We start from the raw sequence: 72,089 nt of genomic DNA, 5'->3' as shown, positions 1-72,089 counted from the left end.
TCAAAAGAGTTTAATTTAAGAGCTGATATCTAGCTATTTTCCATTGTTTGTCTTGATTATGATTTTGGTTATTATCAAGAAAATCATGGAAAATTGCTAGATATCAGCTCTTAAATTAAACTCTTTTGAGATATTTTTGTTTTTGTTATTATCATTATATTTGTCTAAACAAATGTACCTTTAGTTGTACCAGGCATTAAAACACATAAGAAACTGTTGAAAACAATGGTCTAATATTTTCTTTACATGTGTGGTGAGTGTAAATATAAAGTGCAGGCATTTTGGCCTCACACTTACAAAAGTTTTAATGGATAACACCAAAATATCTCATGTCGTTTGTATAACTGGAAAAATATATATATATAATTTGAATGTTAGAGATCATTGTTTTTATTTTAAGGAGTTAGCAAATAATAAACCACACGATTCTGGTCAAACCTATTTACTTATTTCTCACACTCAAGTCATGTGTTATCATGCTGCAGACTCATGTTATCTCTCACATGTTGTGGTGGTTACTTTATCTAGAAGAGACTAAACACAACAAACAGACTCAGACAGGTTCAACTTGGTAAATTCCCTATGATGAACAACAGCCAGTCGCCATATCAGCTTTACTCTGACATGATTTTTGTAGCCAGAAAAATTCATGGGAACAATATTTTGGTAATATTTGTTTATTGTGCTTTTTGCATTTTTTCCCCCACAAATGAATTACACTCAAGATACAAGTGCAGGCTGGTGGAGAGAGTCCATAACTATAAGTGTGGAAAAGTGTGCAAAAAAACAATTATACTGATAGATGGGAGAGAATGCAAGAATGGAAAAAAACTGAAATGAATTAAGGGGTACTGGATTATTTACATGATATTATCATACTGTATGTGTATTATTATAATCAATACTTTCAAGCACATTTTGCAGATAACATCTTGGTATTTTAATTGATTCTTTATATCTAGAATTTCTACCTTTTACCCTTTTTTAGATTTTAAATGGCTACAGAATTATTTTAATTGAGTTGACCTTTAATGCCATTATTTTTTACAGTGTGGAAAAAAGGCCATTGCCTGCACACTGGACATATGACTGTTAATACAGCAGTACAGCGACACATGCTCACACGCACACAGTGTCTCAGTAAACCACTGTGCATCTGCTGGAGAGGAACATCCTGCCCCACACAGACTAGCAGGCTTGTCTGTCACATCCAAAACCCATGTCTGAACCACAGGAAATACGTGTGCGCACACACACACAGAAACAGACACATGCACGTATTCAGGCACAGGTAATAAAACATGGTGAGAGTAGCACTCTGACAAACTAACTGCAACTCTGCAAAGCGAAACCCTCAGCTACGCAGAAAATGTGCATTTCACATTTCAGTGGTAATGATCAAATAGTGAAAAAGAAAAACGTTGCAGCATTCCACCTGTGTTAGCTCAAAAGATCCCGATGATGCACTGAGGTCAATGGGATCAGTCGGGTTTGTGGCAAGACCATGGTCTGCTCTATTCTGGTCTGGCCAGGGCTGCGCTGAGCTGTGAGTGTGTTGAGTGTTGGGGCATTTGGGGTAACTGAGGTCTCGGGTTTACGGGTGCTTTTATGTGAGGCTGCAGCACTTCATCCTCCAGCTGCTCCACTGCCATGATGTGGTGCCTCTGTGTGCCTCAGAACTGTGTGTAAATTTACCACTCTGGTGAAGACAAGTGGTTCACAAAACACACAGGCACAATGTGATAAGCATTGTGAACCAAAACATGATAAAGCCAGAAGGCGTGCAGTGGAGTTCTCAGTCGGCTTTATCACTCATCTTCCTGTTTAGATTTTCAAAGTAATAGCAACTGGATACGATGCACATTCAGCAGCCAATATGTCACACGTGTTGTATCTTATCAGCAACACTTGAAAGCAGCGTTACGTTATGTGGAAAAAAAAGAAGATAATGGAAACAGAGTAAATCCCTGATAAATAAAACTTCACAGTGGTTTCACAAGGCAATTTTACTCTAGATTTCAGAAACGCTGTCCTAAAATTAGACATAAAACACCTCCATCTAAGCTAAAAAAAAACTGTATAAATAATTCAAATATCAAATGTACTATCAATAACTTTGCTTGGAATAAATAAAAGAACTTCCTGAAAATAATTATGTGAAAAATATGTAAAAAATTATGTAAGAATAACCAAAATATAATCTGGCTGCCTTAAAACATTTACTTGAAATTTTATTTAGCTTTAAAAAGTTAGTATTCAACATTTCCGCATTAAAATAATTAAAAATAATTTTCCAACCTGGAGAAATCTGTAACTTTAATTAATTACATCATAGCTGCCTGTCATAAATCAACTTTTTTGGTTAAGTTTTAAACCACATTTTTACAATACATTTTTTTAGATTGTTTTCAACTATATAGTTTAACCAGACTATAGACCAGTATAGTTTTACTGTGTTTGGCACACAGTCTATGGTGTGGCACGGCAGCCTGGTCTCCAAAACATTACGTTCCAATGCAACAAAACTGAACTGTCAAATATATTTCAATGGAAAAATTATTTTCTCCTGGATCATATTGTTTTTTAACATATCACAAATACATTTATAATCAAAGTTTGCATGGGAAGGAGGTCAGGATTGATGAAAGGTTGAACAATGCAGGACTTTTACCCTGGGGATGCTCTTTGTCCCCCATATGTAAACAAATGTCAACATTGACTAATTTTAAGGAACAAAGATACTTATTTTAACCCAAATCATGATATTTTACTAAACCTAACCAAGTAGTTTTGTTTTAAATCACAAAGTTAACCATGTGTTTAAAACTCCTGAAAAAGTTTCTGTTGCTGTTTTGTTGTATGGAAATGCATAGTTGAGCACAGAATGAATCCCTCATTTAAATAACTCCATATTTGTACATATTGTTTTACTGTTGATATTTTTAAATAATGTTTGAATGTTGACTTTTTCTATTCTTCATATTTTCTATTCATGATGCTGTTATTTGACTTATACTTTTTTTCCTAAATCTATATTCATATCTAGTACTTAGTTCTTTACACCAATACACCACAGCAAATGCATTGAATGTAGAAAACCTACCAGGCGATCCTTTTTTAAATTTTAAATTCTTTTTAAAGTGTTTTTTCAGCTGTTCTTGTGTTACTGGAAAATATATATTCTTATCAAAAAAGCACAGATGAAAATCATTATGACTGAAGACTGTTCTGATATGACTGATAAATACATGTTGTGCTGTGTTTCATGAGCTACACAGGAAGAACTATTTGACAGACATAAATTGCAGAATAAGTCAAAAGAGCACATTGCCAGGCTGTGAAAGCTTTGAATAAACCTGTAAAGGAAGCTGGATGCTCGGTTTTTGTGTTGGCACAGTTTCTGAATAACAGGAAGAGCTTGGGTGAAGGGGGTAGGATGGAGGGTTTACTACCTGTAAACATGCTAAATGTGTCTTAAAGAGCTGCAGCAGGTGCCAGAGGTGCAACTTGTGCACTTTATCGTGATCTTCAATCTTATCTGTTCACACGCAGCTCATATCTGATCAGTGATCTCTGCCGTGACGACTTTCTCCATAAATATCCACGCTGCAGTGACTCTGCTCACAGACCATTAAAGTCGTCTTGGCCCTGCTACCAGTTACAGTATACATGTAACACTCCTCCTCAGGAACTCTGGGATACGGCCTTCTCAGTGTGTGGCGACACGGCGCTCCCACTCCCCTCCTCTCTGTGTGGTTACCACAGTCAAGTCTCCATGTCTGCTGGAGCCAATAAATAAATAATGGGCCCGGTGATCACTTCCAACCGTGACACTGCTCGCTGAAACCGCTGCATCTGGGAGTGCCTCGCTTACAATGACAACAACAACATGGACACACATGTCGACACACACACAGATCAATGCCGAGTCGGTAACACTGAACAAATTTCTTTCTAAAAAGTTAGATTTCTGGAATAAGAGTTTCCACTGTTTGGCTGCTGATGTGTTTGAACATCAGTTTATTGCTGGCGCCAAGGAGGTTATGTTTTCGGTGCGGGTTGTTTGTTTGTCTGTCTGTCTGTGCGGAAAAAACTACTGACCCTATTTTCATGAAATTTGGTGCAAGAGTGTAGGAAGAGCCAAGGAAGAACCCATTATATTTTGGAGCCGATTTCAAATTAGTTTTCACTTTGCATTAACATCCAAGATAGAGCATGACCTTGGTGAAGGTTTGCACTCTTAAAGTTCCCTTCTAGTGTGACAAATTTTACATGTTTTATATTTCTGTTTCTTACAACTTCCTCTTGGTTTGTGCAGATGATTGTAAAAAGAGAATCATCTTTTGAACTTCCAGAAGAAATCTCTTTCTTAAAAATGTCCCGTATTTTTATGAGTTATATGTAAAAAAAAAAAAAAAAAAAAGCTCTTGTAAAGTCAATCTTTTTATAAATCACATCTGTGCAATATTATGAAGCACAAGCACAGACTATAGAGGTACAGTGTACTTAGAGTGGACGGGAACATCAGTCAGTGGAATATAATTAGAAGAAAATGGGCAGTATGAGGTGTCAGTGAGCAGATAAGACGTTGGACCGGTGTATGCAGCCTAAATAGCGGGCTCCCATGGCCTATCCCAGAGGCAGGCAGGACCATGGTGTTTGATGCAATGACGGCCACTTCATTATAAAAGCCTCCTCAAGTCCCACGCTGCATTCCACGTTTATAGGGAACATATGGGGAAGCCTGCAATTTTTAGACCACAAAATAAGCCCCTTTGCAGCTGGACGCACGACCGCACTGGGTCCTTTTTGCCTCGCGAGCCACACCCGAGAGGCGTAGGACCACTGACAGTGATTAAACCACCACAGTTTTCTCAGCAAAACAGGAGTTATATTAAGCTTAAATACAGGGGCTTGATAAACAAGGCCTGGGCAGGGGAAAAAAAAGAATTGAGTGAAAGACGGCCACAATGATCTTCAGACTATTTTCCCCTCACGGTCATGGGCAGTGCAAAGCCATGAGATACATTTCAAAACATGAAGCAGATGTTTACCTAGACAAAGAAGAAAAAACACAGAGCGGGCTGAGGACGCAGAAAAAGGCCTCGACTCCAGCGCTTTCTTCAAATGTCAACTTTGGACTGCACTACAATGGAGCCAATTCCCGTTCTTGCACAATGCTGTGGGATGGTCCCATATTTGTTTTGCTTTTCTCTATTCCTCATTGAAAATCCAGATGCGACGTCTCTAACCACAAATGGACAAAAATAAGGAAATTGACAATAATCCGAAACAGTCGGCCCTTGTGAAAACAGCGAGCGGCAAAAATACACTACACACTTAAATTAAATCTGAAAAACAAAACAACATGAATTATTACCAGAAACATGTCACACTCTCACAAATACATGCACATACAATGATTATAAACTGAAACAATAACATGCGCCTGTGCTGTTTAACAAGCACTCTCGAGCATTTTCTAAACAGACGCAGACAAGACCAGGTGAGGGATGTACGAAATATATCAGTAAAAATTATTGTCTGAAAATACATTTAATGACTTAACAAGTGCAGCATCGACACACTGAGATACAGAAGGTGGTGGTGGTTTGTCAGCTGACACTGACACTTCTGGTTTGACAGATTATGTCAAAGCATTTCCGCAAACTGTCTATAAAAGTATTATTTTGAGTTTTTAATGGAATTTACTAGAAAAAAAACATTTGCATAGTCAGAACTCTTGTTTTTGTGTTTGTTGAGTTTACAATAGTGATAGATTTTAGTTAGTGAGATGTTACAGGTCAGAGCTGTCGAATACTAAATGACTCATGCATAAGCTAAAGGTTATAAACTTAAAATACAAAAATTTAGAATTATAGGTTATCTTATTGTTTCGGCCATGAGAAACAGTTAGTTATCAGTATCGGTTGAAAAAACCCAAATTGAATCCCGAGATAAAACCAGAACCAAGCAGAAAGCATCCACTTCAGTTGAAGCCAACCTGAGCAAAAGCACAAAAAAGTTGCAAATGTCTTACAACTACCTATTTATTTCTTCAGCTAAAGAATCTTAGATGTCAATGAGCACAGAGGCTCAGCCGTCGTGTCCGTGCAGAGAGCAGCGGTTCCCTGCGGGCCTGTGTGACAGCAGTACCTCTTGTTCAGCAGAGAGTCACACAGCTGTAATCTGTCCCTGGGCTGGCAGGCCAGGGCCGAGGCCATGTCGGGAGGCAGCAGAGGTGTGAGAAGAGGAAGCCTCGCTGTGTGTGAGGTTAAGTCAGAGGGCTGTAGTGGCCGCGTGGACGGACTGATAAAAGCCCTGGGGCCGCGCCTGTGGCCTCAGCGTTCGGCCACACTTGCCGACACGCCGTGTCATTTAGCCCGCGCTGCCGCCTAACTCAATGGCAACTGCTCATTTACAGGGCAGTGCGGGCTACCAGGAAGAACGGCAAGCTCTCCCTCTCTCTCCCTCTCTCTCACACACACACACACACACACACACACACATTCAGAACATGGTACTGTATATACACATACAAACACATGCTGTGGTCCAAGCAGCAGTTCTGTCCAGCAATTAGCAGAGGACATCGTGGGCTGACGTCCATACACAGAACAGTAACAAAACAGAAACACACACACACACACACACACACACACACACACACACAGACACACACACACACACAGACACAGACACACACACACACACACACACACACACACACACACACACACACACACACACACACTTACTGTAGACATGCAGGTTGTAGGGAAAGCAACTGGGTCACATGAGTGACCAGACGGTGGTTTGGGTCTGTTGTCCCGTGGCCAGACATGGTCAGTGTGTCACTGACAGACAGGAGAAAGGAGAGGGGAAGTGTGGATACCACAGGTTTGCAAATGCCAGTGATTTGTGCACACACACAGGCAGGAACACACACGTATGCTCGTAGTAACTGCAAAAATGTCAGGTTAACAGCACCACAACAAACAGTCGTCTTTGACTGCACATTTATCGCTCTGCTCGTCAGTTAATTTCTGAATCTGAAGCAATATGAATCATTTCCTGTTTTTCGCATAACTGCAGAGGAAACTTTGAAATAAATAGCATAAAAAGTAGAGAAAAAGAAAAAGCAGTTATGGTTTGAAATCACATCTCAAACTGATACTGTACGAGTGGAAAACTAACCTAGAAAATGAAAAAAGTGTGAAAACCACAATCAGGTTAAATTGCTTTGCATTTTCACAGGGAGGGGGGGAGACCAGGCCACAAATACTAGCTTTCTTTTTTGGAGGGGTTTCATATTGCACAAGTAAAAATCACAATTATAAATAAAAGTAAAGGTTTTAAAGCAAAGCCACATGCACATATACTTAAAATAATGCATTCTACTAAGGTGAGTTAATTTGGAGAGTGTCAAAGGAAGAAAATGTACATGACGAATGGAGACTATAACCTGAAAGATATTGACTAAAGAGAGTCTCCAACTGGAGCGCTGCTTTTAATGAGGCTAAGATTATGATACTATCAAGTGGTAAGGGAGGGTGGAGGTTTTGCAGGCCCAAAAACCACCACTTCTTACAAACACAGATGTGCTGTGAGTCAGACAAACAGAAAGCAAGCACAGGACATACATACACAGTCAGGAACAGCACGTTCAGACGTTAGACTGACACCCAGCAGCGGCTAAAGCCACAGCTATCTCACATTTGCTCTTTCTCTTCTTCTGATTTGCTCCTGTCCTTTTCTCTCTTCTGGGTGTGTGTTTGCCTTAATACATTTTAATGCCTCTCTAGCTCTTCTTCAGTGGTTTCAGTGCAAACCTCAGTGAGCCACAGTGGCGCAGGCCGCTGCCTGGTTTGAACTCAAAAGAAAATAGAATGTTTCCAAAACTTGGACAGCCAATCAAAAGTGAGACTGAAGACAGAGTGTCAGAGAAGGAGAAGCATGGAAAGTTAAAAAAGAAAAAAAAAACGATGCAGAGAAACCAGAGAAAAAAGCAAAGACGATAGGAGTGGGAGGGAGGGAGGGAGGGGAAGGAGGGTGAGAGGGTGGGAGGGAGAGGCCCGGTGACCTCACGTGACATGTGACGTGGGCTCCACCACTCACGGAGGGGAGTGTGTGTGTGTCTGTGTGGAGGATGGCGAGGAGGATGCAGATAGACTGTGGCTTTTAGCCTTTTACTAGCATTGACGCTCCAGACAGGCCACCACCAGCGTGGAAGAGAAAGAGAAAAGACAGACCACGCTATTGAGCTAGCCGGCTAACCTCAGACCCTCAGCCTGCTGCGTGACAGAGGACCACAAGCCCAGCCCTCCTCCGCCACCACCACCATCACCACCGGGCTCCGTTTGTTGGGCCCCCTCTAATCTCCAGCCCTGGTGAGTCCACCTCGAACACCTTGAGACACAAATGCTGCTGTTTTTAAACTCTCTCAGTTTCTCTGTCTTCTGTCTTCCTCTGACCCTCTTTTCTCTCAAACCTCTGCTGGTGCTAACACATGCTGCTGCTCTCTCTGCAGGCTTGTGGCTTGGGATTCCTGCGGTAGTCACAAACCCTAGATTCTTGGTTGCAAACGGGCTCAGAGCTCCAGGAGTTTTGTCCTCTCCATCTCCTTCCTTCTCTTCTCTTACTCTCATACTTCAACTCTGTGTTTATTCTTCTTCTTCTCCTCCAAGGTCGGTGGAGATCGACTGCAGCACGGGCTCCACACCGTTCTGGCTTCCCTGTCATGGCATCAAACAGCATCTTTGATTCCTTCTCCAACTACAGCAGCAGTCTACTCAGAGGTGAGTGCTGATCCTCCCCCCTCCCTGCCTCCCTCCCAACACCATCCCACCCTCTGTCCAGTTGTCACTTTGACGACTTGTTTCTTTTAACAAAGAAACCCAAACACTGACATGGTCAAATGTGTGAATGCGTTTGTCTCTCTGTCCACACACACTCAGAAGGATCTCATTTGCACGGTAGCCCTCATCTACTTGACTGATATGGCCCTTAAATGCCTTTGCCTCTGCGCTCCTGTGTTTTCTGTAGGCTTGATGGAGTAGCGCCATAATGGGATTCTCACCACAGACATTCATTATCAAGTGAAACTCGGTGCTCTCTCTGTGAGAATACGAGCTCAGGGGCTCCATGTGACTGGGCCCTTTACTGGAACACAGCAATACAATAAAAGAGCAAAGAAAAAAAACATATTAGGCTCTCTCACTCTGCTTTACTTCCAGGAGGTACTTTTGGTCTATGTGGTGAGGTGAGTGCACTATACTTGGCGACGCTAAACGCCAGCCTCAATGAAGAAGCCATTTGCTGCCATGGTAATTCCAATCAGACAGCTTTTACTTGCAAATAGTGAAGCTCTTAAGTGTGGAGACGTGGAAGAAAACTTTTACCTGATTTGACTAGAATTCTTGTGGAGTTTGTTCCTGTAAGTGATGATAAAACACAAACACGAAGTGGCCCTGTTTCCGTTAAAGTCAAAGGGAATTTTGAAGCGACATTTTGAAATGATGCATTAAAGAAAATGTGAATTAGGGACGTTTCCATCAACTGGTTCACAGCAAATAAATAAAGCTGCATAAACATTCTTTGGTCAGAAGATGGCAGTGTAATGTATTGCTGTAGGCTAATCTGTCAGTAAACAGAAGAAGAAGAGATTGCATAAGAGAGAAAAAACAACAAAAAAGAGGTTGCTAATCGGACAACTTTGGCCACCCACGAGAGAAAATAGAGAGAAGTCTTAAGGAATTAGATTCAATTGGGCAACTTATAATTGTTCTTTCATGTCAGCTCATCTTGACCGGCAGAGCAGAAACAGCTGATCGGTCATTTGAGTTAAATGTTCATCAGGACTCTGAAAAGTTGTTTCCATCTCTTGTTTAGCACATTAACTATTAAAAAAAAAAAAAGACAGAAACGTGGAAAATTGTATGCGCATTTTCAAAAGTTTTATCGAATTTTGATGTTTCCATCAAGCTTTTTCCCATGCGAATCTTCAAACACGACTACTGTTAATCTGATGGCAATCAGGAGACTCAGTTGTTCCCACTGTTCATCACACAACCACTAAGACAGCCACCGAAAGCAGCAGGGGAAAAAAAATCTCCTTCCCAATTAAGGCCTCGTTGCAGTGTTAATTAGAGACAGCCACAGGAGAAGCACTACCAGCTCCTAATTGTTTGCAGAGTATATCTTAAAATCTCTGGAGCCTCACACACACACAGACACAGGCACAGACACACACATCTGTGCCTCACATGAGAACAATCCTCTGATATCCTCAGTGGAACCGCAGTGACAGGGGATGATGTTCCAGTGTTCTCACAGCTTCTACAGACACCCAGGCATTTTATAGTTTCCTCCTGACAAGGCTCAGGCCTTTTCCCTTCCTTTTTTCTCCTCTAACCGCTGGATCCGCATCCCTTTATCTCTTCTCTGTTTACAGTTTAGCATGTCACCGACTCCAGGTTTCACGCATGCCGTCTGTTTGGCTTTTGAGCCGTTTTAACCTCTAACACGCTTCCCGGGCGCCTGATTTTTGAACCCTATCAGAGCAGCGAGACGCGATGTGAGACAACAGGTCAAGAGGGGAAAAAAGAGACAAGCATTTAAAAGCTGTAATCATCCATTGGAAATCATTAGTGAATATGCAATATCCTTTTACAATTCGCTCTGTCAGGAGACTGAAACCAAGACCAAGAGTCATTAAATACGCCTGTTCAATCTGAAAGCATTTCAAGTTGGGACTACCTCATGTAAGCAAAATACCCCAGCGGTTAGTTTAACAACTTGCATTACACAGGCAAAGCAATTTGGCAAGTTCTCTTTTTTAGACTCAAATCAAACTGAAATTAAGAGGAACGGTTACAGAAAATCAAGGAGGCTGTTAAATGTCTGGCTTCCCGAGGTTTGACTTTAATACCCTGCGACATGAAGCTTGTGGAAATTATGTATTCATCTAGTCAGGAGTCAGGAAACACAGCTGGAAGCAAAATGACACAAAATAGTCTCATTAAAGCTGCTGAACACTCTGAAAACGGTTTGTAAATTCCTAGTTCAAAATGATTTAGATCTATTTAATCGTGCTACAGTGCTTCTAATTTAATTTGTGATTTTTTTTTAAAAAGGACACCAGCCTTATCAAAAATATCAGCAGACACCTTCAGTCTGTACTGTAGATGTATTATTGGTAACTCGTATCCATTTCAGCCTATCTCACAGTGCAGACAGAGAACACATGTCAGCATGTGATGTGCAACATCAGATGCACTTCGCGTGAGAAGCGAGAGGACGCCTCACCTCAGAAACCTCAGTCCTCCGCTCACGCTCAGGGAGACACACACGTATAACATGTGAAATACACACACACACAAAAGTCACAGAAGAGAAGAGACAGAGCAGCTGTCGTTCCCATGTCGTCCAATTCGGTATTGCAGAAAAATGCGACAGTTATTAGAGAAAGAAAGAGAAACTGCGATGAAGAGCTTTGCCTCAATGAGGCGTTAATCTGATGCAGACTCACATGGCTGCTGCAGTTCACTGATAATAACCACAATGAGGCTATACACCTGCTAACCCTCACACAGCAGCACCACTATTTAACCAGAAAGCTGCATTTTCAGAGACACTTTTTTTTAAAGCAGCAAGCTCCAAAAAGGCACCAGACTTTCCCCCTGTGAAGCAGAATTGTATAAACTTTACAGAGTTTCCGATGCTGACATATTGGCAGTGTTTGCATCAGTTGGGGTACCTGGTTTATTGCAGCTGTGATTGGGCCTGTGTGGTGGGTCATATCCTTGGCTCAATTTCTGTCACCACATTTCCCTCCACTTGGAAGGGCCGCCGTGTTCCCTGAAGGCTGTTTTATACAGGGGTCCGTTTTTTTTTTTTTTAGAGTGTTACGCTCTTGGGAGCCAGCTCCCTTTGTGGCAGAGAAAAAAGGCCCCCGGTTTATTAGGGTGGGAATGGTTTTATATGTTTGGCTTATTGCGCTGCATGAATGGAAGTGAGGGCTTGTGTGTGAGAAACGCGCCATGCCTCACCACAGTTGTAGCGAGGTTATTTTGGAGGATTCGGGGAGGTGGTCTGGTTTGTTCTACAAGTTTCTGGGAGGGGAAAAAAGCCTGAGAGACACATGCTCAGTGTGAGGGAAAGACAGCTTAAAATGCATCAAAATGAATCATTCACAGGGGATAAAAGTGGAGACGAGCGTCAAGCTAAGAACCACTGACAAATAAAAAGGCGCTATACAGTAGCTCAAAGAAGAGAAAAAGGCTATAAATTTGACAGAACACATGGCTGGCCTCTGGTGAAATTATTAATAACAAAGTCATATGGTGAAGATTTTTCCCCCTCTCTTAAATTAACATGCTTGATTGGAGGACGTTCAAAATCCTGCTGAGTGTGAGGCCCCTGAGTGACGCCAAAACACGAGGACTGGCTGAGCGGGCTGAAATCTGTAACCAGATATTAAGAGTTTCAATATTCTAAAGTGAAAGCAAATAATAGAAAACTCATGACAGCCACAGAGCGGCAAAATCCTGTCTCCAATTTAGCTGAGCATAATATCTATTTATAAAACTCTGAAGGCATATTGGATAGAGGGAACGCTCTGGAGTTGATTAGGGCTGTAAACGTTTTTGGAGGTACTTATTTACTTTTTGGTCCGTCTCGCCGTTTTCACCGTCTGTCAACACAACTTTATGGGGAACACTTTTAAGGGGTTGCCAGTAAGATGGCTTCCAGGTAGAGTATGCACAGCGGCGTGCTGATTATGTGGTTGACTAATCCCGAACCTGCCTCCACCCCTGTACACTTTTGGCTCAAAACCACCCATGCTCGGCGTTGTGTTGGTCAAGGTTAAAGTCGCGCTAAGTGTAGTCGTAAATACAATTTTCTGGTGGTCGACATGCAACCACAGGGGCCAGATTCTTTTCAGCCGATCTGATAATATAGATTTATGCTAGTACAGGTTTCTTTAACTGGGAGGAGGAGGGGGAAAAAGTGTTCTGAAAGCTTGAGCAACTTCTTTCAACAAACATTCCTGGAGGCGGGGGTTGCTTTTGTAATTGTATTGGAAAGTAAACTGTAAGTGCGCCGACTAAAGCAGAATCGAGTGAGCAGCGAATGTGATCTGAGGCTGGTGTCGGGCCAAGCAGGCAGGAAGAACACTCGGCGTCTCGGCCCCCTTTAACACAGTTCATCCAGAGTTAGTCTGCGTGTTAAACTCTGTGATGTGATTGTGCATGGCAGCTGTGAGAGCACTGAGGGGATGAATGCAGAACACATTCACGTTGACTTTTGCACTATAGTCTTACGTTTTAATTAAAGAGTGCCGCTTGAAAATAATTGCACAAATGTCCAAATATGTGATGTAAGAGGAATTCATAATGTCTAGACCGGCTTCTTTGACTGGGACTGAAATCGAAACAGGAACAAACTGCATGTTGGCTGGAAAAAATGCAGACTTTGAAAAACGCTTGCGTAATTGGATAACGAGGTGGAAATGCTCACAATAAAAAATTCTTGATTTTTTTTAAAAACGTAATGCACATACCGGATGAGGCTCTTCTACTTCTATGACTCATGTCTTTATGGTAAATTTGCTTCCCTTACGAGCTGATAATATTTCATATAAACCCTTACGTTAAAATGATTAAGCCCACATCACTGTTATTAGACTCTTCATGATCTCATTCGTCCTTCATGGTGGACGGCTAAATTAAGGAAAAAGCCTTTCTCGCAATTTTCTTTCTTAATTTTGGTTTAAACCTACGCCCTAAACCACAGGCCAGCTCCGCAGCTTATTACATGGTAAGGCTGGGGTTGCAGGAAAAACACAAGCATTATTGTTAGCTAATTTATGTATTATTAACCTAAATTTATGCAGCAATTACGCTGGCATATGGAATTTGCTTTGCAATTTTCGGCAAAGTTGGAAATAAGGTAAACAATCCAAAGCAAAAGCTGAAATAAAACATTTGTGTCAGCACAGGTTTAGTTTGCTTTCAGTAACTCTGGCTGCAATTAGAGAGCTGTGACCTGAGTTTGACTCAGATGAAGAAGACTTATTGTTTAGACCCCTCCCTGTATCGTTAAACAGATGTTGTCAACAACATCCTTTCTGTTGCAGTACGAAGAAAGAAAAGCAAAAAAAACTGCCTGTGACTAAGCACAACGTCGATTGCTGTGCACTTTTGTTTTTAACATTACAGTTGCATTCTAAGCCACAAATTACTTTAATGGGCGGGCATGGGTCTGGTCGGCAGCACATAAAATGACTCAAACTTATGGAGATCCCACATGTTCAGAAACATATCAGCAGACAGCTCCTTTTTTTAATCTTTACATAAGATGGAACACAGGAGGAACAGAGGGTTTTATTTTATCATGTGTGAAAGTTTAGCAAAGATCTGAGGCCCAGAGAAACTCATTCTGTCACCATCAAAGGATTTAAAGGAATGTTTTTCACAGACAAAATATCCGTCCTCCAGACTGAATCTTCACGTCATTATGAGCAACTTTAATCATCCTCAAAACATCCTTATAGCCTATCCCTCTTCCCATAAGCAATAAAGAAAAAAAACTTAATTACGGTGGAGGAAAAATGCAGATAATGATAGGATGTGAGAGGCTGCCGGCTATGAAATGTTTTCGGATTCTCTATTTTCCTCTATTTTCCCAGAATGAAACTTGTTTACATACAGTTAATTGTCGCTGCTGCAATAAAACATGTTTTTGGGTTCCTTCTTCCCTCCCCTCAAACATAACTTTAACCACAGGGAATTGATTTTTGTGGAGACAGCGTTTCAAAAATGGGATTTTAGTTTTCTCTTGGCCTATTCATTGGGGGGTACAAATAACTGTGTTGACGGCATCAGTAATGGGCCACCTAATTGTGCTTTTTGACTCAGCTCTGCAGAGGAGGGAGGCAAATTCAAGCATTTAATTATTATTATCATTTATGTTTTGACGAAATCATAAGTGAAGGTGTAGTCTGACATTTTGGTAAATAACTATACTTTCTTTTGCCAAGATTGACACCACTCTTCATTTTGTAAAGATTGAGATTTCCATGTCTGTTTTTATTATAATGCAGGTTTAATTGATGGTGCTGGTTTACAGTGAAGGTATCAAAACACTCAATCCATGGAGCAATGCACACAGTCCATATTCACAAACTGTCCCTCGTAACAAGCCGTCAAGTCTTCTGTAAGGTTGTGATATCACAACTATACTATATACAGGTAGAAAGTACAACTACAGTGCTGTTAGTCTTTCCCTGGCTGCAGTGACTCTGACAGTGAAGATGCAGGGAGCCTGTAAACAATGATATTAGAGCAGTTTCGACTTTTTAGTGAGGGTGGCTTTAGGAAGCAGGTGTGAAAAATTGAGCATTTCAGAAAGAGCATGAGTACCGTTATATTCAGACTAAGAGCCGAGCAGTACGGGATAATTAAGGCAAAGATATCTGCTGGCAGCAGATATAATCCTTTTTAAAAAAAACTGGAATGAAAATAGACCTTTTCATCAATTCAGCATCATTCTGACAATGCTGAGTTACTCAGGAGGCAACCTTTTAAAAAAAAAAAATACCCTCCTCATAGAATATTTAACATTATTATATGTTGTAAATACAATGTTAAATGTACAATGCACTGTATTGTTGACTACAATACCATCTTTGGAAGAAAGAAGTCGTGCCGCACCCTAGAGCCTGTTTTCAGTATTATATGTGCTGTAAAAAAGGTTTTCATATGGATGTGTAACGGGCAACATATACACAGATACCAATAGATACTGATATGTTTGTGAAAGGTGATTATCTACCAATAATATCAGCCAAAACCCCCCCCCAAAAAACCCCTGTGCCCTTTAAATATGAAGCAGAAGCCTCTTTGCTTGGTTTAGCATAAAGAATAGAACAAGGGAGAAACAGCTAACCAAGCGGTGTACAGAGGTCACAGAATCTGCCTTCTAACAACTCTAAAGCTCAATATTTAAACCATTATGTCTTTATTGTGTTAATCTGTACAAAAATGTAAAACTAAAAATTATGAATGGTGGTTTTAGCGGGGTATTGTGAGTTAGTGCTGGTAACCAAAACTCCAAAGACGTCATGCCCAGTCAAAATGTAGTATCACACAAAACCCTAACCCATAAAACCAAAAATTGGTTAACACTTTAGCTTTTGTCTCAAAAATGCTTATTTCCCAAAGCTAAAAACAAAGGTGATTAATTAAAAAATCCTAAGAGTTTCCTTATTCCTTATTTCATCACAAAAATTCATGCAGAATTTCCTAAATTATCCTCTACCCCCGTAATGCAGCAGATTTTGCCCTGAAGTAAACTTTAGCGAGCATGTCCTTTCTCCACAGCTGCTCACTTCTGTATTGGCTCAGTAGGAAACACCATGCCAGGGATTCCCCCTCAGCTGTGCAGCAGAAGTGGCCCCTCCATCTCTTCTCCATAGTCTGTCTGCTGTGAGGTCACTTCGTCTGTTGCACATTCTCACGATTGCAGCCATCACAAGCTCAAACGCACAGGGGACGTTATGGTACACACACACACAGACTAGACTACAAAGACACATGCACATAAACACACACCAGAAGTCCAAGTTTTTGCCCATGCTGAGTCAGAGAGGAGCAGTGCCTGTCAACATGATGACCGTGACGTTTTCCCCCTCTAAATGCTGTCTGACCTCACTGTAATAGCTGGTCAGGACTAACATATGGTCTCCCGATGCCTTAGTCCAGCAGAATTGCCCACATGGTGACTAAACAGCAGACGACTTAGCTGAAAAATATCAGTGGCTGCTTTTTTGATTTTAGAAGAGTGCCAATTTGTGTCGTGTCCTTAAAAAAATATTTAACCGACTACTGTGTACTGTGGTTACACTTGCACTGAGAGGTGTGAGAGCGTCTAAGCAGCGAGCTTTTCCTGTCAGATACAACCTAGTTAAATTGACTGTCACTAAATCTATGTGTGACCTAGAAACTCTTTTGCTTTGCATGTCTAGGAACATCAGTTGCACTAAAAAGCTTGATTTTTGCTGCTGGATATAAATTGTTACAGAATTATGTAACAGTTTGTAGTTGTGGCAGGACGGTAAAAGCAACGTTACACTTTCTGTCATGTTAAAATAACACAAAAATAAGTTGGTCCTCAATTTAACATCCTCTTAGGTTTCCACATTTTCGCATGACAGCTAGTTGTGCTCACACTGCCAACCTGGCAGAAAGACGTTGGTGTTAGAAGGGCCTGACGGACTTGAACACAACTTTTCCCCTTTAATCATTGTGATGACATAAGAGGCAGACAGCGAGCCAGTCATTCAGTCAGTGCAGAGTTTGATTAACCTAATCACCAGGCAGCCAGACTCCAGGCTTCTGATTGGGTTTACAAACGTTCCTTGTCATCGTTGTGTCATTAGCTCGTCGTTACCCGCGGCCGCCTTGACGTGGAGCAGCGACGTGCTGGGCCTAAACACAGCAATCAGGGGATTAGTGTGCAGTTACAGCAAAGCCTCGATGGACGCCTCAGGCTTTGAGGCGAGGAGGGAAAGTCCTGCATTACTATGCTAACTCCACGTGGCCAGGGTGCTAACTGTACATGGGCAATGCCACTACTGATTAGCAATGGAGATGATGAGAGGAAACATTCAGTCACTTCGGACACACGGGTGGTTTCCCGGACTCCAATTAAGCCAAGTCCTTGACTCAAGTAATGATTTCAATGGAGGGACTCCATTGAAAATAGGTTTTAGCCTCCAATTAGGTTTGCTTAATCTAGAGCTGGGAATCATGCCCAAACACATCACAGAAACAGAGCAGCAGGCAGCACAGTGACTCTGCAGTCGCTGCAGAACGTCTCAGTGACATTCAGTGATGATTCATTTTCTTTTAATTAAATTTTCAATCAATTGTGATGATTGACAATCACTTACTGTGCAAAGGGCTCGATTTATGAGTTCTGACAAAACAATGTGTCTAAGAGCGCTCCTGAGCTCCTTGGCTTGCAGGCTGAGAGTCGCCACACCCTTGTTTCCTCACGATGAAAAGCCCCGAGGGCCAGCCGAGTACTTTCCAAGAGTTGTCTCACGTCTGCAGAGGAAAGTGGCAAGGACACTTGTCAGGAAACCAGCACCGAGTTCCTGCTTGAATCTAGTTGGATCCTGCGGTGAGTCAGATGGTGCTCTGGAGGCCGAACCCCTCTGAAGAGGGAAATAAATGCAAATTCAATATTTGGGGGCTTTTTGAAGTCCACTTGCACTTGAATGAGTGTGACAGAACCTGGAATGACCCCTGTTGAAAGAGTCTCTTAACAGTGATGAAAGGAGTTGAAAGAGACAAAAACTGATGACAATAGTTGAAAAGTTGGAAATGTGTACATGGTGTGTATTTGTGTGTGTTTATATAAGGCTGTACATCAATGTGTGGGTGCAGTGGTGTGATGCATGCACAGACAGCAGGGATGACTAACAAACTTCTTTAGAACCATTTGCATACAAATGCACAATGCAGCCAAGAACAATACATTTGGCACAGTGCCTGGTCGTCTTGCTGGTTTGCATTCATGCCATTCATTTCATACGTTACATACCTTACCGTGTTCCTTCATAGTCCAAAGTAACAGGGACCTAGTCTCAAAAAATAAAAACATGTGGCTTTTGTTGCAGAGAGGAATGAACAACAGCATTCCATGTGCAACCACATCAAAGGTCCCCCTCGCCATGGGGCTAAATGAGGGCAGATTGTCCTGCTTGCCCCTCCTGACATGACTGCCACTAATTAACCAGAGATCTAAAACTGACACTTCATCTTCATCGCCTTCCCTCACATCTTCACTCTAATCTTCACACTTTTTTGCTTCTCTTTGGGTTCCAGAGAGAGGGGACAGCCACACAACAAGCACAAAGGGGCATTGTCTGCTGGTGAAAATGTGGTTTACAGGCTTTGCTATAATGGCTCGGTGGTTGCTGGAAGCCATGCGCACTTCCTAATATTCGACTCACATGCGATTTCATTTTGAGAAAAGACTGAGCTATGGGGCTTTGCCTTTGTGTGAGAGGGACGCCTCACAACTTATTTTCTGAGCCGACAGGCTTGGGCTCCCTTACCCCCCTCCCCTCCCCGCTTTTCACCCCCTCTTCCCCTCTCTGGTGGCGCTACTATATTTGTGTGGGATCTCTAGCAATGGAAGACTAGACACAGGCTGCGTTGCCAGTCAAACGTGTTCGGGCTGTCAGACTGAAAGGCTTCCAGCGCTGCGATCTGTCTCCTCTCCTCGTCAGTAGGAGCTGTTTGATCTGACAGAGAGACTCCATTAGAGACACAGGGAAGTTCAACTGCTGGGAGGTTGGATGGCTTCAGCAGTCAGAGTAGCAGCCCAGAGAGGAAAAGGTTTGCACACACAGTCTGGTTGCAATCTTGGTGTCTCGCTGTGTATCTATAAATGTCTCTGAGCATTACTTGTCCTTATACTAGGTGTGTGTGGTTACACGTTGACGAGTGCAACGTAACTAAGCCCAACTGGGCTGACATATTTTGGGGCTCTGTAGGGCAAAGAGGTGATGACGCAGTGGATAATGATATCATAAATGTGCGGCGCTGCTGAGCTGTAATGACAGAGAGCGAGAGAGAGAGAGAGAGAGAGAGAGAGAGAGAGAGATTGCTGTAAAAAGAGCAAGTAAGATGTGCTGTCTTCTGCAACTCACACCATAGTTTTCCCTCACTCTCACGGTGGTGATGACCTCATAAACCTGCGCCGCAGTCCAACCGAGTAGGGTAGACGCTGGTGTCAAGGCGGTGAAATGGTAGACAATGGTTTGATAAATATGCTCAAACGGTTCAGCCACAGACCGTCACTACACTCCCTACATATAATGTGGCTTCAACTTCCACTAATCAGCAGGAACTCTGACAAATGGCTCAATTCTCCAAGTTGTATTTGCAAGTAATATTTGGGGATTCGTATTAATTTCATTATCGGCTTGCACTGTGTGATAGCTGTTAAACGGAGCAGGGAGAGTGAGTTGATGTGGCTCCTCTGAAAGATTCGTCTCCTGATCTGTGTGTGGCAGCTGGGCTCTGGCAGGGCTCTGGCACCGGGGCTGCATGGCAGTTAAACTGTCACTGGCAGGAACTGTAAATCTTTTTGCAGAAGGTGAATGCAGCATGACAGCACCACAGGTGTGTGTGTGTGTGTGTGTGTGTGTGTGTGTGTGTGTGTGTGTGTGTGTGTGTGTGTGTGTGTGTGTGTGTGTGTGTGTGCTCACTGGTTTGTCACAATACTATAGCTGCTTGTCTGTATGTCTTTGTCTCTCAGCCATCCTGAGAAGCCGTCTCCAAAATATTTTAGCTGGACACATTTGGCAGAGTCAGAGTGAGTCAGGATACTCTTGTGTGTGTATGTGTGTGTGTCTGTAGGGGGTGGGGGTGCTGTCACTTTGGCAACGCAACTGCACATATTGCAGCGATTACCACAGCGGAAAAATGTTTTTCTGCAACATGCAATTACTACAGATTACAGATTGCCGTCTTTGCATCAGAAGCTCTCGCTAGAAAAGGAGAAACACAGCGCGTTTGTGTGTGTATGTGGATTTGTGTGTGTGTGTGTGTGTGTGTGTGTGTGTGTGTGTGTGTGTGTGTGTGTGTGCCGTTACACACAAATAGACAGACACAGAGACAAAGAAAGATGAGAAATGATTATAGCTCACACTAAAAACCACAACTGAAAAAAAAATGGGGGAGTTGACGTATTTATGGGAGTCATTTAGATTTAAAAGTTATACTGACTTTCAGGGGTAAATAAAGTCCCTGGAAGAAAAATACAATCTGTCCTTCAGTGAAATGAAGAAAAGTAGAGCTGGGTACATTTCGAAGGCCTTTGTCCATCAACATCAACATTATGAAAAACACACACTGAAGTCCTCATGAAGTATACAACCCGAAACGCCACACGTCATATCAATTTTGGACTTTACGTTTCGTTCCAGGTTACAAATCACCCTGAATATGAAAAAGCTTCCCTCAGGTCACACTAAACAATATAGCCCAAAAGTGGTGCCCCGCAGCAAGGCAGGGCCCTATTTACAAACCCACCAGATCAAAACTCAACCCAAAGTGCTCCTATAATAGCACTGGGGCCTTCTGGTGAGCTTACCATCCAATGCTACTTTTAGTTGGTTTCCAAAGAATAAACAGGCCCAGGAACCACATCACAGACTGCTGACTGTCATCGTTGGGTGAGTGTACCCGACGGATGATGTGAGGGCGGAGCGACCGTGACACCGGGGTTTACGGCGAGTTCCCCCCTGCCTCCCTCGCGTGTGGTGTGTGCCATTGAACTGCCAATGAAAGGACAGGGAGGGGGGGCCTGACCACGCTCAACCCCCAAAGGTCGATCACAGTGAACCCATCAGTGTCTCACTGCGCCTTTCATGACTTATTTGGTTAACAGGACAGCAGTGAGTTCAGATTTTGGGGTATTAAAAACAGGAAGGTTTGGTTGTGCAGATATGCACACACAGCAAGCCCCCTTTAGAGCAATGATGGAAGAAGTATTCAGATCCTTTAAAGGGATAGTTTTTTTTTTTGAAGTGGGGTTGTATGAGTTGCTGATTCATAGTCATGCAAGGACTGCAAAATGTTGTTGCCAGGCTTTTAACACGCTCTGAGAGAAGCAACCACATAACACCAATCCCCTTCTGGCTTTCCTTGATTATCTGTTTTAGAGTTGATTTTAAGATTTTACTGCTTGTTTTCAAAGCCTAGAATAAGATCTATCAACTGCTTACTCCCTAAGCCTTAAAAAAACAATGCGTTTATAATAGTTTCACTACTTTACTTGCCACCAGACAGCCATTTCTGATGATGTTGATAATAATAATAATAATAATAATAATAATAATAACATTTATTTGATATAGACATCACAATCGTATTTGATAAATCAGATGCATTGCTTGAGTGTTTTAGCAACATGCTAATTCTCAACGCTGTCTTTAGTCTTGTCAAAGACACCAGACTCCTTTAACAAAAAGCAGTAATTTCACCTCTCAGAACACGGGAGTTGCTGATCTACCGCTGCCTCGCTCGGCTAGTGTGTGTTATTGTGTGACTTTGGTGAATCCGAACTCACCCTTTAACACACAGAAAGTCATGCAATAACACAAATAAACTTGGCGACTTTGAAGAGAGCATAGGTAATGGGTTCTGTTCTTTGTCGGAAAACTCTGCCTGCAAGGTAAAGCAGTAAAATATTCTAAATGTAGCTTAAACTGCTGCTGCCCCCTGCCACAGCTTAGTTTCCATGTTGGTACTCCAGCAGCTTATCCAAACCGGGGCCGTGCTGACCACCAGCTACTGTACTTATTACATTGACTATGGAAAATTACCTCATTCAACCCAACATTAAAAAATCTGACCTATCCCTTTAAGTAACAATACCAAAATGTTAAAATACTCCATCAATTTAAAATCTTCAATTTAAAAATTGCAAGTAAAATTGCAAATTATCAGCATAGTAAAAATAATACTACAACTAACAATAATATTAGTAATAGTACTGTACATTAACAGAACAATGGCCACTTTTGGCACTAGTGAGGATTAGTACAGGATAATAATAGAAAATGATACAATGTAATGTAATAGTACCACAGGTAGGGAAGTCATAAATCAGCAAACAAAACTTACTCAGTTATCAGTTACACAGGAATATCTATCTAAAGCTAGCTAGCATTAGCACCATATGCTTATGGTCACACTAGACCAAGTGAGGCTGTAGTAGTAAAACCTGAGAGATTCCTGATTTTAAGAGGATACACATTTATATTTGTGAGTTTAACTTTCATTTGTAAGATAAAGATTGTGTTATTCTTTTTGTTTTTTTTAAATACAAAGTGTCTCTTTAAAGTATCACAAACACATTATGGGGCCCCTGCAGAGGTAACTAACTTACTTTAGTCAAATGGTTCTAAAACTGCTAATGGTCCCTGTTTCAAAGGATCACAAGATCTGTGAGGTTGTGAGGTTGTGAGGTAGTCAGTGGGTAACAAAGAGGAAAATGTTGAATTCTGTGACACACATTTGTGTCTTATCTTTGCTTAGATCAAACATTACATAATATTAGATCTTTGGGCAAGGAACGGTTATTTATATAAGGCTTCTGAGTTTGAAGTTTTGAGAGGAAATCTTTATTTTTATGGAACAATGACTCCTTCACATCTGCAGACAGAGACACTGCTTTTCTTGTTAAGGGGTCGGAAACCTAAAAAGGAAACCACAAGTTTTATCTTAAGTAATATGTTGTGTTTTATAAGTCCATCATAATGGAGATGGAAAATCTTAATCAGATAAATAACTGATGGCTCAAACTGTCAACTAAATGCAGTATAAAGTGCAAAACTTTCCTCTGAAAGTGCTCAAGCTGAAGTATAAAGTTGCATTAAAAAAGAAATGTACTTTCCACCGCTACTCGGTCGGTGATGTATCAGGCAACATCACAGCGCTACCAAACTCATCCCATAATGTATTCAATATGAAATGAAGTGTCAGATAGACAAACACGTGCTTGGTATGTTTGAAAATGAATGCAGTCTTTAAGAAGTCCATTTACATTCAGCAGACAGATATAAAAATGTAGCTGGAGTCGTCCCCCAACAGCCATTATGCTGCTCAATTGATTCAGAGGGCTTTTATAAGCCCTGGGCTCCGCTCTGCACCTTTTATAAAATGTAAGCAGAATATTAAAGTTGCATGAGATGAATGTGCTCATTGTCTCCCCTCTGGTGACTGCTGCATCTCAACTCATCACGCTTACATAGTAATTAGCTGCTGGGTTTGGAAATGTCACCATCCTCTTCATCATTTTTAGAATAATATATACTCTAAACGCCTTCAAGGATCTGGAATTCGGGCCCGACACTCATGAGTTACTAGATGTGTTAAGCACTTCAAGGGGGGAAATTATATAAGAAAACTATAGAAATTTAAATAAAAATAAAGTGTTTTAAGGTCGTTAAGAGCTAAAACAAAGTTTGAATACACATGTGCATTCCAGTGATCATTAAAACTAACACAGACAGCCCTGGTGGAGGAAAAATAACATACAAATTTATATGATCAAAATTGTTCAATGTGTTTTCCATTTTCTTGTCTGAACATCAAAATGGACAAAAATGACCACCAATTGTGATGTGCTGACACATTATGTAATCAAAATTTGAGAGAGAATCAGCCATCAGAGCAGCAAGAGCCCAAAACCCAAACAGTCTGTACCCACTCACTGTTGTTTAAAAGTTTCTCCATATACTTGTGTATATAAACACTCCAACGCTAGAATATGATTTGGCTTTGAGGGGACTGGCACAAATGGCTTTGGTGACTTACATCATGCTTGGAAGTCTAATCACAGACACTCTTGTCATATCAAGCAGAAAAAGTCCATTTCATAGGGAGCTATGTCTCCAGAAAAAAGGAAAAAAACGAGGAGGGAAGGGTAAACAAGCCCAGCGTTCCACAGCCACCGCAGAATTCATCATTCATACAAAAAAATACCCTGAGCCCCAAAGTAGAGCTAATTTAATCCGAGAGGAATAAAACTCCATTTCATAGGAGTCGTCCATTCAGAACACTCATATTTCCACTGAGCAGAAACCCCCGGCTGAAATTCGAGCAGACACTTTTCGGAAGGAATGCATTCGGTGGGTTGAGGGCCAAAGCTTGCCCTGTAATTTGTGAATGTACAGAAATGTGTGACCGCCACAGCTCCTCTAAAGATAGAAATCTTTGTCTTATGTCATCGCCGAACCTCAAACTATTTCTAATTGCCCCCCAGCCCCCTTTTCCAAATGAATAGCTACCCATCCAAAGGCTTATGTGTGCATGTCTGAAAATAGCCCGGGAGTTTACACAGGCTAATAGATCATATTCAGTTAAAAAAAAAAAAGTAAAAAGACGAAAACTTTAGAGGGATCTCCATGTTTCGGAGAGTGTCCCCAGTCAAAGTGACTTTAAAGTGGCACTGAGAGCAGTGTGGGTGGCATTTAGAGTCAGGTATATGCTTACACACCCCAAAGGCTTCCACTGCTTTCTCTGCTAATGGGGGATCATACTCATATTAGTCTTTACAATGTGACTCATTGCATGTAAAACCTAAAGTAAGCGGGGTTTCCTTTGGTTTTATACAAATAGAAGAGGAAGCCTTTGTAGGGACTTGAAGGACACATTAGTTATAGGTCATTTTGAACATTTTGTTCAGGACTCATTTAGAAGCGTTTAACTGTAGTGCTAATTCATGGTGTTTTTTTGGCCAAAAAACTTCTTTTTAACACCATAAAGAGCATTTTGTTATGAGCGTACCTTATGATTCAGGGACTCTCACAAGTCACAAGTTGTCACAAGGAAACCATCAGTAAACAATGATGTGATATCTTGATTTATAACTAAAAGGATCCATTTTCTTTTTAACCTTCAATGGTAAGAATCCTCTGCTCTGAGGCCCATTTGAGGTGGGTCCTGGGGTTTCACATATCCTCCACGAGTTCTGTCTTGATTTCAGGCAAAACCCTATCCCGGATCATTAAAAATCGTTCAGGGACACGGCGGGCTCCGTACTTGATGCCTGTGCGGCTGAAACTGTAGAAACTGCATGTTGAAATGTGGAGGTCTAAATGTGACAGGCACCCGGAGCACACATTACGGCTGAGGAGGGTATAGCCGGGGCGTGTGGTCACATATTAATAATGAAGCGGGAGGACGACTAAAATATCACCGCCACTGTCATTGTCCCAGTCGAGCTGGACTCGAAATAGAGGCTGCATGTTAGGCGATCTGATCACAGGTGATTTCTCGAAAGTTAGGGTTGTGGGGGTTTAGCTGCTGCTGGCTAACGGAGAGATTAGAGTTCAACTTGTGTGTTTTGGGGTTTCCCTACATTTTCAAGTCAAAAACACCTCATTCAAAATACATTAGGCCACAGATCATTAAGTCTTTCCCTAGAATCCTTATAAAGGTAGATTTCTGCTCTGAATTTAAAGGACTAATGGCTGTATCATTAGAATCTTTGGTATAATTTCTAGTGACTAATATGGTGAGATTTGTTTTTTCAAATGTGTCACCACACCCCTGAACCACTGTCCTAGATCACCAAAATAACAAGCAGCCGCAAACAAGGAGTGTCACAGTGATACATGACCTTAATATTAAAGATGAAACTAAAAAAGAAAAAAAGGGATGTTTTATGTAGATTTAATTTATGTAGGTTTAATTTATAGATGTAACATTTAGCAACACTTTATCTGAGACAGAGATTATCTGCTCTGATATAGATATGGTAAAATGTATATAAACTTTATTTTTTTCCCCCTATATCATTGTAGTGCATGCAGCATTGACACAGCACCACTGATAGTGTGAGGCATGAGGCCAGGTTTGATCCCACAAAAGAAGCTACTTCTGAAAACAATCTCTTTTATCCTAGCCTTATTTTCACTTTTTTTTCTCTAAATAGTTATTGTCTGTTTTTTAGCTTTTAAATTCTCTAGCCTCTGCATCCCTCTCTGTCTCTGATTTATGAGATGGGGGGAAATTAAGGGAAAATGTGAAGCCACTCCGACGACTCCTCACGCCACTTAACTGCACTTAATTTATCCTCATGCAAGTAAACAACTTAAAAACCGCCGCACGCACGCAGAGGCGCGCGCACGCGAAAGATAAATCGTGTTAGACATGAAACATCGATTGATTCAATGCATTTTAAAACGCGCTTCAATTTAAATCAACGTGTCTTGTTCAAATCTTCTTTTATTGTGAAAATCCTGTTTGCATAAATGCATTTGAATATTACTTATTTATTGTGTTTTTAATTTTTTTTGTTTTAATCAAAACTGCAGGGATTTACACATTAATTTCTGCACCAGTCATATCGCAAAATCTTTCAGAATTATGTTTATTAATTATCGAAATTAATAATTATCTGTCAGTGCTCATGAGAATCAACAAGGTACACATTTATACAGTGTTTTAGGCGATTTTTAATAATCTGTTCAAGCAGTTACAGCAAAAGACAAAAAATAATGAGTCAATTACCTAAATGTTTTATTTAGAACCGGAAATGTTGACTCTAATACCTCACGTGGCTTCAGTGCGCGGTTATAAAACGAAAAAAGTTAGTTCTTTTATAATAATTTTATTTTTAACAATACTAAAGATGATTGTGATATAGCCAAAAGCCTAACTGTAGGCCTAAATGCAAGAAAAAATAAATTGCTTACTTTTTTCATCGACGCAAAAATAATGTAATTCGTTTTAGTGATTTGGCTGAAATTAATTGCGATTTGCGACTATCTCAGAGCTCAGATAAAAGTTTCCTTTTCCCTGCACATGTGAAATGTCTGCCTCACACTGTCTGAGCTGACAGAGATTGAAAAGGCAAATGCGCCAACTAGTGTCAGAAAGCAGCATGGCGGAGGGATCTACAGGGTGTGTGCCGTCATTTGATGGAGCCTTTAACTTTTTCTAATGAATTCAGCCTCTGGCACACACACACACACACATACACAGACACACAAAGAGAGACACACAATTATTACTTTGTTGTGTCTTTTGATGTTGAAGAAACACATTTGCCTTTTTGTTTTACCTCCCTTATTAATTCACTCCAGTCAATTAAAGTGATACGGATCTGTCTTCCACCCATAATTTCATTTTGTAAAAATGTTAATTACCTGAAGAGGATTTGCGAAGCCGCCAGATATAATGTATTTTCAAAATGAATAAATGAGAGCACAACCACAGGCCTCTGCAGCCTAAATCCTATTTCGGATAAATTGCAAACAGCTCAAGTAGAAATAGGCCACAGACGGTGCAGTGATCAAACACTGTCACAGGCATAAAAGTGCAGATATTTCACCTTATTTATTAATATTATAGTAATTAAACTGGCCCATGTACTGACAATTAATTTTGGTTAAGTGCAAAGCAGCCTCTGTTTTTTAAGGAATTATTTTAAATGTTTAAATCCATCACATTATTTTGTCATCTAATACCAGTCGTACTCATGTTATTGGCCATAATTTAAAATCTGCAAATAATTCATTTTTCATGCAGATCTCCTAAAAAACCACGTGGCCCCTCTTTTAGCTCATACTGTCTCCTATATTTTTCTCTCTGCCTCACGTTAAAGTCTGTCTAAATATCATGTATAAAAGCACCAGCAAAGAGAAAGCAGAGATATGTATCAATAATTCAGCTCGTGTCTGTGACAACAGCGCAGGCTGAGGAAGGAGCACCGGGGAGTTTGATTGGTCTGGTGGAAGCCCAACCCAGCAGATTCATTGGTGGAAGTCATCTCCGCACTCTCAACCACTAAACACTAAAATGACTCGGGTAAAATAATATCGCGGCACTCTGCACTCCGTTCAGCCTCACGGCTCCTTCTCGCGCTAAAGGATAAACTTTAAAGGAAATCCAGTTGGAGCGACGGATCGGTCCCTCTTCTACCACTTGTATTTTGTGGGGAGAAAGATCCAGCCGGGATAAAGCTGAAATAACTTTTATGCAAGAACAGGACGCTGATGTGCTGCAGTTTGACTGTAGATATTCGGCTTTGATATATTTTAGTGATACGCTTTTTTTCAACGGAGTCTGGTGAGATCTGAAGAGGCGTGTGGCAAAACTTTGGCTGTTTAGTCGAGATTTTGTTTTTAAACTTATAAGAAAGCCAGTCAGCTGGACTGTTCTGCATCACGCCTGGATTATCTGTTTACACCGACAGATTGTCTCTGATCGGCATCATTTATTTACAACATTCATTTGAGATTTCAAAGTTAGAGCTCAAGTAGTTCGTGGTGTTGATACATTGTACACACGCGGCTGAAACTGTCCTGTGCGACAGATAAGAGCGCCGATAAAAAGTTGCGCACTGTGAGAGACTTTGTGGACTTTGTTTTAGCTGAAGCTAGTAAAAAAACAGACTAACCCTGGTGTTTTTTAGGCTGACACATCCTGTGCAGATGATCTAGCACTCAGTCATCAGAAGTGTTTGTCTTAAGGTAGCGAGGCTCGCTTGACTTTAGTGCGCTCTCGCCTCCATCCTCTGCGCTCCCACGGTGGACTCCTGAGACCATCCGCGTCTGGAGGAAAAGAACTTTAACAACAAAAAAAGAAAAGAAAAACTGCTCTGATACAACCCACTCAGGTGGCACTGACCCAAGCTGTTGTGATGCATATTCCCGTAGAGCCGCCCACCACCAGACGGTTCACGCCGCCCTCCACGTCCTTCCCCTGCAGTAAGCTCGGAGACGGCAACGGGGCCATGGCCACCCCGGGGCCCCTCAGGTCAAGAACGGACACCAGGAACGTGGTGGACGTCCTGGCGGACCACGCCGGCGAGTTGGTCAGGACCGACAGCCCTAACTTCCTCTGCTCCGTCCTCCCGTCTCACTGGAGGTGCAACAAGACGCTCCCCGTGGCTTTCAAGGTAAACCACTTGGCTTCCAATATTCATTTATCATATTATGATTTTAATGAAACACTCTGTGGTTTTATACTGCATGAGAAGATACTTTGAAACTGATCTAAGACCAACCACACACACTTTAATGCATTTTTGTATAAATATGTGTGAGCTTTGGAGGTTATACTTTTTGATTTCTGCATTTTGCATTTATGTAGGATATTGCAATAAAAAGAAAAGATAAGCTCATGCTGTTTTTATTGGCTTTAAACGGCATCATCCTGACTAATAACATCCCAGGAATTATTATAGATTTAAGGTCTGAAATGACGTCTAAGCAAATAGATCTTAACATATTTATCACTATATTTTCCTGTATATAATTGTACATATTACAGGATATTATTGTGGTGCTTTATAGGTCAATATTTATGCCTTGTTGATTATTGTTTAAACCATGTGTTTGGATCTGATCAGACAAGGGAAATAAATAATAATAAAGTGGATAATAAAAAGCATTTATTCATAATCTATATTTACGCAAATGTCATTAATCTAAATAGGATGTGTCTATTAAGTGAAATCTCTCTGCTATATTATTTATGTTTTATTACAAACATGCTGATGACATTGTGCAGATATTCCTGTTTAATATTATGGGATGCGGTTTTACGCGCGCGGTGTGTACATTTGGTTTGGTGACCCAGAGTGACCGCCGGCTCTGTCCCTGTGCAGGTCGTGGCACTCGGTGATGTCCCCGACGGGACTCTGGTCACTGTGATGGCCGGGAACGACGAGAACTACTCGGCCGAGCTGAGGAACGCCTCTGCCGTGATGAAGAACCAGGTGGCCCGCTTTAACGACCTGCGCTTCGTGGGCAGGAGCGGACGAGGTGAGCTAAAACTCTCTCTCTCTCTCTCTCTCTCTCTCTCTCTCTCTCTCTCTCTAACACACACACACACACACACACACACACACACACAGCGAGAAGGTCCCAGACTGATTGTAATGCCATTTGCAGCAACATTTGGCAACGCGCTTATAATAATATAGCCTAATGGATCATATTTCTGTGTCTAAGTGGAGAACGACTGACAACTGACAGCATGTTATTATTTTTTACTAAATGTGAAGAAAATATTATAGGTCACCAGATATGCTGCACACACACACATACACACACCAACATAGGAAACGCTTACTCCTCAAAATATAGCTTTTGAATATTTGTCTCATATCTGTTACAAAGATCTGGATTCATTTACGGCGAGTGCCCGCACTGCCAGTTGACGTCCATGGGTGTCATCCGAAACATCTGGCCTGTGTCACAGCCAGCAGTTGCGATGTGACTGTAATTTTCTTAATCCAGGGAAATAGAAATAATTATTCACGTGGTGCATATGTGAGGGATAAAAGAGAAATCCACGTCCTGTGGCGATTTGTCCCCACCACCAGAAAGCTTAGAGTCTAATGCGCAATATTTATTATGGCTGTTGCGTTTAATTGCTGCAATAAAAAAAATATAAAATCACACATCAGCTGGTGTGCAGAATGAAGGGTTGTATTTGATTGAAATTATGACCTAAATCAAAAATACATTTTCTGCCATTAATAATAACATGCCTTGAATTAAAAATAATTTAAAAAGCCTTATTGTTCACAAACAAGCAAGAGGAAGAATTTCCCTCACTCTCCCCAGAGCCATTACTGGCCTTTTAGATTCCCCTTTAATGTTAAAATAGCTGTGATTTGATGAATCAGAAATTGGTCTAAAAAACAAAACCCTGTACCTTCTATTCCTGTAGTCAATTACCCCACCCGAGGATCGTTCTTTTTCCTCCCACGCAGTCTCGGTCTCCTCCTACCCGGGACGAGCTCCGGACCTGCTGCATGATGCAGCCTCCCCTGCCTCTGGTGCAGATGGGAGCAAGATCCTGCCTTGTTGAACAATAAACTATCGCTGTAAACCCTCTCAGACAATCTGGAACGCATTCTCTCAATAATCGAAATCATACTCGCAGTCAGGCCATCAAAAGAGGTGGTCCCTGCCTTTTCCTTTTTACTCTTTAATTCAAAGGCTGCAGCGGGACAAAAGCCGGTGATTTCAAGTTAAACAAGCGAAGTATTGTTGCAAAAAAAAAACAAAAAAAAACAGATAATTCAAAATGGGTTATTTATCAAGTGAAATGACACGTGTTTGACAAATCTCATGGATGTGTTTCTGTGCTGCAGGAAAGAGCTTCACTCTGACCATCACCGTGTTTACCGGACCGCCACAAGTGGCCACCTACCACCGAGCCATCAAAGTCACCGTGGATGGACCCCGAGAACCGCGCAGTGAGTACATTTACACACACCCAAACCCACTCACACACACACACACACACACACACACACACACACACACTAACGCTACTATTGTTATTGCTAAAAATGCATTGCGGTGTGTTGTGAATGCTGCAGTGCCACGCAGTTAGAAGCAGCTATTCCTGGTTCTGAAAGTGGGGGGGGGGGGGGGGGGGGGGGGGGGGGGGTTAGCCTAAAAGAAGAAGACTGCATGAGTCATATGCAGATGATATATGACAATCTAACACTGTCTGATAGTGTGTGTGTTTGTGTGTGTGTTTCGCATTGAGGAGGTATAAAATCAGTTCACACAATCACATTTGCCAATATTTGGTTTCTACTAGGTTAAGATTTGGTTTTGGGGTTAGGATTAGAATTAAGACTAGGTTAAAGTTGGGGTTAGGCAAGCAGCGGTTATGGTAAGCCTCCTGAGAATGAATGTAGGGCAGTGCATTGTCCTCACAACTATAGTAGTGCAGTTTTCTGTGTGTGTGTGTGTGTGTGTGTGTGTGTGTGTGTGTGTGTGTGTGTGTGTGTGTGTGTGTGGCAGGGGCACAGGGACGGGCCCAGTCAGAGGAAACTGTAAAGCATATTAAGGCATAACCCAAGACCACTAAGAGGAGCTGAGTGAGTCTCCAAGCCGCAGGTGGCTCAGCTCAGTCAACCCCTCCTCCTCCCCCTGCTCCTCCTCCTCCTCCTCACCCCTACCTTCCCCAGTGCTGGTCAGAGGGGTCGTACCTGACCGACCACATAAGTGGCTCGTTGATTTAACACAGGGCAGACTCCGGCCACTGTTAGGCCTGGCAGGGAGGCCCCGGGCCGGCGTGCAAAAGCTGTTAGCGCCACCGTTCAGCCGCAGCTACATTCTCATGTGCTTTAATGCTGCTGCTGTGAGGGGTGGTGGAGAGTAGTGTTACTCACATGAGTCAGGGGCTATGTGTTTTTTTTTTTTTTTTTCGTGAGCTCAAGGTGGCATAGATGGGATGGGTAGGATTTCATGATGTACCTATGAAGGGATCGTGTTTATAATGGTTCCAGAGTGCCGGGTTTTAGAGGTCTCTGAACGGCTGGAGAGCTAGGGCTCATGTCTGTGGAGGGGGATATTTGCAACAGGGTGGATTTAGCTCAGTCAAAACAGTTCACAGCAGGGGGGACGAGAGAGTGGGAGCAAGTGCCACATGAGGGGGTATAGAGCTGGCAGAGAGGGAGCTGAGGGGCACAGAGAGAGGGGGCATCAGACTATTTGCAGAGGCATTCAAGCGAACAGTGACTGCAAAGGAGGGAGATAATTATAAACACTGTACGTGTGTATGTGTGTGTGTGTGTGTATGTGTGTGTGTGTGTGTGTTTGCATGGTTTCAATTTGATTGTTAAAAGAAAAAAAAATGTGTGTCTGTGCATAAATGCATTCTCGTGTGCATCTGCGAGCGTCTCAGCTTGAAATAACTGTACATTAAGGTTGTCTCCTGTCTGTCTGTCAACATGTCACGGCTCCAGCTGAGGCGTCAGAGTGGCCGTGCTACTTTTACTCTGGCGCTGGGTGCTATAAAGTGACACTGTTTAATATAGGGCAGGAGGAATTTAGGGCTCCATTAAACTCTGTTGCACGGTGGTGAGAGGGAATCATAGAATGACAGAAATTACATTTCTGCATAGTATTTTTTTAAATGCATGCAAATATTATTTTAATATGTACTGAGCAGATAGCTTACCCCCATGGAACCAGAGATCCTTTCATTTGTGCAAATGTAAAGATGGCTGAAATACTGAGTCAAAGCTTATCTGAAATATGAATAATACATCTAGTTACTCTGCAGTGAAAACAGATCCAGCGTCAAACAGGAAATTCAAACAGCTGATTGCAGTTAATAGAATAAGCATTTTGAAACACAGCACATTTATGTTGTTCATTATGTTGGTTTGAAGGCGCTGTCAGATCTGAGGCTGAGATGACAATTCAGTGTATTAAAGGCCTCGAAAGCACCAAAATAGAAACCGCTTGCTAGAAGAGATAAAAGATCTCTTCTATTTAAACAAGAAGCACATTATAAGGGTATAATATCAGTCATGTTCCGACACACTCAAAGCACAGGAACACATACTACCATTCAGATATTATTAGGGTCATAAAAATAATCAGATTCTTGACTAACCACAAGGCACCGCATTATAACATTCAGAGCCAAAGCACAGACGCACTTTTGCCAACATATAAAACTAATAACATTTTTTTCATTACAAATCTCATCCTCAGAGATGGTTTTACATTTCAACGCTGCTTTGATCGCATTTTCCCCCTTATTTTTCATCAGCAATGCCTCACAACGTTGCCTGTGCGTTATCATTCACAGAGTGCAGACAGCCTGAAGCCACACTTGGCCACGCTGTGCTCACCTGTCCGCAGGCTGGCAGGCCGGCCATACGGGCTGTTTGTGTAGGGCCTGCATTTGCATGGCTGCCAGCCGAGCCTCGGCAGGAGTTGGCACAGAGGGAGGAGGTTTTATTAATGTTTACTAATCCAGTCAGGAGAACCTGACTGACAGGACTGCAGCGGCGGCTCGCCCGCAGCAATGTAACAAAAGACTTCTGAAAACACTTGAGCTGTATAGAGATAGACACACACATGGGCATGGATGTGATGTATGTTCACATGCCTGCACACATACACATGTAAATGGATATAAACACACACAGACCACATTCTGTTCCTGAACAGAAAGTAGGCTATATGTTCAGCTCAGTATTTCTGTCTTGCTTGCTGCTGATTTCCTCATCACACATCCGGCATTTGTCATCAACCCCCCCTCCCCGCCCCGGCCCCTGTTGTATCTGTCATACTATATTATCAAACTTCTGCTGACGCTGAACTGGAAGCACAACTTTTGCAACTGAAAACTCTCCCCCCACTTCAGCAGCTTTAACAATACACCATAAAAAAGAAAAAGGAAAGCAGATGATTTAAGTGTGGAGACCCTCCTGTGTGATCACTTAATGCACCCTGCAAAGGTTATTCTCACCGATTAATCTCGCAACTATATTTCTGGTGCGCTTCTCACTCCCTCACTTACATATGACATCAGCCGCTGCCTATTTACCCACGCAGGGGAGGAGGAGGGGCCGTTTGTATTTCGGTATCTCTTGACCTGAAATGAATCAGTCCCCGGGAAGAAAAAGATGAACTCACAGCAGGTCAGGCTCGGCCAGAGCGATGAGAAAAGGGGCGGAAATATTCTGAGCCTGTGAAATGACTGTTCAGAAATAATTTTTCGCAGTGCGGGGGCGTGTGATGTGTAGAATAGGGTTTGTGCAAATATAGAGATATACAGATATCCTTTACAGATGTGTAGATCTTACAGGTTTTTTTTTTTAAAAAAACCTGTATGTGAATGATTTCAAGACAGAGGTAGAAAAAAAAGTGAGTATCTGAGGACAGACTCAAAGCTGCTATCTGTGTGAGAAAATCAACACTTAAAGTCTGTATTTGTGATGCTGAAGTTACAAGGAACAATTTTACTGATTGAGTCAACAGAAAGCATTTCTATTAATTATTCAAACTATCCAGAAAAATCAGCAAATTATTTATTAGGTATTTAATATTTATTTTTTTTTAAATTTCTGAAAATCAAAATATTCAAGACCAGTTTTGTTCCCACACAGAGGTCTGAGGGTTGAGAAAGTTGAACTGAAAGCATTTCTTTTTTCAGTTGTTGAATGCTGAGGATGTGGGAGCCTGTGAGGTCAGAGTGGCAATTTGTCCGACTTGAAAATGATACACATGAATACACCCTTAACGCCAACACAATTATACAGTGTACATGTAATACCGGTATAAATTCAGATAGAGCTCACACACCTTCCCACCCATAGGCCCACGCATCCACCGAAATCAAGTGCTGTCGTGTTTTGTTGCCTTTATTTACTCGGCTGGGTGTGTTCACAGAGCTCCAGGAGGAGAATGGCGGGTGTGGGGGGGCGGCAGCGGGGGGGTTGCATGTTGGAGTTGGCGGGTTGATTCTATTTGCATTTGGCACACAGACTGTACAAAGTATGCAAATAGGCAAACAATGACATTTGCTGTGTTATTTTTCCTGTGATATTGCAGTCTCTCTGCAGAGTAAACAGAAAAGATCGCATGTGTGTTGTTGCGTATGTATTTGCGTGTGCGGGTGCTCGGCTCATACACCTGCCAGGTGCGTCCATCTCTTTAAGTCGCCCCCAATGGGCCACGCCCATGCTCCACAAATCACATGAAAGGCTCACCCCCTCGGTGCGAATTGCTCTCTCAAAGGCAACTTTGATGTTTGAAAATGGAGATGGGTGTCTTTGAAAGAAAGGCCTACAGGTGTATCAGTGCCAGGGGAGGGGAAAAAACAGTGGCATGTCTGATGCCGGGTGCTTTCCTGACTGCTAACGGCTCCCAATAACTCCTAGAAGTATAACCTGGAGACATAGCAGCATGAACACAATCACACACACACACACATTCACACACACATACACACACACACAAATAGCGCCTAATCTCAACAACCAAACCCATGACCACTTAATATATGATTTGGAAGAGAAAATAGCCTGCCTCAATACCACTGACAGACAGATGGGAACAGATAAAGAGGAGTTTTTATGTCTTCCTCTTAGAAATGACAAAATGTGGCGTCTGCAGTGACTGGAGGCTGCCGACCGCGACGTTCCTCCCCCCGGGGTCACTCGAGACGCGTCATACTTGGCCTCAGTGATTAGAAGCACAGCAAATATTGGCCGACTGATAAATCCACTGGAATGCTGCAGTGCATATTGAATAGGTTTGGGCTGATTTAAGAGAGGGAACTTCTCCACATTTTTGAGGTCTGAGGCTTGTGATGGGTGGCGGATGAGGGCAGTTTCCTCCAGTAGTCACGCAAGATGTCTACGTATTAGAGACCTCCAACCACACTCCGTCGTTAATTATTTTGTGAGACATCTTTATATCTTTTTTATTTTAGATATGAATAAACACAGGGCTGTTGCTGTCAGAGTCATCAGAGCGTGATTGGGCGGACATGAAAGCATCTGTAATATAATCAAATTTTGTTGTGGGAGGGTAAATAAAGGACTGAGATGGAAGCTCTTTGACCACTGTTGCCACCTTAACCACATCTAGAAGCTTTGAGGCCAACTCCCTTTGAGGGTTGCACACCCACACACACACACACACACACCCCCACACACACACACCCACACACACACACACACACACTCGTGCATACAGCTGTTGGTAATCCTACTGGGGCTTTTGTACTTAGGCTTTTGTGTGAAAGCAGAGCTAATTATTCTAAATACCTCAGCTAAACAAAGAAAATATCACCATTTGTGTACAACAGGCACTTCTCCCCTCATTGCCTCTGTTTGCTTTTTGGCATGTTGCTACAGCGTCAATGCTAAAAACAGGAAAAAAGAAGAACATTGTCTAACATTTTGTTATAGCAAGATGTCCCCTCCTCAGGCCAGTTGATGACTGTTGGAGACACACACAATAGCCTCGGGGCGAAATGCCCTCTTTTTTTTCTACTCAGAAAAATTTCCACCCTGTATTTGCTGACGCCAGATAGAACAGCAGGGCGTACTAGGAACTATCTAATTATTTACAGAGGCCTCAGACAGCGCTTCTTATTCACTCTGATGATGCAAGTAGAAGACATTTTCTCAGAATCCCTGACTAACATCTCTTCTCCGCTCTCTCCCTCTCTGTCTCTCCGCCCGCTCCCTACCAGCTCCCCTCTAAACTCACCAGCCAAGCGTCTTTCCTGTTTACCTACCTATGAAGGGAAGTAAAATGCCCACTCTGTGTGTGCTCACTCTTCCTTATTTACACTGACCCATACAGGAGGGAGCCATTACGACCTTTCAGCCGTAATTCAATAAAAGTTCCGTTCTGCATTTAGAAAAATAAATGGCCCATGAGTGGAGGAATATTTTCTCCCCCGCTGCATTATGACAATAAACCGTTTTGCTGTGTTGGGGCAGTGGGGACGGGGGTGGGGGTGGTTTGTGGGAAGAAGGCACCTGCTGGTTACTGGAAAAGACGCTGTGTACCACCACCCTGCGGTTTTGGATATTTATTTCTTCAAGCCTTAATGGTTAGGAACAGTGAGCAAATAATAGGTGTAGCGAGATCTTTCTTTTGCTTCCAGCAGCAGAGAAGGTTGTAATCCTCGGGGAAAACACAGAGGGCAGCCTTGGAAACATCACAGTAAAGAAGAGGTCAATCTTTATAAACTCAACAAGTCCACTGACATGATAACCTTAGAGAAAGTACTCAAAGTGACTTATGTGCATGCCTACACAGTGGAAAATTCACACATTTGAAATTTCACACATTTACTTTGACCCACCTGGAATATTGTCATTCTGTGGAACTGTGCGTGTTCGGGGGCAAATGCACACTTGTTGCACATTATTGTGTGTGAGCTAGTATGCACAAAGGTGTGAAAGCGAAGCCGTTTGACACATCTGCTGGCGTTGCATTGATGTATGTGACAACGGCAGCTTGCTTTCCTTTCCCACAGCCTCGCGAGGCCCCCACCTTTCCCCCGGCATCTCGCTGCTTAGAACAACCTGACTACCACGTACACGCAAACATGTACGCACACACAGACACGCACAACAACCCCATTCACCATTAGAGCTAAAATAACACACTCAAAGCAGCTTATTGCTTTAATATGATCTGTCACCCGAGCCAAATAGGCCTTCTGTTGATGAGGCCAGAGTAGAAGCAGCAGCACTGGGAAATCTACAAAGTGAGTCGGCAAGCAGCCAAAAAGGCCGGAAAAACAGCAGCGCTCATATCAACCCCAACACGCCTCAACTCCAGAGTAGAAAACAGTTACACACACACACACACACACACACACACACACACAGAGTGGCATGGAGGGACAAAAGACGGATGATTGCTCTCAATGTGCTACGGGCCTTGTTGTATTGTCAGAGAATCCGGGTGCACTGGGTCTTATTTTGGCACCCCTTCATTCTCTGTGCCTGCCTGAACCTGCCTCACTGTAGGGCTGTCCTTGTCAGGCACTGCTTCTGTTCCACACACACACACACACACACACACACATGCGCGCACGCGCACACACATACACACACACACACACACACACACACACACACACACACACACACACACACACACAAACAGACACACACACAAAGAGCTTTATCCCCTTATCAGAAAAGGAAGGCTGCACACTTTGCTCAAACAGTCTCATGTAGCAACTTCCGCTGTGAGCAGCTTGTTTTCAGACCTGCGAGGGGGATTTTCACACTGCTGATGTCCCCAGAGAGAGACTGATGCATCTGCCTGAGGGACCAGACGATCCCCCAGCTGTGGTCGGAGAGGGCCGAACTACTGATAAAAGCGTGCCAAAACTTTTTTCGAACCTTCTCCTGAATAGTTGGAAATAATGTTTCCACAAGACCCCACTGGCCACCATATACACTCCTGCCATGTTTACGACACACACACGTAGTTTATGTCCCAGGAAATAAACAGTCTGTGCATTCAATGCGTGGTAATGACAGAGCCGTAAAACTTAATGCATTCACACTGAAAGTGTTGCGAGAGTGTTATGTAAATGAGTGTAAAGCAGTGTAATGTCTGCATGTGGCTAGCATCGACTCATTTAGGCCCAGACGAGACAGCCACAATCACCAGCCAAGGGTAAAACCCACATCCTTCAGGGTCAGCCTCAAAACAAGAACTTTGATTCGTCCTACTGTAAATACCCAACTGTGTGATTGGTGGCCTTGGGAGCCACGGGTGCCAAACACCCTTCTGCAGAGATGCTCTTTGAGCTGCGCTACCGTGCCAGTAATAGAACGAAAAGGGAAGTATAAGGCAGAGTGGCGGAAAGAAGCAGGGTGGGAACGAAAACGTTGGGGGTTCAGGTCTGCTTGCGAGGAGGAAGAGGAAGACAGGTGTAGGAGTCTTTGCTCAACAGATGTCGAAACGTCCCCAGTGTCTGTTGAGGGCAAACGGAAGTTTGCATGCAGGCAATGTAGGCCTCGCTGCAACATATGTTCAACTGTCACCCCATGTCGTACTGTGGGGATTCAGAAGTTAGATAAGAAGGCTGCTCTCATTTTTCAACACTTGACTTTCAACACACAAAGCCTGGGTTTCAGGTTTACCTCAGACAAAAGCTGCATATTAAGTTGTGGTACTTTTGATTTGACTCATCAACACAACAAAAAAGCTTGTTCAAACATGTTATAACCTACAGAAAGCTACTTTCACAGCAGCATATATATTGGACTCACGAATGCTTCTTGCACTGCCCACACATTTTTGTATGTAATCCTATAGCATACTTACATAGACTTTACAGTCCAGACATAGTTTTCAGCGTTAAGTGAGATACATGCCCTCCAAATCAATTCTAGTCTGTTATCAGGGGCCTATCAAGTCCATTTATACGTTGAATACAAATATTTACACTTCAAATATATTCAGTGCAGACTTGGGCCAGGGCCAAGGCACGTATTGCCCTTTGCCGTCCAGATAGAGTTTCACTTTGCCCCTGAAAAAGCGCCCAGCCCTTTACTAAAAAGAGCTTGTGTTTAATGTGTCTCCCTTCGGACGGGAACATGTGTTTCTTTCTTTCAATCGAGACGGAGACAGACACAGAGACAGGGAGAAACAGAGGAGAAGTAGAGAAAAAGTGTCAGATGAAGGAAGGAAACGGATCATAAAGGGTGATCGCTCAGCTGTGGCGTTGGTGTTTAAGGCCTGGCTGTCACCTTACTGAGCAAACACTGTCTCTGTGTCGAGCTGATATGGGCTTTGTGGAGGGAAGGCTGGGCAAGACTCTGGAGTTTACTGTTCATGTGGTCGGGGCTGAGAGCAACCGGGTGCAATCATGAAACATAGCTTCACACTTTTCACATCACCTGCACTTGAATCTAGTATCTGCATGCGCTTCAAAGCACGAGGGCAAAAGAGCAAAGCAACATCTCAAGTTAATCTGCAGCAGAGATAAAACACTATCAGGAAATAAAAACACACACATACACATATATACACACACACACACACACACACACACTCACTCACAAAACAAAGCGGGGCTGAGAACGGCACACCCATTTCTTCAAAACACAGCCATCGCCTTTCAGTACATCGTTAATACCAGACATTTTATATCAAGCATTTTATTTGTTCTTCATAGACTTCCATAATGCTTTCAGATGATGTGACCGCTGCTCTGAGAGGAGGCTAGTAAATCTACAACCTTTAGCATCCATTTCAGCTCGGGCGTGCTTATTGAGCGCTGCTGTTTAGGCCTCATGTGTGCATTGGCCCCCATCTCCCAGCTCTATCTTGTGGTTATGATATCATAGAGAGAAAAACAAGGGCATTCTCTCCTAAGTGCACCCTGACACATTAAATATTCATCCGACCACAGAAACCCCTCTGAAATGGGGCTGGTGTGGAGCGCTGGCACCCCTCTGGCCCTCGGACCTGCAGAGTAGAAGTCAAATGTTGGTGGTCGGAGCAGAAACACTGTGGCTACAGGCAGGGTCAGCTGGCCAAAGAGGGCGCATTAACATCAGGTTTAACTGGAAGACACAGCCTGAGACTCTTTTATTAATATATTGCAGAGACTGAATTAGACTGTCGAAACTTACTTTTTTACATGAATAAAGCTGGGTTTTTTTCAACAGAGTGCTGCAGGAATGAGTCCTGAAATCTGGAAATGAGTTTGCATTTTTGCACTTTGGTTTCCTCGTCTCGATGGGTTTTTTTTTAATGGGCTTTTGGTTAGATACTTGAAATAAGATATGTGGTTTACACAGGAATTAATTTTTCACGTTTTGTTCTATGACATACCCACTCTTGAATTTTGAAGCTTTTACTGGTCTCAAAAGATTATCTTGCAAACAAACTTGTTCATATGATAAAATATTTTTTTTCCAAAGAGCTTATTTTCTGCAATAGATCCAAAACCCAATGGAAAAGTCCCATTGTCTTTTTGTTGAGGTATTCAGAGCGATGCTATCTTCAGGCACAAAAATATAGAAGCAAAAAAATCAAAAGGAGGGTGTATCATGTGATACTTAAAATGAAAAACAACCAGTTAACTCAAACAACTCCTGTATGCGTAAAATCCAGCTGAAAATGTGACTAAACTTTAATTTTATCCCCCAAAAAGGCAAAACAACAATGGTAAAATAGTTGCATACAGTATAGCAGAGCAAATCAATCCTCTTTATCACATAGAATAGTGAGAAACAAAAGTTCAAAGAAAAATGTGGCATACAAAATAAACACAGATGCAAACTCAAAGAAAAAAAGGTTGACTTTTTTTGTAACTGCAGTTAAGAACTAAAACAAAGTATCTCGTGTGCTGCCCTCTTGATTTTATTTTATGAGGTTTATTTTATCTAACAGACAAAGGCAGAGAGAAGACAGGGGAAAAAAAGGAAAAGAAAGTTTTGAGCCACCTCCCAGTTGATTAGTGGTGTTAACAGCAACTGTGGGCCCCTGGGTTAATGAGCTCCAGGCCTTGTTCTAATGAAACCTCCACTCCCTCAAAACTCACCCTCTCACAGCCCACTAAACCCCCTACTGGAAGCTCCGAACAGTGTGTCGCCAAACTCCTCGTGTCCCTGCCAACTGGAACTGGGCCACAGGATCCACAGCTAGGCTCAAGTGTGTGTGTGTGTGTTTGTGGGCAGCTGAATGATCACTTTCATCCCTAAAGAGCCAGCCAATTCATCTTAGACCACCATTGGCCGCAGAAAAACTGACCAATTATCATTTTTTTCCCCCTGCCGTCTGTCTTTTTTTTCCAACCAGAGAGCGGTGGGATGTATCATTTCCCTGACCTCAGCCGTTTGAGGTGGTGTAAATCTCTTAATAACTACACAAGGACACATATAGGGGCTATATTTGGAGGGCTGCTTCCCCTGGCCGCCCCTGCTCTGGCCTGGAACAGACAGTAGCCACAGTGTCTATGTGTGTGATGGAGCCTGGACATGGCGCTGCGTGTGTGTGTGTGTGTGTGTGTGTGTGTGTGTGTCTAGAGAGAGAGAGAGAGAGAGAGAGTGAGAACGCAGGCCTTCATTCCTTCCATCACAGTTTAAAGAGAAGACAGACTGGCCACATGAGTGCAAGTAAAAAAGATATTACGGAGTGTGTGTCGGTGTGTGTCCACCCATGTTCCTGAGTAACGGCACGGAGGGTGGAATCTCACACACACACAAACACACACCTTCCTTTCCTTTGGCGTCCTCATGCTCGGGAAAACAAACAGCTGGAGAGCAGCAACAGAAATGCTGTCTCTGCTCAGACAGATTAGTCATGACTGAGTCTTTCTCTTACACATAAAAGTGCAACGGATGTGTTGATCAGTGGGTGTGAATAAAAACATTCTAAGCTGCACTCTGACTTAAAACGGGGGATTTTGCATTTAGTGGCCGCCTGCATTCAGACTTTCTGTCTGTGTATCAAGGCGCGCACCCTTTGTGTATCTGTATGCATGTGTGTTGCATGGGGAGGGGGCTGTCAATGCTAGATATTTCTATATAGTTCGTAAAGAGAGGATGGAGGGGAGGTGGTGGGCACAAACAAATGGACAGAGCGGTAAACGAGAGGAAACTTTACCCATGGGTCAGCCTCCGAGGGAAGATATATTGCCCATGGGTCAGTGGAGAGAAAGGACGGGCAAAATCCATATTGGTCCGTCTGCCTTGCCCCCTTTATATAGTGATAAAATATTCAAATCCAGCCATTACTTCACATTAGGCTACTCTGTAGAGATGCCAGGGAGAAAACCACAGAATGTATACATGCTGGTTCACACACAGTTTTGGTGCATTGATAGTTACATTAAAATCTCTTCCTCCCATTAGAGGCATAGCCCTCATCCGGACTCGCGTCTGACATTTAAGGTGTGTTCACATGTAGAGCATGTGCACGTATGTGAGTGTGTGTGGGAACATGTACATGTCTGTGTACATGTGTTGTCTACATAAAAGGCATGTTCAGAGGGTTTTTTTTTCTTACCATCTCCCTGAACGGGACATCAAAGTGATAAGGGGCGCTAAGTGTGGTGGGTAGTTTTCCGGGTCTGGACAAAAGAGATGCAGCAGATGCGCTTCAGTTAATTCTCACATCCTGCGCACACATACACATATCTACAAAAACTCTCCTTCTCGGTAATGTTGAAGACTGATGACTATATGGTCTGGTAGACTTGTTTGGGTGTTTCCTTCTGACTAAGTGCTGTGTCAGTCAGACCTGAATGTGTGTGTGTGTGTGTGTGTGTGTGGGAGGGTGTGTGTGTGTGTGAGAGGGGTGGTTATTGGGGGCAGATCTACTCACTCTCTTGTTGTTTTAGGTAGCAAGATAAAGATTACTAAGCTTCAGCAGTTCATGGTAATGCTTAATGTCACAATTCAAAGTTTATTGTTTTTTTTTATGTTTAGGATCAGGGATAACAGAATTCCTCAAGCAATTATTATGCTATCTTATGCTATCGTTATCTGCGTATGACGCGGCAGCAGGTGCAGCTTGGGTAACACTTAGTGTCTAGCCGACCTATGTCAAGGTCTGCTGACATTCTAATAATATTTTTGTGTTTGGAAGCTGAAAACATGGTGACAGTGTCTCTCTCCCCCATAAATAATTTCATCCTGTGTTTGTGAATAACAACGGAGGATATTTATGGTCTTCACAGTCAATTTTACACTCATTACAGTTTAGACTGGCACTGCCCGGCTTCATTCAGAAATTTGGAAGACAGAAAGGTTTTCCAATTGGACTGTTGTTATTGTTTTTGCTATTTTTGTACAACTCTGGAAATGTAAAGTGCCATTTTCCTGGTTGTGTAGGTGGTAAATTGGTAAGTCCTTGACTTTCTCTCACACCCGTCCTCCTCATGTCGCTGTTTCAGGGCACAGAGTGAAGATAGAAGACCCCCAGAAGATGCAGTTCTCCGACAGGCTGTCAGAGATCGAGCGCTACCAGCGGTCTATGCGGATAGGCCCAGTGAACAATACGCCCCGCACTATCCACCAAACCCACCTAAGCACCACACAAGGTGAGGACCACTGATGCATACAACCTCAGCCAATCATCATCCCAATAACAAAACCACCACTACACCTTAAAGTCAGCTCACATTTACCGCCACTAATTTGAAATAAATAACTCCTTTAATAAAACAAACATATTTTGTTTTATTTGGCCGGAGGGTTAGTAATGCGTAATCTGTTACACATCAGCAGAGCGTAAGCCAAAAGCCCTTCATGTGCGTTTCCTCCGCGGAGAGGAAGCTCATGTCAGTTCTGTCCCCGGTTGCCCTGCGTTGGTGGGTCCCAGGGCCCCACAGTGCGCAGGGTTGAGTCTGTGGCCAGGTGGCATGGCGGGTGCTGCCAACCGAGCTTGGCCCGGGTGCTGAAGCTGGCCTCCGCACACCGCGCAACTACAGCCTCAGGAATGTAACAGCCGCCCGCTACCTTGGCAATCACGTCACTCTCAGACTGGTCGAATGTGCGGGGGCGGGGGGGAGGGGGGACTGAGACTCAGACTGAGGTGGTGCGATTGGAGGGGAGGGGGCTGTTTCGTGCATGTGTGTGTGTGTGTGTGTGTGTGTGTGTGTATGTGTGTGTGTGTGTGGACAGCTGCGTGGGTGATGGTTGGAGTGAGGATGAGTGTTCACTCTCCGTCATATGTCAGAACCTCTTTAACAGGATGCCATGTCTGGAAGCATACAGACTAAACACACACACACACACACACACATGCACACAGTATGCCCTCCTCTCCCACCCACTCTCAAGTTCTCATGCTAGCTAATGAATCTCATTACCTTTGTATCAGCATGTTGCTGTGTACAGGAGGGCTTGTTTGGGAGCTCTGTGCTGTGTGTGGGTGGAACTCTATCAGTGTGTATCACAGCCATGCACCAGTGTTTGGCCTTGTGCTTAGCCTAGCCAGCGCTGAGTCACCGGTATGCGCCTATCTAACAGCTGACTGCGGAGAACACAGGGTCTTTTGCCCTGCTCCCCCATGTCCTTACTTACTGTTGATATTGATTTTGTTCTCTCGCGCAGCCTGTATCAAGTAGAAAACACATCGGCCATTTTAGAAAACACCACGACTGGTTACTGAAAATAAACTCGCTCAAGCTTCAGTACAATACAGCTACTGTGATGATAATTTTCTGATGGGTTAGAGTTTGGCGTGAGCTCTGTAGGTTGTCTGCCAATAAAAAGCCCCCTGCAGCTAAGCTTATAGTGGCAGCTTTAAGTTTCTGACTTGAATACGTGCGGGGGGGGGGGCGCGTCAGTCCGTCGGCAGGGAGAGGTGTACAGACTTGGTCCAGACAGAAGTCGAAGAGGAGCTCTTTGCTCTGCTCTCGTCTGCCTCGCACGGGATTAGGGCAGGAATTAGAGCGTCATAGCCTTGTCAGGCTTCAAAGGGCTTGCGATGTTGCAACACACACATGTACAGTACATCCACCGTGAGCAGACACAACACATTAACATCAGTTGGAACTGTCAGAGAAGGTAAAGGCCTTGAGCTTCGCGTTACAGCTGCCAGCGACTGGAGGCCGTCTATAAGAAGTGTGTGTGAGTGAGACAGACGAAGGGGAAGGGCTGTAAAAACCACACACCTTAATCTGTGGTATTACCATCATGACGGCATACCGCAGGGCAAGAGTGGTAAAATAATTAAATAACAGAGCAGAGGGCCCTCCCTCCCACCTCGTCTATCTGTTGGAGTGTCTGAGCAGCAGACTGGATATGTATGTTGCGGCACACATCACACACAGCGCTCCCGTATGTGTAGGAATCACACACAGACAACACCAGCAGCAGTATTACAAGCGAAGCTCAAACAAAAATAGACTTGTTGTAATAAATCCCATTCAGAGACACAGGGAGGTGTTTACATATCAACAGCACACACGTCTCTGCTTTTGGCAGCCCTGCCAGACACTGTTGTATTTTGCAGATACTTTAAATCCCGGGGTCTGTTTGTTTGAGAATTGCCGGGTGATGGATCGCCCATCAACAACTTATAATTAAATGGATTCCCGCCTCGCTGTTACAAAAGATGTTTTCCATTATCCGGGGCTGGAACCTTGCGTTTCTCCCCTTGAAGACAGCTAAATAAGAAAATACAGTGTCATCTCCTCCTAAAGCCTCCTTGCTTCATATTGTTGTCTGAGCAATGAAATACTGTCTCAGTTTTCCTGTCAACAGGACGTGTCTCCAGACAGCTGCTCAATGCTACCCTGGATTCTTAAATCACACACAAATACACACACAGACAATGGCACCATAGACACATCGAAAACACAAAACACACACATACACAATTGTGTGCTAGTGTTGCAAGTTCTCCGCTAGTGCCCCAGACAGACAGGGTAATTAAGAGCTCATTACAGTGCATGCAGTGACAGGATTCCTGCATGCTGGCAGACGCTGCATTCGCTGCTTGTTTTTGTTCTTCTGTGGCCACAGGTAAGCCTGCTAGACATGTGGAATGATTCTCAGCGAGGGCGGAGGGACTCCGTGTGTGTGTGTGTGTGTGTGTGGTTGAAAATGCGTGGTTCAACTAGTGCAGTCAAGTAAATCTGACACTCAGACAATCAAGTACTAAATTGTTATTCTGGTTTTCAAAACCTCAAGTGATGTACATGTGTATACTATATGTGTCTGTGGGTGGCAGTTTCTTTTTTCTTCTTCTGATACAGAAAGTAGTTTATCCTTTAACATCTAACTGTGACATTGCATTTATAACATATATGTACAGTTCTTTCCACTCTGAAGAAAAGCAAACAGAGGATAGAAAATTTGATTTTCCTCAAAGTGGAAAACAGATTCCAGTTTTACCTTGTTCCATTTCAAATGCAGACAAAACTCAACAAGCCCCTGGCACAGCCTCTAAAAGACAGCCGAGAAGAAAGCGGCTCTTTTAACCTAAATGTGTTTTAACAGTGAGAGAGGGAGAGAGAGAGAGAGAGAGAAAAAAAAGAAATCGGCAGCAATTTAATCATCCAAGAGAAAAAAAAGTCCTGGCACTTTTGAGGTGGTATCATTTAACATGTTATTTGTTCCAACACCTGTGTGTTCCTCTGTGAAGATGAATATCAGATACTAGCATAACGTTCCGCCATCAAGTCAAGTGCTCGATGCTTTGATGAGGGCCCAAAAGTGTGTGTGTGTGCCTGTCTGTCTGAATGCGTGACACATGTGGTGATGTTATTAAAAATGTCAGTAAAACCTTGCAGTAATAATACATTGCACATTTCATTTCTGAAATGTTCTCAGGATTTGTTCTGCCATTTCTATTTTAAAAAAGCAAACCCTTTCTATTAATGACACTTCCACAAAAGCTGGTACCTCTGGCTTCCTCCTGCACGACTGGCACACATCTGCTGCAGCTGTGCTTTGGCCTCCTTGTCCAGTATGTTCAGGCTGTGGCCTCTGGACTGGACTTAACTCGAGAAAGTCGTGTTTGATGGAGGACCGGCCCGACGCAGCCGTGCCCCTCCCGCCTCGTCCACAGTGACCACACTGTTTACACCACATAAACAAGCTGGCCGGGCCCCCCCAGGTTCGAGGCGGCACTCTGCTGCTGCCGCAGCCGAGAGGCTCACACTAATTCACACATCCAGAATGACATGATCAGCCAATTAGAAGCAAGAGCGAGACAGGAAATTAGCGCCGTCAGGTAGCTGTGGTGTGGACTTTAGAGTGTAGCCGTCACGCTAGTTGGGTTTCATGCTGATTTCTGCCAAACCCACGCAGGAAGCTGGCCCTCTGAGGCCAATACAACCAAAACGAGTAGGAATCTGGACCAGTCCTTTAGACACTCTGTTTTACTTCTGCACTCCACTATTTACATAATATGTCAATGGCCGCCACGGAGTTTATTTGTTATGGTTCCTGAAAGCTTCACTTGTGGTTACTCTCTTTTTGTGACCCTGAGATGAATAATTCAATCTGAAAATGTTTTTGTTCTTTAACAAAAAAAAATCTTTTGAAGCCGCCTTCTTGGTGGAAAAAAAAAAAGAAAAAAGAAAAAGAGAAGTGAGAGCAAGTTGTTTTTTACCAGACTCAACTGTTTGTGTAAGTTATAATTTCACATCAGAGTCGGACTGAGTTTTACATTTCAGCAATTACAGAAACTACATGTGTGCCATGAACAGTCTCTATTGAGTCTGGGGAGAGGGGAAGGGTGGGAGGACGACGAGCTCTCAAAGAGAACATAAGTTTTTTCAGCCCATGTGTTTGTTTTTGCTCACGTTATAAGTGAGGGCTCAAAAGACATATCAAATGTCCCACATAGCTGAGCCAAGGCCGTGTTCCTCCCCTCTCTAACACGCTCTCTTTCTCTCTGCTTCCCTCGCTGGCGTCTTTCTTTCTCTCTTCCTCACTCTCTCACATTCTCTCCCCGTTGCGACGCCTAAGGCCTAAGCGAAACAGGAAGCTAGCACAAGGACCGGCATTCACTGTGTCTCAATGACACGCTTCATTACGGCAGGCGCATTACATGTCTCAGAGGCGTTGCTGGATCCGGAGTCACGAGGATGGACGCCATTTTGGCTCAAACATCTCCTCAGCCAGTCCTTTCATCTACACATGCACTTCAAAAACAGCGCATGTGTTTATTTGCATCTTCCCCAAAACTACACTGGCACCACCCCAAAGCTACTTATTAGTGACGCAGTCGCTGCTTCTTCCCTCTCCAGCCCCATCCCTCCCCGCTCCTCGGCTCCGCCCAGGGGGTTGGTCCGCTTATTAACAGGGGTAATCTGTGCCTCTGGTATTGACGTTGTCTGCTGGCCAATCAAAATATTTGAAGGAAATGTTTATTTTCTTGAGCGAATCGCACCAGCTGCTTGCAAGCCTTTCTGAATAAGGCCATTTATGTGTAAGAATTTGCCATTGTGAGGTATAGTGCAGGACCTCTCGGTGACTGAGTGCTGATTTGGGCCTTTGCAAAGGAAGTGGAGGAGCTCCAGGGGAAGCACAGATCTTACACATGCTGAGCCCACTGCGGCTATAGGTGAACAGCCCGGCGCTACACCCCCCCACACTCTCTGCTTCTGGCATCCTACTCCGACCTAATTGCCACTACAGGAGGTTAGGAGTTTACTATATTGCGGTATCTCAGCAGCGGAGGGCAGAGTCATAGTGATACCACATGGCTGAATGCTGCGGTCATTAAAAGCAGAGCATCATGAGAAAAATGTGGTGATATAATATGCAGGTTTCTGTCTTAAATATTGATACTCATTTGAGTGGAAAAAGCTTTGAACAACATGTAACAGTGTTCAGAAGCTTGTAGACTAGACTTCTGCACAACGTTAGACTTTCCATGTCCACCGAGCTCCGTGCAAGTTGTCTTGTAACAACTGCACCGTCTCAGACCGAGAGCAAACAGCCACCCGTTTGTGTCACCCCTCCTGCGGTGTGGCCGTTGAGTGTGAAGCAGGGTCCCACGCGTTGGGCCAGTAGGTCCTGGACCCTCCTTCACTTCCTGACAGCTTGGCTGGACAGGCGATCGAGTGTCCTGCACTTCACAGGTCTCCGCTGCCCCTCCAGTGTCTCGTCTGAAAGACCCAAAAATATCTCCCATGCACCCATCAAGCATGTTTTTCCAAGCCTGGTCTCACTCCTGTGAGAAAAACCGCCCCTCCTCTTCCCAATCTTCGCTGCTCAGTCAGCAGAGGCCAACCTGTGACAGGAAGACACATCTCCAAACCGCTAGATGTCAAGACAGTTTTGACAAGACTGTCATGAAGGGTTTTTCTGAATTGTGCTTTCTGAGGTGCAGGCAGTAACTTCCTCACCCTGTACACATTTCTCTGCATTCCACAAAATACTAAAAAGTTCATGCACAAACAGAATTCCTCAATTTATAATAAGCAGATCCCAATTTTAACCTATTCATATTGTGTGTTACACCAGCCCTGTGGCAGGAGCAAATGGACACCCCCGCTCTGAAGACATGCAAGGTGGAGGAGGACTTGAGACCATGGCCAGGTGAGACACTGCAATGCCATTCTTCCTAACCGTTTTATTATGCCATAGCTGCTGTATAACTATGCTTCGGGCTACTATTTCCTCACATTACACTCAGCCTTCTCAGTTTGACCTCAAATTTAATGTGAATTTTAGGAAAGTGCGTATACGTGCATATCTTCGCTTTCGTGTGTGTTAATGAGAAAATTGTTGTGAAAGGTGTTTGTTAGTTGCTAAGACATTATCATCATGTGCGGCCCAATCAACAGAGTGGTGAGGTCACTCGTTAGCAATGGCCTTAATTACTAAGTGTGTGCAAACAGGCTCGAAAAATACAGAGGCTGTAATTGAGGCACTATGGACTGCCAAAGAGCGTTCACACCTTTTTTTAAATGGTACATCTTTAGGAGCATCTCAGACCCAAACTTATTTATCTTAATTAGACATTCCAACAGCCTTTCAAATTGAAACAAATGATACTGAAGAGGAGCAGCAGGAAAAGGCGGGCATAACACAGGGTGTGCCATTCGTTGCGACAATTTTAGAGTCTGTTTCGTTTTGCCCGTAGGGCCCTACTACACCCCAGAACATTCCTAGAACGCCACCACCCTGCCTGCCTTCTTCTTCTTCTTCTTCTTCTTCTTCTTCTTCTTCTCCCTTCCCTCCCACTCCCTCTTTCTTTCATTTGTTTCTTGGCTATTTGGATGTTTGCTGTTGTCTTACAGCCCCCTCAGTCTGCTATCTGTCCCCTACCCAAAAACCACCACACCACACCAGACATGCTGAGTCATCCACTCACTCACACTCTGCTTAGGACACACACACACACGCACACACACACACACACACACACACACACACACACACACAGAAGAAGAAGAAGAAGAAAGAATAAAAAAGAGTTTCAGATTTGGCTCACTGATCTTGCTCTCTTTCCTACAGTTTACCAGAAATAACACAATGCCCGAAGCAGAGTACTGAGACCGGGGAGTTACATATTTACATGTGTTACTGCTTGTGCGAAGCATTTTCTAGCCAGAGATTCACTGCAGAGCAAGACATTCATGATGGTGTGAAAAATGTGAGTGACAGCGATGGTTAGTAAAAGCACATGTTTCAGACATTACAGCCTGAACTTGAAACGCCAGGACATCCAGACAGCAAAGAAAAAAAATGATGATGCTACTTGTATTCAAATTCCTTTATCCTTACAATAACAGTATGCATGGTCTCGGGTCAGTAAAACACACATCACAGCAGTGGCTTTGAAGGGAAGTATCATATCTCTCATATAAAGGATTTACTTAACAAACATATTAATCATGTCACCTTGTTTGTTGATGCATTAGGAAAATCTCAGGTTTTTTGTCATCACAAACCTCCTCTACCATTGCTTGTATTGGATGTCACAAGGTGGCGACATGCAAAATCCTCTGTGCTCACATGATAAAGCGCCTAACGTGGATGAGGCTTTGGGGCTGATGACCATAGTGCCACACTACTGAGGTGATTTTCATTTGCATCCGACATGATGCTCCGGCCCCAAAGCCTTGCTGCTTAAAAAAACACCTGGAGATCATTTGTGTTCATTTGGGTCTCCTATTCTTTGGCAGTGACTCTGCCCTGGCATTGTGTCGCCTTGTCATCAGCACCCTGTTATCAACAATAATTGCTTGTCCTCATGGCATCCACTGTTCAAACCACCCAAACCAGTCAGTAAATCAAACAGAAGCTCTCTACCTCCAAGAGGAGCTGCAGTGTTTCTTTCGAGATCATGTGAGGAAAACAATCTCACTGCGCAGCGTGGTGTGTTTACTGTAGCTGGACAGGCCTGGGGTTTTCTCTCTCTCTCTCTCTCTCTCTCTCTCTCTCTCTCCCTCGTTTCTTCTCCTTCACTTATTTGCCTGAGACACCATTCCCTGGGCGCTGGCCGTCACAGTTTGCATCAAGCCTGAGTAAACATTTCACAGGTGAGCGCCTGTATTTGCATCTCCCCATTGCCAGGTCCACCACATGCGGACACACACGCATAAACACACACAACACCGCACACGATTACACACACAGACACGACCGCCTCAAACTTGTCCTTATGTTAACAACCAAAATCAGTTTCTCCTGTAAGCAAATGAGGCAAACCTCCGGTCATATCTGGGTTACACGCTTGACTGTGGACTAGTGGACTTCTTGAGTTTAGCAGAAAAAGCAGGAGGACGACTCCACCCTTGGTGTTGCAGAATTAAATAAGTGCGTGGCGCTTTGCTTCAGAGCAAGAGGAGGAAAGCGAGTGCTGGAACACTATGTTCTCTATAAAAGCTCTGATTCCCAGCTACCCGCTTCGTAGACTGGGAACATCACAGACAGCAGACTGTGCCAGCTAGCCCTCTGGGGTCCATCCCCTCTCCTGTCCCTGCAATTTAGTCAACACGTTTCAGATGAGCCTAATGGAGATCATGTGTGGTTTTGGGCCGCAGAGGTTACAGGCAGCTACTACCAGGCTCAGTTGGGAAGACCCTCTCTGCCAAAGATACACCACTGTAACCACAGCCACAACAGCGAAGCCTGTACTTATACTGGGTGGGGGAGGGTGGGGACGCAGTAAGGTATGCAACATGGTTAGGAAGAGAAAAAGCAGACTGCAAAACTTTACTTCTCAAATACAAAACAGTTTGTTCAGCCCTCTCCTCCAGAGGGAGCTACTGTACTATAGAGAGTTTAAGGTGGTAGCAGGCTCCTCCTGGCTCAGAGCCAAGTGCTTGATACTGCACCAGCCCATTAAGGTGTTGTGATAAGTGTCCAGTCCAGTTTCCCCTGACAGAACACAGGAGTCGATCCCCACCGCAGTTTAGCCAACACGTTTCCACCGACTCCAATTAAATGGAGATCATGTGTGGGGTGGGCCGCAGCAGCCAGAGCCATCAAGTCCCCACAACATACATCTCCTCCCCAGCTTCACCCTGAAGCCTAAATTTAGCACAGACAGAGAGAGATGAAGGGACAGAGAGAGAGGGAGAGAGACAGAGAGAGAGAGGGGGAGCAAAGGCTTTTGGGAGTCCGGTAGGAATTAGTGGGCCGACTCCACTTCACCCGAATCAACAGCAGCTGAAGGCTCGGATTTTCCTCGCGTGAAATCAGATATGGAGCCCGACTCCGGTGCCTGGTAGACTCTGGAAAAAGAAACAGCCCCCCCACCACCGCCAAACTCCCTCATCCCAAAAAGAAGAAGAAATTCAACTGCAGAAGTGTGTTGTTGAAAAAAAAAGAGAAAAGTATAGCAGGGGCCATGGAAATTGCAAAGGAACAGATTTTTTTGCAGCTGAAAATGGACCCAGTTCTCCAGACATAGGGAAAAGACATTTCAACAAGACTGTGGCACGCAAGTTTGGCATTCTCCCCCCTCAGGGCTGTGGCGTGCAAGCGCTTGCTATTTCACAAATACAAGCTCTCTTTTCTCTGCCATCCAAATCCACATTTTACACTTGCAGTCATGTGGGCGCATTGGACCCATGAAAGCCACATGCGGACAAACAAATGACCATGGACAGAGGTGTGTGTGAGTGTACAGGCAGCAGGTGTGGCAGGAGCGTACTGTATGTTGACATCAGGTATGAGGAACTCTGCCTCATCATTGTGGCAAACAACCAAGTTCAGGGCGTTTGCAGCTTCAGAGAATTACAGCCTGGCTGTTGGCCATCGTACCTTCTCCCAAAATATAATATGTGTCATGACCAGAAGGACACGACATGCTTAACTTGTCAAGCAACAATTCATTTTTCACACCTCTTAAAGATAACTAAAATGCAATGTCATTATGCTGGTGTGTGATGGTGACTTTTTTAGGAAGCAACTTAAGAGGTCTTAAGAGTGAAGCCAATGCCTAAGTGCCTTGTATTCTTTCTAATGGCCAGCAGGGGGCAACTCCACTGGTTGCAAAAAGAAGTCTGATTGTGTAAAAGTCTGTAATAAAATGGTCTCAATCGCTAATTTCTGACCCTTTCACAGCGTGTTTCACTTTGGTTTCTTAAAAATGAACCAAATGAACTAAACAACATTCTAAGGAGTCTGCTGATTATTTGGAATATCAAATGACCCTTGCTAACAAAGCTACCAAGCACTAGTGTTAGCTAAACACTTTAAAACTAAAGTGCACAAGCCAATGGGTGACATCACAGTGACTACATTAAATATTTTTACACAGTCTTTGCTCTTTAGTTAGACTACACACTGGGCTGAGGTAAATACAATAGATGTTTGCCAAACACTGCATAAAACTGCTACTTAGAACTTCCTTCTAACTTGCATAATACAGCAGAGATGTGGAACATAATTGTCCCTGCACCAGGATCCAAACCGAAATACTACAGTAGGTGGCAGCAGGCAGCAATTAAAAGTCTTCCCCGACTGCAGAACTGTGAATGAGTTCATATTTGTAACCTCAGGATGTAGGATCAGCCAATAATACTCCCTAGTTAAGTTAGAGGGGCAATATGGTGTTTGAGTTAAGGAACTAAGCTGGTGACAGTAGCAGCCCCAAATCTCAGAGAAGCAGTCAAACCCTTGAGAAATATTTCTTTTTCCCTTTTGTCAGCTGAGTAAATTAGAAAGTGTGCAGTGAAATTGAAGTCCTAACAGCTGGGTTCACAGCACTCTGTTACCTGTGAGATTACACTTAGCAGTTAACTCTGACAGGTCCTGGACTGTGATACACATTAGCTTAGAGGACATTCACATAGAAACACATGCTCTATTTTTTTTCTTTGTTCCCTCTTCCTTCCCTCTATCCTTTTTCCTTCTCTGTCTATCTAGCTGTCTTCAATTGTGACCGTCTGCCTCTAAGTATGATTTATGAGTTGCACAACAGCGCAACAAGCCGTCGGTGTTTATACAAAGCACCCCTCAGCACTGACAATGCCTCTTTTCATTGCTCTGAGAAAGACAGAATACTGTACGTTGCTCTGCTCTTGAAGGAGTGGTAGGAGGGCCGTGGTGAGGGGGCCTTTTCATAACTTCAGTCTTGTGCACTGGGCTGTGGGATGATGTGCTGTCAGTGCTTGATGACTGTTATTAAGCAAAAAAAATGTCTCGGGTCATTAGTTTGAGCAAACATTTCCATGGACAGACATATCGCAGGAAATCTGAGCGCAGAGTTTGGGGTTTGGAGAGGTTTTCTGGAGATGGGGGTAGTTTTTTTTTTAAGAATAAGAGAAAATGAGAAATCCCTTGTTTCATAATAACAACAGATGTTTTCTTTTGTGGCTGAATGTCTGTTGACTCATTCCACCCTTTTGTTTCTGCCCACAGGGACTACAGACCTCTTCAACCAGAGGACCACCTTCCCGTCCCTGTCACCACTGACTGACCATCGCTTCTCAGACCCGCGCATGCACTACCCCGGGGCCTTCCCCTACCCCGCCAACTCCTCCAGCACCGGCATCAGCGGCCTCAGCATGTCAGCCTCTTCTAGATACCACACCTATCTGCCACCCTACCCAAACAACCAAAGCCAGAACTTCTCTCAAATCCAGTCCAACTCCTACCTGTATTACGGCGCAGGCTCTGGATCCTATCAGTTCTCCATGGTGGCGCCGGGGAACACCGGGGGCGAGCGCTCCCCCACCCGCCTGCTGTCCTGCTCGGGGGCCGCGGGTGCCGGAGGGACCAACAGCCTGATGAACCCAGGCCTGAACAACCAGAGCGAGGGCGTGGAGGCCGACGGCAGCCACAGCAACTCCCCCACCGCCATGAGCGCCTCAGGCCGTTTGGATGAGTCCGTCTGGAGGCCTTACTGACTGACAGACAGCTAGACAATCAGGGCGTGCAGGAGGAAGGGAGGAGAGGTAAAGAGGATGATGATCAAAAAAGATGAACACTGAAATCAAAAAAACAACCAAAAGAAGAAAAAAAAACAGAAATGCTGCATGTTTGTCTTTTATTTCTCCGGCACTAGCTTTAAAGACTTTCTCTGTTTTACAAACTCTCTCAAGACTTCCATGTATTTTGTACATTTCGAGTAAACTCCTGCACTGTGCTAAAACATGTACTCTTAAAAAGGACTATAAAAAGCCATAGAAGTTGAGAAGATGTTCAGCTGAAACTGTAAATAGATGCGAGGGTAAACCCAGAGAAGCCATTGTAACGTTTCAGGATGTAAACAGGTACTCATGAAAGACAACAAAAGAACAAAAGACAGTATGATCAATCAGTACAGCTGATGAAAACCACAGAAAACCACAGCAGACATTCAAACAGACTGTTAAAACTGATCCGACTCACTTGGACGTGCAGCGGCCGACTGGACGTTTGCTCCCCGAGTGACTCCGACATCCTTCCAAGGCACGGCTGCACTGCTGTAGCAATCGGCCCTTTTAAGCTTTAAATTTCTGCAAAAGTTGAATATTGCAAGAATATTGTGTCAATTGTGAAAGCGACTTCTGTTGCATCCAGGGCTGTTTCATGTGCTCACAGTACTTATGCAGTACCTTATTGCCTAATTTATTATCCAAATGGACACATTAGCCTTTGGTGCTTAACGGTATGCAGTGGATGTTTCAACACAATCGCTGCATCTTTGAGAGAAAAAGCATTTTATCTGTCACGTTTCAGAAATGATTTCTCCTCTGCTGTTTCAGTGTATCGAGTTTCAATAGGATTATGATATTTTGAGGAATGTAAAAGACTAATGCAGAGGGGTGTTTATTGGTTTCTTTATTCTGCAGGAATATTTAAAGTCCTGTGTGTCTACTCTTTTCCTTACATTTCTTATCCAAGCCCTTTTCTGGAGGAAAAAAAAGTCCTTGTCTGGTATTTTTGAACTGGATGACACGGTTTACTTTTGATATTTATTTGAGCCAAATTTTGAGGAAATGTATGCATATACCCAAAAATCCTTAGGCATTTCTCTCTACCTTTCCTTTTTTATATATATATATATATATATACAGTATATATGCCTTATTTTGTTGTTAAGTATAAATTTGGAATTTGTGTAATATATTGCTAAATTATAAAAAAAAAACCTTTAATGTAATTATTTTGTCTTCCAATGTAGCTTTGATGCACTAAAAACCTTTATTCCTTATGAACCACGCCCAACAGACTCTGTTAGTGAGATGGTGTATTTAGAGCCCTAATCTTTCAAACAATTTCCAAATTGCCTTCCTGCGCTAAACAAGCCATTCGCTTAATTTTTGCACTATGTTTGAATTTCTTTTCTTTTTTTTGGTTATGTATTTACAAATATCTGATGAACTAAGATTAAATATTCCTTCACATGTATTTGCTGAACACACTTAAAGTGTCCTTTTTAACAAATCCTTCGCCAAGTAATTAATGATGTCATGATTAGACACACACACACATTCCTGCACCACAGGTGTGTGTGCACATTCCCCCTGTCCGGAGGGCTTTTACCCTGCAGTTACACATGTGATCCCTCTATCCCTCGAGGAGTGTGAGGTGTTAGGATGAAGGGATAGAAGGAGGAGGAGGTGGGGTCAGAGCGGTATCTTCTTACCAACACCGAGGGCAGTTATGCAAAAAAAAAGAAAAAGAAATCCCTTGTTGTTCACAAGTCCCTTTGTTCTGTATAATCAGCGAGTGCTTTGAAGCCTTTACGGCCCTGATCCTCTCCTTTCTGCTCTAATTTACTGATCAGTGGTGCCAGGGGCTGCCAGTAATTCATAAGCCAGCACAGACCATCCGAGCTGTGTAAAAGCATTTTACAGCAGGTATCAGCCGTCTAATATCTGCTAAAAAAGTCTTCCACAAGAGGGAAGCAGCCAGGGCTCTGTAGAATTTGTTGCTACAAGATTGAATCTCACAGTGAATCCAAAGAGGCTTGCATCTGCAGCTCAGGTAAAAATAAGTTATGCAAGGTGTTTTGTAGATCTCACATAAAGACCCTCTGCCTTATTCCTGTTAATGAACACAATCAGTAACAAGGTCTCATTCCTATCTCTCTTTGTTTTAGAGGTAAAGCACATTTTCCTGCTCTCTCCTCTTTATATGGTAGAGGACCTTACTTCATTATGGGCAAAAAAAAAATCATGCAGCTAGAGAAACCACATGTATGTTTGTGTGGTTCCTTCGAAATAAACCAAAGATCTTCACAACTGCCTGTAATACTGTCAGGATGATGGGAAAGATGTGTGGCGAATGATTGATCATTCTTTATGCAAAACTCGGAAGCCAAACTGTACAAGTGAGTTGTATTTTATTGTATATTGGATTAAGAGAGCACAATGTTACTTGTTTTCTTTTTACAAGATGCCCCTTTTTTCCTTTTTCATATACAAAAATGTTAATTCATCTTCGCTCCTTTCATTTCTCTTTATGCTCAAAGCATGTACATCTGAAACTGATATGTTAATTTAAGAATCTCATCTATGTATGTAATGATATTGTTAATGCTTCCATACTGAGTGCTTGTAAAGTTTGCGGATAATGTAGTTTTTAATCATTTTAATTAAAAAACATGTGTCTCACTTTTGTCTTCACAGTTGCTGTTTATTTAATTAAAAAAATATATTAATTCAATGAACTCCAGGGGAGAGTTACGACAACACATCATTTTTATTTCAGCTTAAAAGGCACCACCTGCCCTCTTGAGAAAAATCACACCCACATTAGATTTAGGTGCAGTATTTATGGCCACATTCTTCAACATTAGTCGCTTTACTATAAAAACTATTGCGTGCCGTGATAGTTCTCTAATTTTGAAACTCAATGCTGAAATGTCTGGATAGTGAGGTCTTTTATGGTTTAAGAGAGGGAGGTGTTGAGAGTGAAAACATTAAACATGGAGTCACAGGGTATAATTCACCTCCAGAAACCCAGACACCATCACATCAGCTGACAAATGAGCAGAAGAAGAAAAAAACCCCTCTATAAACGTTCATGGGACCCAGTTTCATGCCAGAACATTCTGATCCAACAAATTCTGTTCTTCTTTGGCCTCATACAGTAAATGCCACACATGCCAGTGCCTCCGTCTCATAACCCTGGCAGTTCATTGGCAGCTCGTTCCCAATAACCCCCCTTTAATAATTATCCTCTACTCTTCCATTAGAGAAACTCTCGCTGGCAATTACCCACACTTCTCAGGGGTTTGAAAATGCCTCGGCTGTCAACACGGTGGTACCCAGAGCGTAAATAAAGCGCAGCTCAGGAATCCAACACCGCCCTGGCAGCCTCCATGTTAGCGCGCGTCGGCAAGTTGTCACTTGTTAAAAACAATACAGGAGAAGTTTGGAATGTCGGCCGTCTTTTTTACCAGCTATGTGGTTGTTAATTTATGTGGCGCTGATGGCATCTGTTTGGCCCATTTGAAGCCGAGCCACAAGATTAAACACTTGAGATGCTACCTTGTGGGGTGGTCTGATTTCAGATGTCTCATGTGGTTAACCTGAAATACAATACCCACAATTCCTCCCTCTTAAACTAATGCCACCTGTTGATGTACCTTGAAAGGGCTTTCACTTCTAAACACTTTGTTTTTCTTCTTGAAATTAGTCACTCTTTTATTTTCCCTGTTTATCCTCTCCTGTAGTGTATCTATACTGGTCTCTTTTATCCTTTCTTCTCATTCAATTCCATCCTTTCTTTCCTTCTGTATGGCTTCTGCTGTGTCTGCGTCAAGCCTTCTATGGGGGCAGTGTTGGCAGAACAACAAAGCTTCAGGGTGCACACACGCAGCCTTGATACACACTGTATTCAATTAACTCTGCACACTCAAAAGCATTTCCACGCACGCACAAGAAACTCCCGCACACACAATCCTCTGCTGACAGATCTCACACCAGCCTCCACCCAGACGGCCCGAGCTCCACTTCACAGTGTGAGTGTATGACAGATCTGCACCGTCTTAAACATTCCCAAGTATTTCCTCCAGGTCTCATCACAAAGTTGCTCTCTGCGCAGTTCCCCGCTGATCCCCCCACCGCTCAGGAAGCACAAAGAAAAGATGATAAGCTTTCAATTAGAACAGGCTCAGGGGAATTTTCCAGCTGTCTTCACACACTCTGTGAGACCCGACCCTCTCGTCCACATGTGGGGAGCAGAGGAGCTCTCATCTGGCTCCGTCTTTGTCATGGACGTACATGAGCCGGGCTGCTTTTTTCATCTTCTCTCTCTGTTCCCGCTATGCTGTTCTTCCGAAAATTGTAACTCTCCAGGAAGGAGGGGAAGCGTTCGCCCGGATGAGGCTGCTTGTCTGGATGTAATTGTAGTCAAAGGCATGATGAATTGGTTTATAAGACGACATAGAAAATTGCTTTTTAAGTGGATGAAATATAAAGAGAACTGGAGGCATGATTGTGAACGTCACAGGAAAGAAAAACTAGAACAATGAGAATCATTGAGGAAAAAATACTTTGGCAAGTAAATTATGTGTTCTCATAAAAAGCAAGTCTTTTGATTTTTCTTGTAACAAAATTGAGCCTTGTCCCTCACACAACGTTATCCTCAATTAATCAGAAAGATGAGAAAGATTAAGAGCTATTTATAAATTCAAATGAGAGACAGACAGAGGAAGAGATGCAGGACAGAGAGGAAGAGAAAGAAAGAGAGTGGAGAGAGAGGGAGTGTTTTGGAAAGAGCACAGAATCGTTAAAGCCCTCTTATTTCTCATGAGCACAATATCCCGTGTCGCTTCTGTGGTACCTGCATAAGAAACCCATTAAGGCCGCTTCTGTAGCCGCTGACCTCTCCTCCCCCAAACCCGTGAGAAGGAGCGGGTTAGAACCGGCTTGGTTTGGGTGCCTGGTACACGACCAGAAGTCTATTTTCTAACCGGACTGGTGGTGGGAACAGAGGCTGTCGTCCAAAATCAGGGTTCCCACAGATTGACCGAGAAACACAGGGGCCAGGGGCTAAGAAACCGCGAGAGCTGTGATGCAACTGTTCTCACACTGATGACTAGTGCTGCCTCGCTGACAGGGAGCGGGATATGGAGGGAGAGATGCAGAGAGAGAGAGAAAAAGAGGGTTTCCCTAGTTCAGAGGGATCCCAGTGAAGGTAGTTTCTCATCCATGTAGGGTCTACAGAGACCGCTGTGTGTTACGATACAACGAGCGGCTCACAGTTCCCACAGTGGAGCACCTCTCCATGGGCCCGGGACTCTGTTCCCGCTCAGACCCAGAGGATCACTGAAAGCTTACAAGAGGCACTTGCAGAAACAGTCTCACTATCGGGCCGATCTAGAGAGCTACCACCATAAATTTAAGGTCATTATTGTGTGTGAGTCAGAGTTGCTGTGTGACCCTCAAAGATCAAATTTCAGATGACTTGAAAACGCCAAAAGCAGAACACATTTAGTGTTTTTCCTGCAAAACTGCAAAAACACCACTCTTACACAACCGGTTAGCAAATAAATTGGCAACTATTTTGATGATTAAGTGGCAAAATATTCCTTCAAGCAATCTTCTCCGGTTTCAGCTTCTTAGTTTGTTTTGTTTTGTTTTATGTCTAATGTGATTGTTAGCCAAGCAACTGGTGCAAAAAGCCCATTGTAAAGCAAGGAGTTATTATTATTTATGCAAATTATTTGCATTTGAGGGGCTCAAAAAGTTATGAAACTTTGCACACACATCAGAGGTGGTGCACAATGGCTTGATAGCACCTCCTACACATTTTTTCTCAAAGTAGCCCTTGTGGTATGTTTCACCTGGATGTTCAAATTTGATCAGCAGATGTAACATCCCAAAACTTAATTTACTTTGCAATTTTAGGACATTTTTAGCAACAGCAAATTTTTGCACTCTAATTTATTTACATTTTAGTCAAACAGTGAAAATGTCTAAAAGAATGAGATGTTTGCACTTATTTCCAATGCACCTTTACCTATTTTAAGAAATGTCCTGAAATCAAAATATAGTATTTGTTCAAAAATTGGAAGTGAAAAAATATATGTATTTATTATATGATTTATGTTATATGATTTACTATTTCATTAATTATTTCAATTAAGTTTTTCAGACCATGTATAGCTTGCATTATGTTTTGTTTGTTTGCCTTTACATCGAAGAACTTTAACAAGCACCCTGACTGACGTAGCATACGTAGTCCATAGTTGTGGGTGCGGCTGATAAATTGAGGGTAACACTAATTCTGCAGAACATCAACTGAGTCATCCTTCCCCATTCATATCGTCATAGGAAACCAAGAGGTGTGAATGAGTCAAAACCAGAAGAAGACATTTGTACATTTATATGCATAAACCCAACAGACCACTGCATGGTGGACCTGTGGCTCAGATAATGGTTAGAGTGTGTTCTGGTTAAGACCACAGAAGCTAACTTTGATTCAGATGCCCTAATGGTTTGGATTTAATTCTTGTCATTGCATAATGACCACAGCGTTCTGTGTCTAACCAATGTGGCCTTAATTTAATAATCAAGTTAAGGGAAGAAAGTAAAACAATTGATATGAAAGGATAATAGCTTGTAGTTATTTAGGATTTTCTTTGACAAGAATAATGAAATGAAATGCTTCTCAAAGTTATATTTAGATGTTGCATTTGCACTCAACCAGTGAACCAAAATATGTTTCTAGTAAGAGAGTAGGGCTGCTTCCCAGAAACAATACTAGTTGTTTCCCATACAGATTCGTGAGAATTGACACAATCTTTTTTCTTCTTTTTTTCTCACAGAGTAAATCTGAATAACGATCTGTACATGCAAACACTGCTTCCTCTATAAAACAGGAAATTAACATACACACACACACACACACACACACACACACACACACACAGCACAAACACACACACACACACACACACACACACAGCACAAACACCACACACTGTAGCTCTCTGCCAGGCTTTCCCCCAACACGGTGGGGTCCTGAGTGGGGTGGGGGTAGGAAGGCGAGAAGGGGAAACAGAGATCCCTGTGGACCAGGTCTCTGTTCACTTCCTGCTCAAGCAGGGGAACACGCTAAATAGGCAGTTCACATACACACTTTCTATCTCCCTTACTTTTTTCATCCATCTACGCAAGTAGTGAGTAAAAATGAGGATGATTGCTTAAGTCTGTTTTGGATCACGTGGGAACATGAACGGTCATTAAAAGCTTGCAGTGTCCCTTTCTCTCTTGTTCCCACTCTCTACCCTGAAAGCAGCAAACTCAGATAAATGTTTGCCTCCACTTCTTTATGACAGCGTTTTATGTCCGTCTGTGTAAAATAAGCCATTCTGGGACTGACCACCATCTCGATGACTAATATCCTCTCACCAGTGACGGTTCATGTGGCTGTAAAGAAATCAGTGAAAACCGCTGAGACACCACAGACCTACAGCCGCCTCTGACCCATAAAGTGTTAGAGCGACAACATTAAAAACATCTTTTCCCTAATCCTCTCAAGTGTCACTGAACACAAGAGCTTTGCAAAAATCTGTCGTCATCTTTCTTGTATCATCACTCTTTCTCCACCACACTCCGTTTTATTGCTGTTGCTATTTTGGCTCTTTGATCACTAACATCGCGATGGAGATAATCAAAGCCTAGAATAAATCAAGCTATTGCTGATACCCAACAAAGTGTCAGCTATTGTTATTGTTAGACAGGTGAGATGACTAAAAGCCATTGCTTAGTGTGTCTGTCTCCAGTCTGTGCTGTGTGTGTGTGGCAGTGTTACACACCCCCGTGTCTGGCCATGGCTGCCCCGCAGGCCTCTGCTAACCAGTTCCCATGGTTCCATGGTTCCACTATAGCGACTGTGGACTTCCTCAGGGGACACCTCCCACTCACTGGTTTGTTTTCATCCTTAATGGGAGCTCATCTTACACTCTTTATGGCGTGTGCGTGTGAAGTAAACAGTTTGTGTGTGTTATGTGCATGCACCTGTGAGGACAAAGGCATATATCATCAGGTATGCACATGCACGTGTGTGAGTTTACACACATCTGTGCAGCAAAACGTTGCATGTGTGTTGATCTGCAGACACCAGACACCTTGATTTCTCCTTTTGTTTTTGCCCATAAGGCACAGAGGAAGATGAAGGAAGAAAAATATCTTTTGACTGTCTGGAGACGTCTGTTATGGAGCATTCATATTTGGAAATAATTGCTTTTAAGTGCTGAAATATAACAGACAAATGGCCCGTGGAACAAAGAGGGTTTGTGGGGGGATGGAAAAATGAAGCATTTACATCCAGGGCCTAGTAATGAGGGGGTTTTCCTGAGAGATGACAGCGAGGAGGAGGATCAGAGAGAGAGACAGAGGGGGAGAGAGGTAAAACTGAGAGAATAGATCAGATCAGGGGGTGGCAACTACAACACTGATCCCAGACAATCTTTTTGGCTGCAAAGATGGCCCCAGACTGTGACACACTCTGGCCAAAGGATCACGCACATCATGCATACAAATACTTTGTCCTCCCACAGTTTGAAGCCTACAGGTGTTTGTGCTTTATGAGAGGCCCTTTACTGCACCTCAGCAGGATCTGCAGCAGCAGAGCGAGCCAAGGAGGATTTGGGCTCTGGGATGTCTTGGCGTATTCAGCCACATTATGAAGTGCGGCCTTCTGGCAGGCCACTCGCAGCAGGGCACGGCAGACCTGAACATAAACACAGTCAGTCCTTAAAAACCATCCATCAAAACAGGTCCACCAGGGAAGCAAAATCCATCAATCTCACTCAGTGAGACAGACACAGAAACAGATTATGGAGGACACTGAAAGGAACTATATTGTTTTTTTCGGACGTGTATATTCAGATAAAGAAGATATTCAATACTTATAAACTTCAATAATAGATTTCTCCTTGTGTTTTCAGAGAAGTGTCATTCTACTCTGCCTTACAGTCCCATGTATTTTGCCAAAGAGCGGCCCTGCAGTTTTCTTTTTGTGGTTTTTGGAAATGCCCCCACTTTTCCGGCCCTGCTCCAATTTTCTTTAAATACAACCGTAATTGGTTTGATTTCCTACCTCCGGCCTGGCGCTGAGGGGTGGGCTAACGAGCAGTGGTGGGAGCTAGGGAGGGCCAGGCGAAGGGGACCCAGCCCTCAGCAGGCGATCTGCACGCTTGGGTGGCAATACAGTTTGGACCTCAGTGCCAGCACTACTATTCCCCCGTTTAAAGGCTGTTTATGGGCAGATCCTGGAAGCCCATCAGTGGAAACTGACATAAATCAGCACAGAAAAGCACACCAACCACACAATATTCAGAAATGTAGTTTCTAATACCTGAATGTGTCTGAACCATGAGCATACACACATCATAACTCTTCCCCCCCCCAGAAATGTTCTCCTTTTGTCTCGCACACATCTATAACACCCCTGCCAACAAATCTTGCGACATTATCACAAAGGCATTCCAGCCTCCAAATCAAAACCAGTCTCCTACAAAAAGTCTTTCTTTGAGATTTCTCTCATGGGCAAGCAGACAGAGAGGAGTGTGAGTGTGCTGCTCATCAGGCAGGCGTGAGTAATCAAAAAGGAAATAAGACGTAGCGTCTGGGAGAAGCCAAGTGGGCCCCTACTGATCTACAGCCAGCTCATTGTTCAGGCCTTCTATTGTTTCCTGCTTGGTTGGCAGACCAGAGAGCAGCCAGCCAATAAGAAGCAATTTTACAGCTGTCCTCGTCTTGGAGCAGCTCTGAGATAACTCAGGTGGCACTGATGGTGAAGGGGTAATCCTGGGAAACCACTGCCAACAAATGTACGAAAAGGCCGGTGAGGAGGTCACTCAGCCAGTGCCAAAGTAAAGTTACATTATTGCATGATGTCAAAATGTCTCGTCTCCAAGCAAGCAAATAAAGTAGTTTTCTCATATGAACAACAGAAAATGTCACAAGAATCAGGTCCAGACATTGTTTGGAGTTGCCATTTCACGTGTAGCACACCAGAGGTCAAGAGGGGTGCTCTTACTTGCTTAATAAATTGGTTTGGGCAATGAGTGGCATCTGGGTAGAGCATGCAGGAGGCAAGACAGGACGCAAAAATAGTTTCTTGCCGTTCCTTGGGTGTCATTTTGGTGTCGGCCCATCTCCAGTGAGAAATTTGGTTGGCATCTTTGCATAAACGATCTTCCGTCTTCAGCCTCAGATGTTCACATTCTTGCAGGTTGCATGCTAACCTGGAAAACAGCCAAATTTGGTGTCTGAGTCATAATTAAAAAAACTAACTGAGAGGTTCCAGGTTAATACAAATGAGTGAATTACTCTGACGATGCCAGGCTAGTTCTGCACTAGGTGCATCATAGCAACGTCATCAGCACGCCCATATGCTTACTGTGAATTTTTCAGACAATAACCTGCTCTATTTGCACATGGGCTAATTTGAAAATGATGCATACTTTGTACTAAGGAGCTGGCATGGTAAAGTCCATTTAATGTTTGGTCCAACTGATTCGGACATTTGCGTCCTCATATACAGTTCCTCCGTGTAATTTCTAGATATGTTCAGGGTTGTGGTGCATGTGTGAAAGAGACTTGAGATTGAAACCTACAGATTTGTGGTTGAAACTGGATCTACACATTGAAAAGTCTCAGTCTGGGGTAGAGGAGGTGTTGATTTTTACTGTAGCCAGCAGCAACCCAGAGCAGACCTGTTATGGTGAGTCTGGGGCCAAACACAGCTTGTTAATATAGGATGGGGAGACAGTAGAGGAGTTTGTCTTCTTTATGATGGCTGGAAAAAAAAGCACACACACTTCCAACCAAAGCAAGATTCGGGGGTATGTGGGCAGCAGAAATGGACCCAGGAGGCTTCCGTAGCGCTGGTGCAGAGAGAACACAGGGACTCTTCCAAAAATGGCACAAGTGCATGCACGTACATACACACAAAGCGATGCCTTCCCGGCAAGCGACAGTCATCTCGGTGGAAAAATATGGTAAGCGATGCATTAAAGCCCAGGACTTTGAGGGATTGCAGGGACACAGTGGCATTAAAGACAGACAGACCAGGGGGAAACACCACACTATATCCAGAAAGCAGAGGAGTTTGTTGGGCAAAATGGGTCACCGCAGACGCACAGGCTGGTGAAAAAGAATCAAAGTAATGTGGTCCTGGCTCATGCATGAAATACGGTAAGACAGTAAATGTAAATGTGCATGATTTTCAACGTATGTGTCAACATATACACATATTAGATACTGTATGTGCAGCCTCTCTGCATATCAAAATGCCAGTGTGCACCATCAAAGCCAGGCCTACCCAGTAATTACAGGGATTGAAACAGTGTAGGCCACAGTGCCTTTTTTCGGAAAAAGAGAGGGACCTTGTTCCTAATAAACAACTTTTATAAAAACAAGATGGCTTTAGAAGCAGAACAGAAAACAGCTCAACAACAAAAAAAAATTCCCAAAACCCAACAGACTCTGCCTTTCATGCTGGTTGAGGCCTGCGGTTCTGTTGCCATACAACACCAAACGATGCACTTCTAACCTCAGTCCTATTGAGCCCCTTTCCCAGTATCGAGCCATAGGTCTCTCCTCGTTAAGTGAACCGTACAAACGTTCAGGACTCCTGGCACTTCTTCACATGTCTGTCAGTGTGAGCCGGGACTTTTACTGCAAGTTTACGGGGTGAGTGAGCCACAGCTTTCACTGCTCAATCGAAACAAATTCCCAAAAGGCTAAAAGCTAATCCGGCTAAGGGCTTAAGCAAAAACAGTGTAGCCAAAGAAACGCTCAAAAAATGACGACAGTAAACCAGGCTTTTGGCCCTGTGATCTCCACTTGTGCGTTCCTGATGAGCTGACAGGCTGGAGAAGTAACACTGACTGTCTTATTAATGCTTAAAGCATTCTGACAGAGCCTTTTGTTACTTACTTAAACCACGCTGCCTGCAACGACCTAATGGACGTCTAAAAGCCATTAGGCTACAGGGCTTAGCCAACACAAACCATGCACACAGGCTATGAAGGAGCAGCTAAGGGCAATCAATACATCTCCTCTCATTCTACTCCTCCTCCTTTCCTCCTCCAGTGTTAAAGCTAAATGTCATAGCATCGTCTATGGCTGCTGGCGAGTAAAGGAGACACTTTGGTTTAGATCAGAGAGGAGCCAGGGACGGAGGGCCAGCACCTGCAGCGTGGGCGCAAACATCCATTAACTTCTGCAGCAAGTTAATGGCCTTTTGCCCCAGGCTTCTCTACTCAGTTGTTTCTACTGTACTCTAGCTTCTGACAAGTCATCTTAAAGACTGCACAGACAAGACAAAAGACAAAATCAAAACAGAGAGAGGAGCTTTACTGTCAGTAGGGGCACGTGAGTGTAGTCTGTTGTCATTTTACCATAGCGACATTGCAGGGAGGAGCCAGTTGGGGCGTTTCTCTTTAATAGGCCTGGCCTCTGCAATGGCTGGCATGAAAAGAAAGCCAGTGAGTTGGAGACGGATGGCAGAACCAAAAAACTTCAAAGACCTCCTCTCCTTCCCCCTAGATGTGCTATATGGCTCTGAAAGGGAACCTGCTGGTTCACTTTAGCACAAAGACATTTAGCACACTGTCTCTTATGTGCACGCAAACACACACACACACACACACACACACACACACCTGGGATTATCAGTACACCCAACAGACATTTCCTGATTCCTTTTAAAGGGAACAACAGGAGTATGGTTTGGTTATGAAAACACACACATGCAGACGTAGTATTACACACAGCGCACAGACACAGCAATAATTCACCACATACCAGACAGATATTTGCCGCAGGCTTTGACACACTAACATAACATAAACTGCAAGGTAAATCTTCCTCTGTGTGGAGCTAGGGTGGGGGTGTGGCTGCTGACAGGGCAAAGTCTTTTATGTCTAATAGTTTTTCCGTCACAGACAAAATAAAACAGGCCACTATTGTAGTCTTATGAAGAGACTAAACAACCTGGACAAAGGCCCCTGGAGGCATCAAATACCTGACGTCACAAGGTGCTTTTCATGTACACAGCTGACAAGGACTCATGGTTACCCTTTTTCTCTTCAAAACCACTTACTTTAAGACCCACATCTCTCCTTATCCCTCACTCTCACACACACACACACAGCCTCCCTCATGCTTCCTGTAAAAAAGTGCTGACCATGTAAAGGAGATAAGAACAAACCCCGGGAGAATAGTCCCTGCCAGCTTTGTGAGTCCCCCCTCTTTCAGCTCACTGTGCCTGAGTACCCTCTAGTGGCGATTCTGGTGAATGTCACTTCTCCTTTCTGATATTTGTATCCTTGAACCCTCACTGTGCCTCTTTACCAGCCAACAGCCGCAGTTAACCGCAGCTCTGCCACAGGGTGTGACTGCAGGACCCAGATGGGGTGAGTGGCAAGAAGGGGAAGGGGGTGAGGCAGCTTTTTGTGGGCCGCCCAAGGGGGTCCACCACAGTCCCCTATCTCCCCACCACAGTAGCCGCCGAGCCCCGGAGAGAGAAAGCCACCCCACCACATTTTAATGAGGGCTAAAATAAACAATGTGAGCACAGAAAACCCACCCTGACTGGTTGACTGCAGGCACTGGTGGAGCGGGGCAGATAAGCCGGGCTGTTACTTGGTGGTCTGGGAGTTGACAGAGTGGCTGATGCCACAATGAACTCCACTATGATGAACTCCACTTGCATCGCAACGCTGGAAGCTTACAAATAATGAGTGACAGTCTTTGTCGCAAAAACAGTGTGGAGGATGATCACTGAAGGAGTCTCTACAGCTTTCATGAAATTAAAATTAACCACTTCTGAAACTGTGTGGTCAACCTCAATTAAGGGGTCAATTCAAATTACAAATCAACACATTTTCTCACTTACCTCTGATTGTATCCAATCCAGCCATGCAGATACTGTAGTTTTGGTTTTCTTTGCCCAGGTTTTGAGATATCTATCTGAGATATCTGCTTCTACCCTGACACAAAGGAGAGTGGAATTTTAAATATGCGGCTCAAAGAATAACGTTGTTTACACATCTACATGCAAACAGCTCAACAGTAGTGGAATGTAAGTATGTTTACTTAAATGTGGATTTTAGGTTCTTGTACTTGAAAAAAATCAATCTGCCCAGCAGTCTATAAAACAGTCAGAATGTGTTCTCCATAGATAAAATACCACTTACACGCTATAGCATCAGTGATAATAATCCAAGAATATAACATAGTAGGTATGACCCACACAGGGGATCATTTTCTGCATTATAGGAACCCTTTTTTAACAATTTGGGTATATTTTGCTAATAATAAATAGGTACTTTAGTAATATTTTAAATGTAGGACTTTAACTTGTGATACACTAATTTCACAGTGTGTTTTTCCTTCTAAATGAAAAGACATTAAGACTTTCTCCCCCACTGGAGTTCAGTTTTGTAAAGTAACAATGGACACCATTTATGGAAGATATATTAAATTTTTACCTGTGCTTTTTTACAGCTGTTTGTTTTTAACACTGACAGTCATTCTTGAAGCACTATCTCTGAAACTAACACCACATGTAGCCAATGCATATGCCTTGTGTGCCAAACATTGTATAGCTTTTTCTATATTTTCTATATGAAGCTGAACTGCATTACAGCAATATTTACTCTTTATGTGCACATGGGAATTAAGTTGGAGGGAACCCTAGAGTATGGAGTATATAAAAATAGGCTTTACAATGTGTTTTTTTTTCCTTTTTCTTTATTTACAGATAACATGCAATATTGTGATATATATTGTATTGAGATATGAAATTACCTATATATTGGGATAGAACACACTTCTGTTAACATTGGTCTCTACATTACTAGATTATTTTGCCTATTGCCTTTCCACATTGGCACACGTGAAAACACTTTTAGATAATGAGTTTTCTTACAAATCAGAGCTTGAGCACTATAAACAGGCCACAGCAATGTAGGCCAATGTCAACTGCACTTTTGTTGTTTGAGAAGAAAATCCACCTTATTTGCATCAATATTTTACCGTATTTTACCAATACACGTGCATACTTTAAACAGTAGCATACCTGTGTGTAGCCTGTGTGTGTTTACAACAATGTATGACAAAGCTGATTTTCCCGGTACACAGACAAAGCAAAAGCCAAATGTTTTTTATTTATACCATCAGTGCATAGCTGGTGCTTCATGTGCTTATTCAAATTATGCTTTGTGTGTGTTTTATGGGCAACATACAAAAGCAGTTTGAAGAGTTGTACAAGACTTGTTTTTTGCTTTTGTAAGAGATGTATCACATTTTGCTGGGTTGGAGTTCAGATTAGTGTGAAGAGCCTTTCAAAAATAGCATATAGTTTCCAAGATAGTGCCTGAGAAATTAAATGTAAGATAT

The 72,089-nt window shown here is 43.2% G+C and overlaps 1 protein-coding gene across 2 annotated transcripts; it reads left to right on the top strand.

Annotated features, from left to right (window-relative positions):
• The first annotated feature begins 28,484 nt into the window (after positions 1–28,484).
• runx3 (RUNX family transcription factor 3) lies at positions 28,485–59,333 on the top strand. 2 transcript variants are annotated; one of them, XM_059354039.1, is made up of 6 exons: positions 28,485–29,496; positions 30,208–30,364; positions 31,705–31,809; positions 44,763–44,909; positions 50,797–50,871; positions 56,152–59,333. In XM_059354039.1, the coding sequence occupies exons 1-6, from the start codon at positions 29,239–29,241 to the stop codon at positions 56,637–56,639; spliced, it is 1,230 nt and encodes a 409-aa protein (XP_059210022.1). In that variant the 5' UTR covers positions 28,485–29,238; the 3' UTR covers positions 56,640–59,333. The 2 variants fall into 2 exon arrangements, with proteins under 2 accessions (XP_059210022.1, XP_059210023.1); XM_059354040.1 differs by lacking the exon at positions 44,763–44,909.
• The last annotated feature ends 12,756 nt before the right edge of the window (positions 59,334–72,089 follow it).

Source organism: Centropristis striata, chromosome 16 (assembly GCF_030273125.1).
Source record: "Centropristis striata isolate RG_2023a ecotype Rhode Island chromosome 16, C.striata_1.0, whole genome shotgun sequence".
In the NCBI taxonomy this organism is placed as follows: domain Eukaryota; kingdom Metazoa; phylum Chordata; class Actinopteri; order Perciformes; family Serranidae; genus Centropristis; species Centropristis striata.
This window is presented reverse-complemented; position numbering and strand designations above follow the sequence as displayed.

What these genes read in the sequence shown, in the direction of transcription:
- runx3 (XM_059354039.1), top strand. Translation starts at nt 29,239, where the DNA reads ATGCATATTCCCGTAGAGCCGCCCACCACCAGACGGTTCACGCCGCCC. An exon ending in CGCTCCCCGTGGCTTTCAAG is followed by an intron (nt 29,497 to 30,207) that starts GTAAACCACTTG and finishes GTCCCTGTGCAG; the next exon opens with GTCGTGGCACTCGGTGATGT. An exon ending in GGACTTGAGACCATGGCCAG is followed by an intron (nt 50,872 to 56,151) that starts GTGAGACACTGC and finishes TTCTGCCCACAG; the next exon opens with GGACTACAGACCTCTTCAAC.